At 37.6% G+C, this 72,089-nt stretch overlaps 2 protein-coding genes and 1 long non-coding RNA gene across 3 annotated transcripts; 2 read left to right on the forward strand and 1 right to left on the reverse strand.

The window, feature by feature from the left end:
• Positions 1-1,163: 1,163 nt before the first annotated feature.
• On the forward strand, positions 1,164-6,128 carry LOC138311780 (uncharacterized). Its single transcript, XR_011206740.1, has 4 exons — positions 1,164-1,293; positions 2,156-2,282; positions 2,714-2,858; positions 5,987-6,128. It is a non-coding gene; the product is annotated as an uncharacterized lncRNA (long non-coding RNA).
• Positions 6,129-7,735: 1,607 nt separating this feature from the next.
• LOC138311779 (uncharacterized) lies at positions 7,736-16,888 on the reverse strand (the record flags this gene model as incomplete). Its single annotated transcript, XM_069252982.1, is given in 4 exon segments — positions 7,736-7,794; positions 8,642-8,800; positions 15,753-15,920; positions 16,731-16,888. Coding segments are annotated over 3 exon segments (327 nt in total), but the record flags the coding sequence as incomplete, so codon positions are not given.
• A 1,204-nt stretch (positions 16,889-18,092) lies between these two features.
• LOC138311781 (uncharacterized) lies at positions 18,093-20,334 on the forward strand. Its single transcript, XM_069252983.1, has 3 exons — positions 18,093-18,152; positions 18,520-18,605; positions 19,370-20,334. Exons 1-3 carry the CDS (start codon positions 18,101-18,103, stop codon positions 20,144-20,146), a joined length of 915 nt encoding a protein of 304 aa, XP_069109084.1. The 5' UTR covers positions 18,093-18,100; the 3' UTR covers positions 20,147-20,334.
• Positions 20,335-72,089: the final 51,755 nt, after the last annotated feature.

Consider the following 72,089-nt stretch of genomic DNA (forward strand, 5'->3'; position numbering starts at 1 on the left):
ATCAGATAGCCTATGCAGATGTCGACATATATTTGGACTTATCTTAATAGTATCAACAGTATGAAATAAATCAAGATATATAGGAAATATGGTCTGACACTATTATTTCGTTCTAATGTCCATTCCAAGTGTAACTTTTCAGGTCGGGTTGCGTATTTCAGCAATCGCCAAGTAAAAGTAATATATAAGGGATTCGGTTCCAGCCTAGCACTACTCCATAAAAGAACAAAGTCAGGAATAAAAATCAACTCATGATTTATTATAATCACAAATCATCAAAGTACATATACTGGATACATCGAGATTTACCAAGGCTATACAAATATTCTACACTAAACACTGATCTATATCCTTGAATACATTATTGGAATATGGAACATTTCCATAGATGGAGGTGCTTCCATCTATACTGGTATAAATGCTCCGAATATGGAGAGAAATAAATACCTACTATATAAAAAAGCTATTATAATAAACATTAATTATTAGCTTAAGAATATGTAATGAATCTATAAACAGAGGTGCTTCCGTCTACAAATAGTTGTTTCCCGAATACGGAGACGTTTCCTCCGTTTTAACCAACGGACAACACCCATATTCTTAGAGCTTTGTAACTTTTAACTTGCTGCTTGTATCCCGTCATTCCGTCTTCCGAAGGTAGCTTTACAGGTGGTACACTGGTATACTGTTTTACGACTTCTTTCCAAAATCCATATTGCAGAGAAAGTGCAATTATATTGTTCAGACATCGTCTGAGACATAACAATAATTGGAATAGTAAGACAATAGTCTAAATTTATTTAAAGGACTATTCTCCTTATTCTTGAGCTATCTTGGTTTTTCATCACCCTCATATAATTTCAAGTAATTGTGATGAACTACCTTAGGTCTTGACTTTGGAGATTTTTGGATTTTATACACCACATCATTTATTTTCTCAATAACGACATATGGACCTTCCCATGAGAACCGTAATTTGGAGCCAATACTACATTTTTTTTAGGATTGTAACGCCAAATTAGATCACCTCTTTTGAATTGATTGAGTTGAGTGTTTCGGTCATGTTCATGTTTTCATTTTGTTTGTTGAGAGTGTAATTTTATCTCTAGCGAACTCATGAATTTTTATCCATTTGCTTCCTTAGTGTTGTTGTGTAATTAGTACACGTGTTCATTTCAGGTACAACCCGTCCCAGAACAAGATCAACAGGAAGATTTATGTTACGACCAAATACCATCTCACAAGGCGAGACCCCGGTGCTTTCATGAGAAGATGACCTGTAAGCCATCATGAGTAAGTTAATGTGCTCATCCCAGTCCCTAAATTTCTCTGCCACAAATGAGGAGAGCATATTTCCAATTGTTCTGTTGGCTCGTTCAACCATTCCATCAGATTGTGGTCTATATGGTGTGGTTCGAGTCTTTTCAATTCCCAAAATTATACACATTTCTTGGAATACCTTTGATTCAAAGTTTGTCCCTTGATCAGAGTGAAGTTGCATAGGCACACCAAAAATGGTGACAATTCTATCTATGAATTTTTGTGCAACTGTTGTAGCTTTCTGATTACGCATGGGTATTGCCTCAACCCATTTAGTAAAGTGATCTGCTACTACTAGGAGATAGGAGTTCCCCTTATTGCTTAAAGGCAAAGGTCCCAATACATCAATGGCCTATCTCTCCATAGGGAGACCCACATTGTATGTATGAAATGGACCCTTCGGCCATTTTGGTCGTGTTTTCCTAGCTGCACATTTGTCACAGCTTTTAATCCACTGTTTGATATCTCTCGACATTCTGTCCCAGAAATATCGTTCTCTCACTTTGAGAGTGTTTTCTTACTCCCTAAGTGACCTCCAGTCACACTATTGTGTAACTGCTTCATTACATAGTCTATTAGGGATTTGGTTATAACCATTTGATACAAGGGTTGTCCCCCTTGGATAGTTTCCCATTTGTGACATAATATGTCATCTCTTATAGTGAGGAAATCAAATCGCATCCAATAAAACTTGGTGCTCTCATCTAAATGAGATATATCAGGCCATTTAGGTCTTTCCCCACGTTTAACCCAGTTCCATACAATTTTAAGGACTGGATCATTTTTCCTACTATCTTTAATTTGTAGGAGATTAATAGTCTTTCTCCTGTTTCAGATACATCCGGATGTCCCGGTGTGGAACCCTTAGCTGCTGCTTTGGGTATATCAGACATATCTTGGTTTGGATCAGAACCCTTGGATCTTGACATTGGAGAGTTGTCTCCCCTAGAGTCATTGGCATGGTTTGTTTTATGAGATCTTGTTGTAACTCTACAAATAGTATCTGTAGCCTCATCAGAACAGGTTTTATTATCATACCTTTGTTCTGCTTTATCACAATGGCTACAATTTCTCTCTAAACAAGGTCTCCTAGATAAGGCATCAGCATTGCCATGAGCTTTACCTGCTCTATATTCAATTTTAAATTGATAAGCAGATAATAATTCAAACCATCTAGCCATTTGTCCTTCAGGGTTTTTAAAATTGATCAAGACCAATTAAGGGCGCCATGATCACTTCTGACCAAGAAATATTGCCCATAAAGATAGTGGTGAAATTGTTTAATAGAGTTTACTATTGCCAGTAATTCTCTACGTGTCACACAATATTTTCTCTCAGATCTGCTGAACATTTTACTATAGTAACATATGACCTTCTCTTTCCCATCTTGTAGCTGAGAGAGGACTGCACCTAAACCTGAGTCAGAAGCATCTGTATCCAGTATGAATTCACCTTCAGACCTTGGATATGCCAGTATCGGCGAGCTTGTCAATGCCCGTTTCAATGTGTCAAAGGCACTTTGACAATCCAAGGACCAGGTAAACCTTTGGTACTGCTCCGTCAACTTATGTAGTGGTTTAGCTATGGTAGCAAATCCTTGGACAAACTTCCTATAGTAGGAGCATAGTCCTAAGAATTGTCTCACCTCTTTAACAGAATTAGGAATAGGCCAATTTTTGACTGACTCTATCTTTTCTGGATCGGTAGAGATACCCTCTTCACTAACAATGTGGCCCAAAAATGAAACCTGTTTCTTACATAGGAAACATTTCTTGGCATGCATCTTAAGATTAGCTTCCTGAAGCCTCCCAAACACTTTATCAAGGTTATTGATGTGTTCATCAAATGTCTTGGCTAGTACTATTATATCATCCAAATACACCATGCAAATATCATGGGAAAGGTGAATAAGTACTTTTTCAATTAACCTTTCAAAGGTAGCCGGGGCATTACAAAGACCAAATGGCATTGATACAAATTGCCAAAGTCCTCCCCCTGGTATGGAAAATGCTGTTTTGGGTCTATCTTCAGTTGCTACCTTAACTTGCCAGTAGCCACTTTTGAGGTCAATGGTTGAAAACCAGTTGTGACCTGATAGTGAGTCAAGAGTACTGTCAATCCTAGGAATTGGATGACTATCTTTGATAGTTTGCGTCATTCAATTTCCTATAGTCTAGGCAAAATCTTAGACTAGAATCCTTTTTCCGTATTAAGACCACTGGAGTTCTCCATGGACTATCGGAAGGTTCGATTACCCCTTTTTGTGCCATTTCTTCTATCTCTTTCTCAACCTCCTTAACCAATGATAGAGGAACCCGCCTAGGCGGTTGTCGGATAGATGGAGTTGAGCCAGTATTTATTTTGTGTTCAGCAAGATCTGTCATACCCAAATCATGGGATGATTTTGAGAAACTATCTTTGTACTTTATAAGTAATTCTTTTAATTGACCACTTTGATTCTCATTCAGATATTCACAAGATTGCTCATAGAGGGACTTCAAATGTTCCGGAATAACATGAGTTTGTGGTTTTTCCACATTGACTTCATTAATTTGCACATTCTCGTGCTTTTGATCCACAATTTCATCAATAGTATCTATAGTCGCCACCACAGAATTCTTATACACTTTGCGTTCATTATCGCTAAAGTTCAGAATTCTCAAAGGGACATAACCCATACTAGGGTTTACAACAGCTTTGGCCACTAACACCTCATGTTTTGACATGAATCCTGGTGAAGGCTCTATAACAGCTGTATTTTGTCTACAAATTGGATCATTAAATTTTCCAGTAACAATCATCTCACAATTTGGAGGTATTATAATATCCTCTGATAATGAGACTCTACAACAAGCTGGCTTTGCTGCTTCAGCTTGATATCGGAAACATTGAATTTCGTCTCCTTCTATTTTCAAGCAATTCTTGTTTAATAAGATATCAATAGAATGCGTGGTCAGAAAATCTAAACCTATGATCCCCTGTTGTTTAATGTCTGCTATCAAGACTTCTTGTAACAACTTCTGTTTCCCTAAGCCAATAACAAGCTTACATTTTCCAATAAATGGTGTTTTATCTCCAGTAGCGGTTATCAAATTTAATTTGACCGGTTCTACATTGGAGTTCTTTATACCCAATTTTTGGAAGCAGTTATTGCTTAGAATGGTTACAGTTGCACCTGTATCCACTAGTAGCGGAAGTGCAAAGTCTTTGATTTGTGCACAAACAAACAAACCGGTGTGATCATCATTATTTATGCTGCTCACAACAATATCTGTGGGTCTCTCCACCTCTTCTACTGAATTCCGACCCTCGAAGTCAGTATCTAGTAGTTTTCCCTGAATCGGAGGTGACTGAAAGTTACCACCATTTGACTGGGAAGTGTGGCAGGGGTTGTGAAAGTTGGACCTTTGTGTGACATTTGACCTTGACCTCTGTGTTTGGTTCCAATTTGAACCAGTACTTGTGCCATAGTCATGTGTGTCAAATCTGGAACTTTTCCTATTTTGGGAATCAAATCTTTGGTTACCAACATTTGGAACTCTATTTTGATTTGTGTTTTGGGTAAATTGACCATTTTGTGTTTGTTTTCCATAATATGGATTAAACACTTGGTTGTTACCATTTCCATTCCCATTCCACCTATTCCTAGGTTTAGGATTTTGTCCATTTGAAGTGAAACCTGAGTTTCTTTGATCTACCAAATTTTTGATCTTTTTGTGTAGGGCTTGTATGGACTTATTTAATGTCGCAATATCAATGCCCTCTTGATCTGCCATTTTAGCAGGATATAGCATTTGGGTGTGGCACACAGTGCGATCTTCCTCAGAGATCATGTGTATTGCCTTACTCCTTTGCTTATCAGCTAACCTATGAGCCTCGAGCCTGATGGCATGCGTTTCGGCTTCATTAAGGATCTTTGGTCTCAGTTCCCTGATCCGTAACCGGGTATCAGAGTCTGGTATAGCATCGATAAAGTAATCCAATGCTAGGATATTTATCATTGATGCATCAGCCATAGGGTATGCTTGGCGAGTCATTTTTCGGATAGACTGAGCCATCTCAGAGAGTGTCTCATCTTTTCCTTTAACTCTTGTTTGGAGTCTAGCTCTGTAGATTTCAGAGCGTTCCAATGACCCAAACCTTACATTAAGTAACCTAACTAGTGTATCAAAATCTCGGGTCTCCTTAGCATTGAGCTCTGTGAGGATGGCTCTCGCACTTCCACTTAGGCTCCCAGCTAGATAGAGAGATTTTGTGTTGTAGTTCCACCCATTTATTTGTGCTACTATTTCAAATTGGGACAGGTATTCTTCTAGATTTTCTCCACCAGAATATTGTTGAGGTTTTAAACTCTGTCTTGTATTTTGTGCAGTGTTTCTTGTGTTCAAATGAGGTGATCCATGACTATTGTCATTTATGTCAGCCACTGGTGAACTACAAACATTAGCACTCTGGTGTTCATGAGAAGGATTTCTTTCCCTATGACTATGATTAATTCTATACTCTAAAGATTCTACATGTTCATGTATACTATTAATTTCTTGTCTAAGCTCTCTATTGAGTTCCCATAAATTCCTTCTATTGTCTTCTCTAAAACTATCAAACTGTTTGTTTATATTCTCCATCAGAATACTAGCTAAATCTTTGCTATTTTGTGCATTTTCAGAACTTTGAACCATTTCTGGAGAAGCTCTATTATCAACCTCTTCATTCTCGGTATCCAGACGATCATTCCTAATCCGGAATGTTACTTCAGAATCTGAATCGGACATCTCTACAGATTTTTATGATTTCAGTAAAGATTAACTCAATATCTCAGATTCAAATTTTGTGATTTTTTTTATATACCAATTTTAATGTTCTTTTTATGGATTCACTAGACACTGGAACTCAGTTTATCCCACTTCTGACACCAATGTAACTTTTCGGGTTGCGTATTTCAGCAATCGCCAAGTAAAAGTAATACATAAGGGATTCGGTTCCAGCCTAGCATTATTCCATAAAAGAACAAAGTCAGGAATAAAAATCAACTCATGATTTATTATAATCACAAATCATCAAACTACATGTACTGGATACATCGAGATTTACAAAGGCTATACAAATATTCTACACTAAACACTGATCTATATCCTTGAATACATTATTGGAATATGGAACATTTCCATAGATGGAGGTGCTTCCATCTATACTGGTATAATGCTCCGAATATGGAGAAATAAATACCTACTATATAAAAGCTATTATAATAAACATTAATTATTAGCTTAAAAATATATAATGAATCTATAAACAGAGGTGCTTCCGTCTACAAATAGTGTTTCCGAATACGGAGACGTTTCCTCCGTTTTAACCAACGGACAACACCCATATTCTTAGAGCTTTGTAACTTAACTCTATAAAAGTTATTCCCCTTGGAACGTTAAGTTCCCTCCACGGGGAAGATCTCAAACATCTTGAACCACTATTAGGTCATTGGTTTGAGGATACTCAAGGCTTTCCAAAGTTTAGGGCCAGAAGAGGCGACCACTCGTTTGGGAGCTCAAATGAGTTCTGACGTTCGTCCGATTTCACCCCCTTTTATAGCCTGCGCTGGTGATCATCCGACGAGTCCGAGCCAATCAAAGCGCTTGTTACATAGCGCGTGTGGAATCCGCGAAATCCAACCATAACAAATGGCAACATACACGGAAAGCAGGCTGTCGTTTACAGAGACGTGATTTGGCTAGAATACGACGTTTTTATGACATACCAATCTCGCAGCATGGTTCAGGTGACTTCCATGAACATAATAGAACATATTTATAAATGTTTCCTGATAAAAATATATGTACTTTGTGTCATTTCCGTTATCTGTCGAATCTCAATACCTGACTAACGTTAACACGCTAGATTCAAATCGCCAGTTAGTTCGACAGTTATTCATCACACAAGTAATTATAGTAATACAATATACATTCTATTAATTATGTCAATATCAATAATGAATATAATTATGATTCTCTGTCTTTTAATCACGTATATCACATTGAGTGTAGCTGTGTTTATAACAATTCTCAGATCGGGCTAGGCCTCCATTGTTCTGATAGGAAATATGACGATGTCATGAATTTACATTCCTGGGTATAATATTCGCCGTTACGGATCGTAACACAAGCTACCGCCCAGTCAACCTTGCACTATGTAATTCGCTATTATGATTTCCCTACTTCAAGATATAGTTGAAGTCGTTTTCAATACTCTAGTGTAAATCAAGTTACATAGAGAAATATACTATTTATATGGAGCTTGTTAACGTATCATAGACTATGTACATCGTATGTATAGCATGACCCTGTCTTTTAATATGACGTTAATTTAATCAAATAAACGAATAAACAAACGGGTTGTTGCTCCAAAACTTCAAAATACTTACTTCTTTGTCAAAGCGGGGCTCGAATCGCCACTGTTTATCCAGCAATTCCGGTATTGCAACTAAAGAAAAACGGAAAATATTTCATGGTCTTATTACATTCATAACAATAGTTGATAAACTCACACAAAATCTGAAAAAAACACCAAACGTGACTCTTCACTAATACTATCCATTAAGTAGCTCGGCGGATGTGTTATAGTGAATACTAAATTTGTATGGTCATATTCAATATATTGAATTTAAATAAAATTAAGATATGTTTTATGAATGTATGTTATATGTATACATGTAAATAGGCTTTCAAATAAAATGGCCCTTAATTAACAATTGTTGAGTTTAACGGGAAAAGGCACCTTCATACTCAATGCTTAATTTACTCATAAGTGGTATTTGAAAGATGATGATAATGATGATGATGATGAAGTAATTGAGTGTAATAAAGTATTTTTTGATAATGCTTGATAAGAAAAATCAAGGAGTGCGAACATTGACGAAATTAACCACATGTTACGAGGTCAATGGTTTGCTTTGTTAAATTAAATCTTTTGGTTTTTGTCTTGTTGTGAAAAAATGGAAGTTTATTTATTCTGCTACAAGTATTCTATTTTCAATTAACATATATTAAAATCTACATATAAAATATGTAGGCAAACAACTTATGAAGTACTGTGAAGTTTAGGTCAGGTCTTAGGATCACGAAACAGTCTTAAGTTTTGACTTTGGCAATCACAAAACGACGTTTTGAAAACTTTACGTCGTACTTGATTGGCTAAGACTAAACTTCACTCTCAGATTGTTTCATGATACTGGAGCCAGGTGCACTGATTAATAATTAGATTATCTGAAAAAAATATATAATCTCAATGAATTACACATTTTTGTCCCATATCAAATGTACAATATTACCTTTCTTGCTGAGTAACAATTCGTTTTCTGTCCTTTTCATTTTCAGTTCCGCTTTCAAGTTCCCGACCTGAACGCTTAACTGATCTATATTTTGTTCCAATATTGACTTTTCTTGTTGTAGTCGGTCGATGAGGTGGGACTGCTTGTTGCTAGATTGATCTGTAAATGAATTGATTTCATTTCAACATTCTCCAAACTCACAATTGTTATGATACTATTTAGTATAGTAATTAAAATTAGTTTCAGAATAAATGAAACGTGAAAAAGATATATTAGAGGTAATGACGGTATCAGTTACCTTGTGTGTTATAAATGTTGGGAATGATTTTTTCTTCGAAAAGCATAATAATTAAGAATTTTGAACACAGGATCTAAAAGGGAAATATTTTCAGTCGTAAGGTCCAGGATTCGTTGATATTGGTGTTGAAACAGCCATTTTATAAATAGATGAATCAAATAATTACATTGAGGTTAACAATAATTGTTGGGGATTTCGCATTATTTGACCTAAATGCATTATTATGTAGTATACGTTGTCTTTTCAGGATGCCACTGGGACCAACATCATATTTGGCCGGTATAGAGAGGCTCCGAATTATACAGGTTTAATTTACAATAAAAATAGGAAGGAATGTGTCATATAGTTACTCCGGGATAGACGGGTATTTTGATATGGAAAGGCTGGTTATAACAGATTATGAAACTATATATTTTCCTGATAATCTGGGTCTCATTGAATTCTATTTTACATATTTAAGAAATAAAATATCTTGGTTGATAATCTACATATTTGACGTCAGAAATAATAAACAAAAACTTGCATTCGATGCGCATATAATATTGTACCAATTTCACAAAATATGATTATGTTTTCTCTTTCAAATTTTAACTTCTTAAACAGTCTATAGTAACTTTTGAGATATCGTCATTATTTTCATTCGACTTGTGTGCCTAACAAAGTTTTGTTTTCTGTCTGCACTCTCTTTGTTTCAGTCTCTGCAGCCTTAAGCTGTGCTCTTAGTTCCTGTAGACTTTGTTCCGCACATTTATATTCTTCTGTCAGCTGCTTAATTTTCAAGGTTTGCTTTTCTTTCTCCTCTCGTAGGGATATGATTACAATATCACGTGTATCTAAAAAATAATACCGATTTATTTTTTATTTTTTACAAGACGATACAGTAAATAAGTTTATTTTAACCAATATAGAATACTTTACTTGTTTTCCCCAGAGACACATAATAACAGAATTTTGAATACACACCAAAATAACACACATACGATATGCCATGACATAGATAAACAAAGAAATAAAGAAATAAATATATAAATAATTAAATGTTAATAAAGTAACAGACCTTGCTACTTGATATTTGTATATTGTGTTACTTTAAAGATTAGAAGATGTGTAGAGGATATGTCGCCCGCAGGTGTGACGTAACGTCCTAAAAAGATAAAACTCATTATGGTCTTTTATACATCGACACTATAACTTCATGTATAGATAATTGAAAATATGTTCCTTTTGCATGACATGTTACTGATTTTTTAGTTGCATGGCATACAAGTAGAAAACTGTGTTTAGTCATGATAGTTTGGGTTTTATTAGTTTCACGTCCTATTAACAGCCAAGGTGATGTAAGGGACGCGCCAGGTTTGTTGGTGGAGGAAAGTCGGAAAATGTGAAGAGAAACCACCGAACAACGATCAGTACATGGCAACTGCCCCACATGGGATTCGAACTCGCGACCCAGAGGTGGAGGGCGTGTGGTATGTCGAGACATCTTTTTTTTTTTTTTTTCAAGGATAAAAATAATTTTATTTTTCCCGTCAATAGGGCCCCGGGGGTTGGGTCCCCCGAGGTTCCTCACAAAACAAACAAATAAAAATAATCATAAAAAACATCTGCACTAATACTGTAAATACAGGCAATACATAATCATAGGACTCACAACTTCGTAAATAGTTTTAAAAAATAATTTGAATATCACAGTCGTCTAGTACGATAATATCATTTGAAGAGATGAAATACTTTATGAATAAAGCTCTTTTATGCGTACTTATGAAAATAATGAAAAATATATCGAACAAAACGTTTGAACGTGAATTTGAAAAAAAAATTAATAATATCCACATTTCCTTCATTGCACATGACAATATTCCTTCTTTTAAAAACACAAAATCGGGCAACACTTAAGGTAAAGTTAACTACATGATGATTTACATTCTTCCACTTCTCATAAAATCCAAGCAATATCAAACGATGCCAGTCTATACCATTTCTGTTTTCATCACTAGTACCAGAAAAAAACTTTTTGACAAAATCATTAAAAAACACATAAAATTCATTTAATTTGGGACAATCTAAAAACAAGTGCCATAACGTTTCCGATGCCTGTTTACAGACAGGACATACATCCGTATCCGAAATTCCACATCTAAATAATTTGTCGCGCGTGAATATAGAATTATGAGCAACCTTAAAATGCACTTCCGCTACTTCGACTGGATAATTTGGGGCATGGATTATACTAAATACGCGCTCGACCTGATCATCCGGAAACCTACTTCCCCAAAACTGTAGGGCAACAGGTGCAACGAATGTCCCACTCAACAGTACCGCATAAATATCACGTGTGGATCGTGGTGACACGCGCGTGCCGTCAGGCCTTTGTAGCGTAACAACGGGATCTACGGCACATGTTTTTTCATAACAGTAATTGAGAATACTTGTGAGGACTTTATCAGGAAAACTATGGATTACCTTTACATACTCAGTGATTATATTCTTTCTTGGGATATCTGGATTATATTCATGGACTAATTCAACAATGGATTCTATTGGAAGTAAACTTGGAAGTACCTCGTAAGTAAAATCTTTCACATAGACAAGACCCGCTTGAATAAACACACTACTGTTCAGTTCTTTTCCACAATATTGAAACAGCGGGTTAAAAAATACAGGCTGGCTATACATATAATCACTTTTCTCCTCAAATTTAAGAAAATTAAATATATCCACCCAAGCAAGCAACATTTCTTGATAAAAAATCGGTATATTATTTAACTGCGAACGCTTGAAATTGCAGTTAAAACAAGATAAACCTAATTTCATTTTCCCAACTAAAGATAGGAAATATTTTCCGGTATTTTTCCATAATATATTGTCATTGTTCAAAAATCTAAATGCAAATTTAATTCTGAAAGATTTCAAATTCAAATCAATGTCGGGAAACTGCAAACCACCTTTACCTTTCAGGCCTATGATCGTTTTATACGAAACAAAATGTTTACTGTTGTTCCAGAGAAATTTCAAGCACATTTCTTTTATCTGAACTTTATGTAATTCGGATATAGTAGCAGCAGACAATACATGCCAACATTTTGAAAGTAACAAGGAGGAAATAACTGTAGCCCGGCCCTGGATTGTTAAATATCTCTGAGACCACGACGTCAAAATCCTACGCATAGAATTAATTTTACCTTCCCAGTTCAGTGATTCACAAATTTTACAATCTGGACCCAGATATACACCCAGTATAAGTATTGTTTTATTCAGGATTTTGACTTGGAAACTCTTTGCCTCTTCTGCTGATAAAATGCCACACCCAATACACATCACCTCTGACTTTTCAATATTAACTTTGGCCCCGGAAACTTTACCATATTTTTCTAATACATCAAATACCCCATTAATAGAAGATTTATTTGATAGAGTTAACGTTGTGTCATCCGCATGCTGAAAAACCTTAGCTTCTCTGCCAGACATAGGTATTTTAATCCCTTCAATATCATCCCTTTTCAAAATCATTTGGCCTAAAGGTTCAGCTGTCAAAACGTACAGCATCGCAGAGATTGGGCATCCCTGCCTTACTGAATTCAGAATAGGGAAGTATTTAGTTAAAAAACCATTACATTTCACGCTACTGTGAATCCCATTGTAAAAAATGTTTACCCACTTGATAAAGCGCTCTCCAAATCCAAACTTTAATAAAACTTTTTCAAGATAGTAATGGCTTACCCTATCAAAAGCTTTTTCCTGATCAATTTTTAGTATATAACCCTCCAATTTATCACATTCGGCAAGATCGATCAAATCACGTATACATGAAATGTTATCAGCTCCGCCATATCCCGCCCAACAATACAACAGCTTTGGTAAGGGGAGATAATGCTTGGTAAAACACTTTTCAACCTATTCGACATAATTCGTGCTAAAATTTTGTAGTCAACATTGAGAAGACTTATAGGTCTCCAATTTTTAAGCTTATTTCGATTCCCTTTATTTTTAAAAACTAGACTAATGACACCAAGTTTCATAGTCTTCGAAAGTTCCCCGCTACGTTCAATTTCAGAAAAAATACGAAGAAAAACATCACCTAAAATATCATAAAATTTACAATAAAATTCCACCGTCAAACCATCTTGTCCCGGACTTTTATTGCTAGACATTCCTTTCAAAGCAGCTTGAACTTCCTCATCGGTTATCAAAGAATCCAAACATTTTTTATCAAAACCAGATAGTTTCTTATCTATACATTGTGAAAAATCATCTATCACGCTATCATCAACATTAACACATGAATAGAGATTTTTATAAAAATTGTAAACTTCATCCATAATTAAATCTGTGTCAGATATGATCTGTCCGTTATCTTTTTCAAGCTCTTTAATTACTTTTAAACTTTGTCTGTGTTTCTCTAGTCTCAAAAAATGTGCAGTATTACGGTCACTCTCAATCGCCCATTTAGCCTTAGAACGTAACACCGCGCCTTTACATTTTTCCTCCTCTAGGCGCTCCAATTCCATTTTCAATTCTTGATATTTCCTCATAAGGCACTTATCATTAGAACCAACAATTTTACTTGAAATATCTGCCAAACGTTTCTGAAGTCGAAAAAATTCAGCACCCTTTAATTTTTTTCTCTCCTTTCCAAATAACTGAGATGTTTTCTTGATTTTATATTTAAGGTTATCCCACCAGACAAGTGTTTCTGTCGTGTATAAATCATCACTTTTTGCTTTTAAAATAATATCTTGTATTTTAACAACATAGTCATTTTCAAATGACTATGTTGATTGTTCAAAACCCAGACACCCGGGCCTCGCTCCACACAACTTAAATCTAATTGCATATTCACAATACCGTGATCACTAAAAGAGGTATCATTATAATAAACATTACGTACATTTTCCGATAATTGTTTATCAATAAGAAAATAATCAATTCGACTTTGAGAGAAACTCTCATTCCTCATTTGCTTACGAGAAAAAACAGAACTATCACGATTTCTATTTCTCCATATATCACATAAGTTAAAATCATTCATAACACTCTTAATAAAACGCAAAAATCATCACAGTGTTTGGTTAAACCAGATCTGTCTAATCGATTTAATGTTGTATTAAAATCACCAGCCACAATAATGTTTTCATAACCTTTCTGTAACTCATTTAAAACCGCATCAAAAAATATTAATCTATCGCTGTTTTTATTTGGAGCATACACATTAAATAAATTAAAAACACGCTCATCTAGTTTCACCGTTACTCTTAGTAACCTACCATCTATAATTGAATCACTACTTACTACACAATCTTTAATTTCATTCTTAATCAATATAGCCACTCCTTGATTACATGTATCACTATTAGAATAAATAATTTTACCATTCCATTTATCTTTGATTTGATTGATATACGTATCAGACCAAAAGGTCTCCTGTAGCATAACTAAGTCTGCATCTTTTTCTTCAAACATAGAAAAAAACTTTTAATACTTTATCTATATAGAAAACTGTGTTTAGTCATGATAGTTTGGGTTTTATTAGTTTCACGTCCTATTAACAGCCAAGGTGATGTAAGGACGCGCCAGGTTTGTTGGTGGAGGAAAGTCGGAAATGTGAAGAGAAACCACCGAACAACGATCAGTACATGGCAACTGCCCCACATGGGATTCGAACTCGCGACCCAGAGGTGGAGGGCGTGTGGTATGTCGAGACATCTTAACCACTCGGCCACCGCGGCCCCTTAATCAATATAACAAAACAATTCAAAACGTTAACGTTATATATAACAAGAAACAAATATATTATATTATCTATAATATAAATATATTATATTATCTATAATATATACACATTGCAGTTACCCTGATGTGTCGCTGTTTGAACATTTCATTATCATAAATTTTATTTACCAAATATTGATAAATCTCACTTTCATGGTCGTTTTATTATTTTCAGTGATTGTTCTGTTGTTTCCATATTGTAAACAGAGTTCTTTTGTGTTGATGCAGTTTATTTGAATATGGTGTTTCTCTTGTTGCACATCTTCAGTCTGTGTTCAAATCGTATCTCGTACCTCTGACTGAATGCAGGTTATCATTACAGTAAGCTATAGAGGTAAACATTATCGAGAACACAATATTGAAGATTAACAGTATACAGTGTTCTGCAGGTTAGCACATTAGCACAAAAACATGTTTCAGTTAACTTCATTTGGACCCAATGGGAATGCCGTGGTGACTATAGCACTGACATCAAATATTGAATATAGATTATTTAGTTTAAATCGTATATCATCTCACAAGGTTCGCTTCAACTTTATCTTAAGAAGATTACAAAAATCGTAGTGGAGAACAGCATTTTCAATATGATTTGATATGATGAAAGTAACATGTAAATGAAAGAAAAACTCTTAAACATTGTCCGTAAATATAAATAAGTCTCCAGAGATCACGCAGAAATACCTTCTTCAGAGAATTGATATGGTGCCTATTTCACAGTATGATAGTGTTATATTTGTCTGTTAACTACATACTTGGCTGATCGCACTATCTTCCTTCCGTTCATCCTCAACATTAAAGTGATTACTATATCACCCACTTAATATCGACCCCTGGAATATGTCATTGCACAAGTGAAGACTGTGTGCGACAACAGATTAGAAGGTAATTTTGCCCTTTGATAATCAAAGAATATTATATGTCTGTGACATAGTGCAGATGTAGACATTCATCATTATTTTAGAATAACAAACTGACAAAGATGATTTTCATATTGAACAGGGAATACCAGGATAGAATTGTCGATATAAAAAAAGACGATCTTACCAAGTGCGGTTTTTAAACGCGCATTTGCCTTTTCCATTTCTTTAAGTGCAAGTGTTTTGTGGTCCAGCGTTTTTTGGTTGGCATCCTGTTCTTGTTGTAAAGTTGTCATTTTGGCCTTTAGTTTCTGAAGATTATCCTTCAAAGCTCTGAGTCTTTCGTCGCTTGTACCTTTAAAAAAATATTTAGACAATAATTACTCGTATTCTGTCTTTGCATATACCTGTTTACCCTTGGTGGTAGGTTTCGATTGTGACGTCATTATTGTGTAAGTGAAAATTGTGTCGGTTTCCCTAAATGATTATGTTGTCAATACCCCTAAATAAACATGACATGACGGTCAATACTTCCCCATCATGGCAATAACTCTGTAATTAGCCGTATAGAGAATAAGTGATTTTTTAATGTACTCGTCATCTAACTGGACATGTAAGCTGTTTGTACATTTCATCTTTACTCCCATTTCGGGCTAACGTGATCGTGTTTATAACACCAGGATCATACATACATAGAAAATTGTCCTACTCCGCCATTTTCAGTTTCGGATGCCCCCCCCCCACGAAACGACATTTGTATGAGCGTTAGGAGGTTTTTATATATACTTTGATATGTTACAAAAGTTCAGTAATTTTCAGATGGTTTGGATACGATTTTGGAAAAGAAAAATAATATTTTAACTTTTATGCTAACAACCAAAAAATGCACTTCGGGGTTTGAATGGTTGATTTTCGAAAAATCAGGTGCATTTGGTAATTTTCATGCTTTCGAAAATAATATATCATACATGGATCAATCGGATAATTGGTAATATCAAACCATGATATAATGTTTTAAATTTGTATTCATGCAGAAATATCATGTTAAAAGTAGTTAGCCGATGGGAAATTGCCTATAAACGGAGGTCCGCTGCCTGTCAATAACGATAAAGGAGTTTCCAATCTCTATGGACATGTATATATGTTTTTAAAACAATCAACATACTCAGATTCTTGGTCAAATTTAGGATGATTGACGACTTTTCCTTTGTTCATCTAGTTCACGTTCAATACACTGTTTGTCATGTTCGGTATGTGAGGTCAAGTTATCTTTCTCTCTTTTGATTGAACGCAGCTCATCATCACGTGAAGCTATGTGAGTAAATGCAATTTCTCAAGGAACAGCAAACTTTATATTTAAACATTACTAATTACAAAAAAACTGAAATGGTATGAAAGTGTAATTGCAGTATTAAATAGGTTTACAATAATAAGCTGTTTTCCTTTATTTTGCCGTTGCAAGAAAACTGTATTGAAGGTATGTATCGCCCAACTGGGTTAAAAGTTGTAAATGTAAATGAAGCTACAATGTAAATTCCAAGGGACGAGGGACACACTGGGGCTTATTAACGTAATAATTGTGCTTTTAATTCGCAATGCAATATCGGATGGGTTTTACAACTGTATCAAAATATTAACAACATATTAGGTTCCTGGGTGTGGAAAAACCCACAGCAGGTTACATGTGGTTTTCAATTGTCGTGTGACAACTAGAAATGACATATTTGGTTATGCGTGTCTTATATCTTAACTTCTCCTTATTTTTGTTTATCTCCGGGTGGTCAAAACGCTATAACATGAACATTGCCCTTCTAGCCCCCATGTCCTTAATAATATGACTTCATTATTCTACACACGAAATCTGACCTGAAGTAATATTTTGAGAAACCTTCCTTGTTTTCACTTTTGGTTCAGATCTATAAGATCTTTAAAGGGATTCTATTCAACGGTTTTTCACTATGTGTTACGTTTAAGCCAGTGAGTCCTTCAGACCTTATATTCTACTTTTAAATAAAAACAAATATGATTTAAAGCATTTGCTTCATTTCTCTTTTACAAATGGACCAACCGCTTTGGCCGAAAAAGCTAGATCCAGGGTTTCACACGAAGTTTATATATGTTTATCGATTTACTGTTTGGATATAAAAAAGGAAAATTTGATTAATTTGCTGGTGCTTTGAAACACGATTTGCAGAAAATTGATTTCATTTCAATAAACTTTATTGTAAAATATATCTTCTCGTGATTTCCTATAGTGGAGGAACGAGAGAAACTACAGTTAATTTGCTATATTTTCTTTTTTAAGTCTTACTTCTCTAGATTAAAGTTATAGACTGTTCTTAATGAGATGCTCATGAATATTAATGAGATATCGAAAACGAGGCTAACAGAGGCTGGAGTGAAGGTAAACAAACATGGCTACCGTGAGTACGCCTCAATACTCTACTAGCGATCTGGCGAGTATTCCCGATATATCCTTCGGTTTTGTGGAAGAGGTAATCGGCAGACGAGAGCAGCAGCTCGGGGAAGGAGCAGATGAACAAGGGCTTTAAATATTATAGTGAGCAATACATCCATTCTATCACTGGTGAGTTGTAGAAGCGAAGCGAAAGTAGCTGTCAAAGCAAAAGTGTGTCAAGTGTGTGTAGCAGGTACAAAGTTACGACATCGGGGACTAGCATATACAGACCTCAAATTTGTTAACATTGACAGAAGATATGCTATATATTAATCGTTTATTTCACTTTTTGTCTTTTTAACCGTTTCAAATTGATGAACGACAATAAACAATCAATGTCTAAATATACGTAAACAATGTAAGTTCAACGGTTTGAGGGGGCGTGGCTGTCATTTTACGATCAGTGTTACGAAAAGTTATATGCTAATTTAACCTCATGTTAGTGTGTCTGAGTGTAATAAAGAAATCTGAAATCTGAATTTGCTTCAAATTTTAGTTCACCAAAATCAGGAAAATGATGTTTCTGTGAAAGCCAAGTGTTTCCGATCACAAAAGAGGAACGAGTGTCCTCATGATTTAAAGGTAATTTTCCATATAGACTATTAACATATATTAATTACACTACGGTGATATACATCAGTATATACTATATACCTTTTCATTTGTACATTAATATTAAGTGTGTACATAAATATTGTACTCGACAGTTAAAATCATAATTATTAAGTATTTATATTCTGTTTTATGAAATTGTCTATTAGGTAAATACATGTACAGTACTATAATAGTGATATCAATAATATCAAAAGAGTCAGAGAGACGACGACCGCCTATGAATAATATACCTCAACAATAGCTATAGGTAATGTTATTGCTATGAATTTTTTAACTTATTTCCTATTTTCAAATGAATTTCATAAGATAAATATCTACCTCCATCTTTGATACTCCAGGGGTTCCGATCACTTACGATCTCTACACCCTTGGACTATCTCATAGTAAAACTGAAGGCAACAAAACAGAACAAGTATTTTAGTCATTTGATGTACATCGAAAAAGCTGTATAGATCTAACGGTACACCGCGTTTGACTGTGTGGTTTTGAAGTTGGACATCACTCATTCTGTAGTCTTCAAAGGAATTTTTTTTCTGGCCTGTGATTGGTTCAGATTTTTCCTCTCATCTGCCTTCAGTTTTACTATAAGATAGTCCAGGGGTGTAGAGATTGTAAGTGATCGGAACCCCTGGAGAATTGAGGATGATCTACCTCTTATGTAGATGATATGTACTCTGTTTACTTAATTTGTTTCATACAGCTTCAAAATATAAAAAAAACTTGATTTTCAGGTTATTTTTACTGGACATGAACCACAAATTGAAGCAAGTTGTTCCTGCACAATAGGATTGAGTGGTAAGTGTGGACACATAGCTGCTTTGTTGTACCAACTAGCCTACTTTAAACAGAGGAACTTCAAATTGATTCCTGCTGATGTAGCCAAAACCTCACTTCCACAGGCATGGCATATTCCAAGAGGAGAAAAACTTCATGGAAGCAAAGCAGATGATGTTGTTGTTTATGGCTATGATAGGGAGAACCCTCATCGTCCAACAAGAGGAATCAAATCCACCTTGTACAACCCTCTGCCATCTGATTTCCAACAGGACTGTGATGCAGTGTTGGATCATTTCACGGATATGAATATCATGTTTAATACAGTGGCAGGAAACACATCAGAAATGGTCCAGACAAAATTTGGGAGACAGCAAAAAGGATGCGTACTCAGTTACCAACAAAAGTTATCATCCGAATATCTTGTGAACTTTGTTGACGTAGCCACTTTCCCTGAACTACCGGTGAGAAATACTATGATTAACAATATTAATACTGTTTTAAATGAAAAACAAACAAAGTTGTTTGAATCCCTCAAAATGAGCCAGTCAGAATGCCAGGAGGTTGAGGAATTCACTCGCCTGCAATCTAACGACCTTAGGTGGCACAAGATTAGAAGCCAGCGAATTACAGCTTCGAATGCTGGAGAAATTGCAAAACGACGGGCAGGTAAGATATATCCTATAACATGTAATTTTGCACCAAAAATTGATATAAATAAAAAAAAACCATAACATATATAGCTTTTTTAGGTCTGTATTAATTGGAAGTCCTATTAACAGCCAGGGTCATTTAAGGACATTCCAGGTTTGTTGGTGGAGGAAAGCCGGAGTACCTGGAGAAAAACCATTGACCAGCAGTTAGTACTAGCCACTTTGCAACCATGGCCCCTGTATATTTGAAAACAATTTAATACAAAACTGAAACAGCTTGATAACTTATTAATATTTGACTATGTAAAATACAACACAATTCATGAATTCATCAATATTATTTTTTTTTATTTTTCAGATGGTTCAAAATTAGCTGAAAGATTACAGTCTACACGAAGGGTACTAACTGCTGCGATGAAGAGAGGGATAGAGTGTGAAGCCATTGCAGCTTCAGCTTACAGCAAGGTAAATGAATAATCATATCATGTGTTATTTAATACATGTAGATACCATTTTGTGAATTAAAAAATAAAATTTAAAATAACAAGTAATCACAATTTCAAGCATCTCAAAATGTCTAAATTTCAATAGCTGTTTAAAATAAAAAGTCATGCAGTGTTTAGGCCAGTAAATTAAAGTGTATTTAAGAAACTTAAGCTTACAATCAAAATGAGAATTTTTAATATTTCAGGTCATGAATGATGCTGTAAATCTTTATCCATGTGGAGTAGTGGTCAGTCCGCACTGCCATTTGGTTGGCAGCTACACCAGACAGGAAAGTATACTGTCCTGAGAGAGATTTGGAGTTTGGTCTGTTGGAAATTAAATGCCCAAATACAGACAGTTTGAGCAATGTCAAGTGCCTTCGGGAAACTGGTGGAAAATTTGAATTAAAAAAGAATGACAATTATCATTACCAAGTACAAATGCAAATGGCAGTAACTGGCTTGGAATGGTGTGATTTTTTCGTATGGTTAGAAAATGAAGTACATTTGCAAACAATTGAATTTGATCCTGAATTCTGGGCAGTGGCAAAAGACAAACTGGACTTGTTCTACTTTGAACATTATTTAAAGTGAGGCATAAGCTTTGTTTCCTTTACATAACTAGAATGAGGGAAAATGTGTATATTCAGATATTTCTATAATAGCAGTTACAGTACAACTTCTATACTTATTATTGTACAACTAAACAAAAACTGAAATGAAACATCACTAAATATATTTCATTTCCAACGTTTGATATACAAGTACATACAGTATGTACATGTAAAGTCATATATGATAAAAGGACACGGGTAAATGAATTATTGAAGATACAAATTAGAAATTCATCAATTTTTCAGCACTGAATTACTTTTAAAAAACATTCAAAGAATGTTATAATTTGATTAATGTCATCACATCTAGTAATTTTGTTGAATAATCTGAGTATTAAAAAAATATGGGAAAAAAAATCTTTTTTTCATTTTATTTTTCCATATTCATATTAGGTTTTTTCATGTAGAAATCATAATTCAAAATGATCACAATATGGGTGCAACTCTTAATTTGCATAGAATAATGTAACAAATACATAACATCAGTTTTCTTGAAGAAGACATATTTTAAACTTCAGCATGTCTAGTGTGTTTTTATCAATGGTCGTTTGAACAATGTTAGCAGCGGTTTGCAACAGTCCACATCTGATTGATAGTTCCAGCAATAGATAATGGCACAGTGGTTTGAAGCCGTCTATACTCTTTGACTCGCTTTATGTGTCGTTCAACATGAATGCGAAACGAGGCTACTCTTTGATTGTCCTCAACTTGATATGGTGAAAACTGGCCATCTGAACACAAAAAATGGGGTGTTGTTATTTTAATACCAGTGCCATGAAGCAGCTTGTTCAAAACAAACCCTTTATCTGCCATTATTTCATCACCTCTTTCTAAAAGATCTAGAAGTCCACTTTGCCTAGTTATTTCAATATCTGACATGCAACCAGAATGTAGTGGAGATATAAAAGTGACTGCTCCATGTGGGGCAATTCCAACTAAACCTTTCCAAGTATTATGACTTTTATATGACGAAAATGTTTTGGAAGCTAGTGCTATTGATGATGGTCTTTCTGTGAAAATTTCTGTACAGTCAATAACTATACGAGTATTCGGATACAAAAGTTGAAAATCTCTAGGCATGTGTTGTACAATGTTTTCTTTGCTGGGCCATATGGACAAGCTTCCAAGAAAAAAATACAAGAAATTAGCCCAAGTAATAACCTTTCTACTCACAGAGCTAGCATGAATGTTAAAACCTGACTGCAAGATCTTCAGACAAAAAACCAACATTTCAGCCGACATAAAAATAGAAAAAATTCGTCAATAGGGTCCATTGATTTTGGTCTCCCTTTACAATTTGACTCTGGCTGATATGTGTAATAAACAGATTTAATACGTGAAGCAGTTGGTTTAATAGCAGAATAAAAACCTATAAAAACATCATAAGTTGGGAAACCGGTATAAAACTCAATCATATTGTTGTCAAATGTAAACCGAGTAATTCCAAAGCGTTCTAATTCTACTCTATGTTTAAGTCTTTTTATTTCTTCTTCTTTAGCCCTCAACTCAAGCTCTTTTTCTAGTAGTCTCTCTTTCAGGTTTGCTATACATGTTCCGCTATTGGTTGATCCACACACTAAAGTCCTGAAAAAATGAAAAAAAAATATGTAACATTTGTATTAATCAAATGAAAAATGTTAAATTCCATGAAATAGCTAACAAAAATAAATTTGCAATTTATTTTTGTTTTTATTAAAGATGCTCCACCGCTGACAAATGGTATTTTTTCACTATTAAAAACAGGAGCAGACGATTTAGTATTTTTCTTCAGTTACAAAAGTTACTTACTTTACACCATTACCACCATTGAAAAGTTTGAGCTTCTAATTTTACTTCAAGTTAAAAATATGAAAAATAATTAATTGCATCCCGAAAAAAATCCGTGGCTCTATATCATATATGGAATGAACTACTGAATGCGCATGTACCAAAGGCAAAATAAATTATTTTATATTATTTTTTGTGTTAATTACACTATTATATACACGATTAAACACCACTTATTGTTCAAAGGATGAATATAATTTATGCTCTGTTGGCGGTGGAGTATCTTTAAAATAATTTTGATTTTAATTATACGATTTACTATGTTCAAACACCTTTAACAAAATTTTGGGACTAAGTGATCAATCAATCAAGAGAAAACAATTAAAACAATACAATGTACACAACTTACAATAGTAACATGTACTGTATATGTAACAGAGTGGAGGATTTTATATAAATTTAATCACTGCCTCCGCTGGGGATCGAACTCAGGACCTCTGGATTAGTATATTAACCAGGTACTAGTCAGATGCTCAACTGATCAAGTTAACGAGAAGATTTCTCTAGCTGAGAGGTATATTACAGCAAGTTGTCACCAGGCCCTGAGGGCTACATGCATAATAATGTAATTAATTAATTATTATTGCTGTTGATCTAAGATTTATATATCATTGTGATTTGTTGTTTATTTAATAATTATAATGCATCAATAGTCATCAACTGATCATTTCCAGTACGACTAGCCCACTAAAAATATAAAATAAAACATAATATTTTAAATATAGGCTAAAAAATACACTTACGGATCCTCTGGCTCTGAACATTCTGTGACAGCATCAGTTTCACTTGGCTCATCATCCATGGTATATGTAGTATTACTGTTCAATTTAGAAGAAGTACTGTGCAATTCTTGGAGAGGCCTACTCTGTCTTACTGCAGGTGGTTTTCGTGTACTTTCTGCTTGAGTCCAGTCAAACACTGATGGCACTGCTTGTGGTCTTAGACACCGTCTACTTACTGTCCATCTGAAGTCTTTCTCAGTAAAATGACGACTACACAAAACAGTCCATTTTTGAATCTGAAATGATAAATATTCTGAATAGTTCAATGTAAAAACTTATAAAAATCAATTAAAGAGTGTCGCTATTGAACACGGTCTCTGATTAATGTGATGAAATGTATTTGTAAAGTTAAGATAAATGCAATTCACTCAAGAGGAGTGGAACTGGCATGGAGGCATAGAATTCCTTTACTATTTAAGATTTTAAATTTGTGAATTGGTGGTTATTCTGTGCAGCTATAGGGTGCTGTTAAGGGTCAACATTATCGCCCAACTGTCATCTTTTAATGCTCGGGGTAAAGAATGAATAACAAATACGGGTAAATATATTCAAATGATAACTAGCATAAGCCTGTGTACATGTAAAGTACAGATTGTCAAGTAAATGACCACCTGTGTCATACTCATAGTACTGATTATATACTCATAATCAGTCAGGAGGGAGTCAAGATGAGTCATACCACAATCACTACTGTAAAAGCTATTAAAGCATGAAATGATAGTATGTGTATGAGGAACCAGCAATATCACTTTCATTTACATACATGTAGAATAGTCAATGCATGTAAGCTTACATACAATTATGTATACCAGTTTGTGCACACATGTATACATACATATCAATTCATTCGAGTTCAATATGAGCCACTGTATTTATTAAAAAGCTACTGTATCGTACATGACGTAACCCTGGTGCTATATGAACATGTAAATGTCACTAGGTAGTGTACGTAACGTTACATTTAATGCATAACATGCCTACTTTCACTTTGCATTCAATTGCTATGAAGCCCATCTGGCGGCACATGAGCCCGGTCAAATGAAATATTTATAACTAATATCATATTTAGAAGAGAAAGTTCATACATCATTTTGTCGAGATATGGCGATAACAGACAAAACCAAGTATATTGTTCACCGCTGTTCAGCGGTAAGTAGGTAAGTACGACGACCATTTCATACCTTGAAGTCCGGCCCCTCATCACGGCGAATAGCAATTATCCAGCGTTTTCCGTAAATCTTTCTTTCTTCTCCGATGGGAAACGGTGGAATGAGAGGTCTTTATGCAACTTTGCATTACCATTGCAATGTGGAACACAACAATAATCGCTTCGTCTTGGGTTCGATGTTCTCAGCCATGACAGCAGTATGCGCCGCCATATTTGTTGACATAGACAACCTCGCTTAGCCTCGTTTTCGACCTTTTGACCCCAGGGGTCAAATTTTGCATGCATAAAAACGGCACCAGTTCCACTATACAAGAAGACACAACATGAATATACCACAGTCTCCCAAAACACGCACATCACACAACATACACGCAACACACCGCATACAGGTCCTTACATGACCATAGCTGTTAATAAGACGTTAATTAATCAAACAAACAAACAGAAAATAATATCCATATTGGTCCTTTGTTTGTTTGTTTGATTAATTAACGTCCTATTAACAGCTATGGTCATGTAAGGTCATATTGTCCTGACTGTCCCCCAGGGGCCAAAAGGGGTCAAAATGAATAACATTTCAAAAATCTTCATAGATTAAAAAGTCAAATTTATAAAATCACCGACTGACTTCAAGGGCCTGATGGGCAAATATATAGTGTTTATATGCATTTTAATGCGTCTTTGTTTCATTCTGTATCTGAACTCAGGTGACCGTTAAGGTCCATGGGCCTCTTGTTAAGTTTTTTAAAAGGACACTTCTGACAAAATTTGTACAATCAGACATCAGAAGAAGGACTTTAAAGAATCGGTTAATTTTTTCCTATTTAGGCCCACCCCACAAGCCTTGAGAGATCCAGTCCTGCCATTTATAAAACCTGTGTTAAGCAGACACCTGTGGGACCAGACAAAATGTCCGTTATATGCAGGTCCGTTGAATCAAGAATGGCCAATGACCAAAGAATTCATCCGTAGCGATCAGGAAGTTGAAAGCGTAAATTCTAATGGATTTGAAAATGAAATATGTAAAATTATTTACATGTACTTGTACTTAATTGTTATTTATTAATCCATGAGGTCTATAAATAGGCGTGAAGGTCAGGATGCATCACGTACACAATGCCTTGTAAGGGTGTTACTCAAAACATCACACATCAAGAGACTTCGCTATGGGCGGTTTCAGTATGTTTTCTCGGCACACTGTCGGCTTATTCAAGGTCATACAAACAGTAAAAGTACAAATCGGGACTTCAGTGTGTGTCCGTTGTCCGGAAACGGGAGGTGCCCGTTTATTTAAGGGTGACATCAGTACCAAGTAGTGTTATGCATGATGTATCGCATCGGAACCAAGAAAAAAAGTGTCCTGTTACATGCAGGTGTCTGCTGAAATAAAGTGTCGGTTAGGAGAGGTTTTACTGTACTACATTACATCTCAAATTCAGCAAATAAAATCTTTGATAATTCTTTCCTAACAACCTATCATTTGGATGAAAAAGGAGAGGAAGGATATTTTTTGTAATTGTTTCAGGATAAATTTTTTGTAATTGTTTCATGGTCAATGGAGTAACAATTAGTGCAAAAGAAAGTCACTTTGGCATCCTCCTCCATTTTTTAAGAAAGAAGAGAAGTAATCATAATTGCAATAATTAGTTACTCTGTAAATTTAAAGTAGATTGCATGTTCTGTTCTATTTGCTAACAAAAATATTTCAAATTTGTGAAAAACAAAGATATGGAACTCCATTTTACAACAAAAAGAAATGTATATCATAGAAACTAACCTGAGATACAGTTGCAACATATTTCCTCAAAGCTGTACTCTTAAAGGCTTTTTGTTCTGTTAGATCTGTTTTACACACCATATCATTTAAAGCAGCATATCCTCTAATGTGTTCAAGGCTTCCTCGAGCTCTATTCATGGGGAAAGCAAACATGTTTACTGGTGATCGATACCTCCTTTCATTCTTTGCCTTTTCTCTGTTAGCTCTGCTAATGATTCCGTTTGCTCTTTTGTAAGAATAACAGGGACACTTCTACCCCTTTTTCCAATTATAGTCATCAATTCCAGCCTACAACATTTCAGTTTTTAAGATTATTAATTTCCATCATATACCAGTATTACGTGTAATCATATCTATTAGGAGAAAATTGTATTTCAATAATCATTTCCATATTTTCTTGTATTGCTTAAAAGAATTTAATGTTCTATTTATATATGCATTTCCCTTAGTGATTCTAATATAGAAAGGTGGGGCTTTCAGACTCACTAGTCTATAAAAGTGGTAGTTTCTGCTCCTGCTTAGCGCTCAGCATACAAGGAGTGGGACGACTGGTTCGCCCGTTATCAGTATAATGTGACCGGGTGGGGTTTGTTGCTTGTTGTCTTCGGCGGCATGCTTCAGTGATATAGCACTATAAAAAGGGCAACAGTTCCACTATACAAGAAGACACAACATGAATATACCGCAGTATCCCAAAACTCGCACCACGCACAACATACACGCAGCACACCGCATACATGGGAGGCCGTCCTTATATGACCATAGCTGTTAATAGGACGTTAATTAAACAATTTACTGTTTAAATGAGGTACATGTAACTTTACCTCGCTAGGCTGAGATAGTTTTACCACGCTCATCCTCAATACTCTAGGGGCTGCTATCACGTTATATCAAGTTAACTACATTCAATGACATGTAAAAGAATATATATTTTATGTCGTAGCTTTTTGTTTATACATTCAATGTGTTTAAAATTTAAGCGTTGATTGTCTTTTCTGGCGTTAAAGAAGTCAACATTTTTAGCTCACCTGGCTCGAAGGGCCGGTGAGCTTATGTCATGGCGCGGCGTCTGTCGTCCGTCCGTCTGTCCGTCAAACACCTTCCTTTAAATCGTTATTTTACTAGTCAGAGTTCTGCATGGAATGTAACCAAATTTGGCCACAAACATCCTTGGAGGAGGGGGAACAGAAACTTTGGTCTAAATTTTGGCTCTGACCCCGGGGGCAGGAGGGGCGGGGGGACCCACAATAGGGGAAATAGAGAAGGGTAAACTCATGGGGGAATAAATCACAACTTGTCCTAGAGTTATACATGGATTGTAACCAAATTTGGCATACACAAACTCACGGCCTTGGAGGAAGGGGAACATACGCTTGTAAAAATCTATTTTGGTCTCTGACCCCCGGGGCGCAGGAGGGGCGGTATAACTCCCAATAGGGGACCAATAGGAAATAGAGGTAAATCCTTTCGGGCCAATAGGCTACTTGTCATAGAGTTCAGGCCCGCGGTGTTCTCCCAAATAAAATTTGGCCACGAAACAGGTAGGGCAACAAACATCCTTGGGCAGAGGAAGGGGAACAAAACTTGTATAAATTTTGGCTCTGACCTCTCGGGGGCAGGAGGTGCGGGACTCAATAGGGGAAATGGAGGGTAAATCATATAACTCACAACTTGTCCTAGAGTTCTGAATGGAATGTAACCAAATTTGGCCACAAACATCCTTGGGGGAAGGGGAACAGAACTTGTATAAATTTTGGCTCTGACCCCCGGGGGCAGGAGGGGCGGGGCCCAATAGGGGATTTAAAGGTTAATATTAAAATTCCTTCAGAAAAAAAAAACGATGAACCTGTAAACATTACTTGGCATTACAAACCAGGTGAGCGATACAGGCCCTCCGGGCCTCTTGTTTAAAGTGTGACATGTATACAAACTGAGGTATATGAAAACATGTACATGTATTTACCTCTCTATGCATGCAAAATATTAACTTCTTAAAATTCAAATATTGATGTATCTGTAGTGATATTAATACTAAATATAGTATTTACATCGAAATTCCAAAACCATATCTCGATATCTCAATCCATAACTATAGGATATCTCTCTGCTATACTTTAGCGTTACAATCATTAGAATCTGAGACTAGCTCTCTTCTAGTAAAACGGGTATGTGCGGGTGTAGTGGATGCGATGAGTATAGGGTCGAGACGACACACGTTGTATATTCGTGTTGGTCTTTCTTGTATGGAACTTTGAGCCACACATTTTTTTCTATATAGCACTGAAGCATGCCATTTAAAGTAGACACAACTACAAGCGATTGTCTTACAGGAATACAAAGATGTCTAAAACAAACACTACACATACCACATTTACAAATCGTACCGTTAGCCTTATTTAAAAAAATAACTACCCTTTGCTACACAGTCATGGCACATTGCCCATGCAGTAATGATCAGATTGTGGAACTTGAATGATTCAATATCTAGACAGAAATCGAAATCAGATAGCTTATCTGAGCATACACATTATGATAATAATAAAACTACATTGAAATATATTTAAATGAAAAGTTTTATTAAGAGATGTGATTGTTCATGGAAGTCACAGCGTAACAGCTTTGAACCTATATCCTTCTTCAGACGTACAGAGATAATGCATAGTGTAATTCCTTTGTTGTTTAGGAGCGAGCCTTAAGAGATGTTTTAGTACCTAAGGTAAAATACACCCTCCAATTAATGGTGGAGGATTTAATATTTCACATACTAGGTCCACATCATCCCCACAAGACACTTCACCAATAGTCCTTACAAATCCCTAACATACATATGTCAGACCGACGATAATAAAAATGAAATCGACACTCCATGAACTAACAAGTAATAAACAGCAAGAAAAATCTATCTTATTGTTTGTAAGCATTAAAAAACGTCCACTTATTTTTACAACAGCTTGAGTAGCTTCATGTAAGACGGCCTTCGCCATGTACCATATGTATGTGGTGTGCATTGCGTGTATGTTTGTAGCGAGGTGCCAAATTTTGGGATAACAGTCCGTAATATTCATTTTGGTGTCATCTCTGTTATAAGTGAAAGTGTTGCCCGTATATTATAGTGTCTATACTCACTGCTACCATGCCGCCGATGACAACCAAGCAACACAACCCTCCAACCGTCACAGAATACTAGACGGTAAACATTGTAACGAAATTGGCCACCAAAGTCCATATAGCTGTAAATAGATTTGTTAAGTTTAAACATAACCAAACAAAGAACAAACAAAACTCAAATCCAAAATAGTGTGTAACATACTGGATTTAACCTTTCCTTCCTGTCTTTACATATTGATACAATTCAGTAATCTGGTCTGCAAAAATACAACAAGGGACGGCCCGTGTCCCATATAAAGTCTTAACGAGGTCATCTGACTCCATGTCACCAAAAACACCAAATTCACAACGTATAAAGTAATAGCGAATAGACGAATAATAAAAACAATACAAGGAACTCCTTAGTTGGACTTAGAATATTAGTTTCTTAAATAGGTAGATGTCATTTGTGTTGAACAAACGTTGGTATGCCGCCCTTACAATTGCATATAATGTTTGTAACCCCAATACTATAGATAAATATAAGGAGGAGTTACAGATTTTAAAGCCAAGACTCTCAAGCAATGCTCGCCATTCTTGGACCTCGCACCGGTACTATCCCCCATGGGTTCTTAGCTCGTTCCTTTATAAAATAGTGATGAATGTTCCTCGAACTAACAGTTCCCCCTTCTGAATCAATTAAATCCCCTCGGTAGACCAATTTTCATTGAGATCGTAGACCAGAAACCTTAAAACCAGAAAGTAGGGCCCAGCCGGCCATCTTGGATAACCACAAAAGCTTAACGAACACGATATGCATGTTGTTATCGGAGCAGCAATTCTAACAACCCCTATTAGACCCATTTTTCATTGAGATCGGGAGACGCGTAAACACAGAAAAACAGGATTGTGCGCCAGACTAAGAAGATATACAAGACAATTAGCCCCTTTTGGGCGACCCCACCGGCCTCAGCACCTAGGGGTCGTGACGCAGGCTCATTTACTAGAACAAAAAAAACATATGATTGCCCTTGTATCCCTTAGAGCAAGTAGTCCACATGGTTAGGGAGATACACGCAAATATGGATGAAATCCAAGCCCAATGATGAAGAGGAGTAGTGAAGGTGACTTTCTAAAGCTAAAATTCAATGAAAATTTGCCGCTATCGGGGCCGCAGCCCCCCTCTTGATCCTAGTGGCGATCGGTAGACTCAAGCTCATTTATATAAAATTATGATTTGTGCCTTCCCCAATGATGTTTCAAACACCAAATATAGGATGAAATCCATCCAAGGATGAAGGAGGAGTAGGATTTTAAAAGCTAAAATTAAGAAAATTTGTCCTTTTGGGGGCACCCGCCCCTCTGTACCCTATGGGCGGACCAAGCTCATTCTTCATATATCAATATGATTGTCCTTCCTAATGGAAGTTTTCACACCAAGTATGGATGAAATCAATCCAAGGATGAAGGAGGAGGAGTAGGATTTTAAAGCTAAATTTAAGAAAATTTTGCCCTTTTGGGCCCCACCCCTCCAGAGCCCCTAGGGTCGGACTAAGCTCATTAAATATAAAATTATGATTGTTCCGTCCCTAATGATGTTTCACACCAAATAATGGATGAAATCCAATCCAAGGATGAGGAGGAGTAGGATTTTAAAGCTAAAATTCAAGAAAATTTGCCCTTTTGAGGGCCCCCACATCTCAGACACCTAGGGGTCGCACCAGGCTCATTTATATAAATATATGATAGTCCGTCCCCAATGATGTTTCACAACCAAAATATGGATGAAATCCATCCCAAGGATGAAGGAGGAGTAGGATTTTAAAGTTTAAATTCAGAAGATTTGCCCTTTGGGGGGCCCCGCCACTTCTAAGCCCCTAGGGGTACGGACCAGGCTCATTTATATAAAATATGATTGTCCTCATGTCCGTCCCCAATGATGTTTTCACACCAAAATATGGATGAAATCCCATTCAAGGATGAAGGAGGAGTAGGATTGTAAAGCTCAAAAGTTGCGAGAAAATTTGCCCGTTTTGGGGGCCCCACCCCTCAGCCACTACTAGGAGTCGGACCAGGCTCATTTATATAAAATATGATTTGTGTTTCCCTACAATGAAGTTTCACACCAAATATGGATGAAATCCATCCAAGGATGAAGGATGGAGTAGGATCTTAAAAGCTTAAATTAAGAAAAATTTGTCCTTTTGGGGGGGCCCCCACCATCTCAGAGCCCCTAGGGGGTCGAACCAAGCTCATTTATAAAAAAATATGATTGTCCTTCCCAATGACTGTTTTACACCAAATATAGATGAAATCAACCCAAGGATGAAGGAGGAGTAAGATCTTAAAGCTAAAAATTAAGAAAATTTGTCCCCTTTTGGGGCCCCCACCCCTAAAGCCCCTAGGGGTCGGGATCATGCTCATTTATATAAAATATGAATTGTCCGTCTCCTAGTGTGATGTTTCTCACACCAAATATGGATGAAATCCATCCAAGGATGAAGGAGGAGTAGGATTTTAAAGCTAAATTCAGAAAATTTGGCCCTTTGGGGGCCACCGCCCCTCAGCCCCTAGGGGTCGGACCAGGCTCAAATTTATATAAAATATGATTGTCCGTCCCCAATGATGTTTCACACCAAATATGGATGAAATCCATCAAAGGATGAAGGAGCGGCGGGGGGGGTGAAGTAGGATTTTAAAGCTAAAATTCAGAGATTTGCCTTTTGGGGGCCCCACCATCTCAGACCCTAGGGGTCGGACCAGGTTACCCTCACTTTATATAAAATATGAGTGGTCCTGTCCCCACATGATGTTTCAGCTACACGACAAATATGGATGAAATCCATCCAAGGATGAAGGAGGAGTAGTCTATTGTAAAGCTTAAATTAAGAAAAATTTGCCCTTTTGGGGCCCACCCCTCAGCCCCCTAGGGGTCGGACCAGGCTCATTTATATAAACTATGAATGTCCTCCCCCAAGATGTTTCAAACAAAATATTGGAAATGAAATCCAACCCAAGTGATGTAAGGAGGAGTATGTGCTTTAAAGTATAAATACGTCATTGACGGCCGAGCGACGCACGGCTGACCGGCCGCACGACAAACACGATGACAATAGGACATCGCTGACCTACATATCAGCTGACACAAAAAACAAGCATATCCAGTTGCAGAGCAACAAATATAATCAAAAAATTACCAACCAGTTATAAAACTAAAAAAGCCGCATAAATTAACATTTTAACTGCATATACATATCCCGTTATATAAACATAGAATTATAAAGGCCGATCTATTATAGTTCACCGACCACACAATTACTTTTATACGATATACATCATTTATACTAAATAGACATTTGTCATATAACAACCGTAAGACACAGCTTAGTCGTATGTTTACAGGACAAGATGAATAAGTACTATCACAAATAAGATACATAAGTTGTTATCTCTGAATATTAGAATGATAATAACATACTCGTAGAAATAGGAGTATGGCGCTGTTCAACTTATTCACATTACATTATTGCTTGTTCAATATTACTAGATAGTGCGCTGTGAACAAATCACAAGCATTCAGCTAATGATTCACAGAATTATTTCGAATGACATAAATACAACTACAATAATAAAAATCTTCACATTTTTCGGATTCGAACTCGCATCGTACACAGCTAGTTTCAACACATCGTCTTCCACTCTATCGACCTACGCTATCGAATACGTTATCCTTATAGTTTACAAAATTAAATATAATGATAGGTCATTTACAATATCTTGCTACATGTCTAATAAATATGATTAAACAAAGTGTACGCTACTATAGTAGGTATTTAAATGTTCGAATCGATCGTTGTTTCACATATAAATGAGTCTGATAATTACATACATGTTTTGTTTGTTTGTTTTAGATTTAATTAACGTCCCTATTAAACAGCTATAGTAAGTACTGCGGACAGGATCACTTCACCCAAATGTATGTTGGTGTGTGACGCTGTATTTGTATTGCTGCGAAGGTGCGTGTTTCGGGGAGGACTGGCGGTAATATTCACATCGTTGTGGCATCTTGTATATGTGGCAACTTGTTGCCCTTATTGTGTGGCTGTACTTTATCAATGAAGCTTGCCGCCCGTCCGAAGACACTCAAGCAACACACCCCACACCCGGTTTCCAATCTAGTCTGACACCGCGAACTCAGAACACAGTCTCGCGCTCCGCTCTCCTGACTAAGCCTTAGCTCGCCTGTAAGCAGGAGTGCTCGAAACGTACCCACTGCGTGATTGACTTAGTTCTGGTGATCGGGCCAGCGGAACGAAAAACTCCTGAGATTAATTAACATGCGTGTAAGAAAAATCAGTAAGGCTAAACTATTATAAAATATTCAAATATTGGTTTTGATCATAATGTCACATTCGACTATCATCGCACCTTGCCTACCTTGTTACAATATCTCCCTGCTCTAAGAGTTGGTGGTCTCAGCGCAAATTTCATATTCAACAATAGTCGCTACGAAAAAATTGGTTTTAAATTACGTGGTAGAGTATTATGGTTGACCAATATTCCTCAATGTAATCAACAAGAGTAATTACCAGGTAAGTAAGCTTTTGTTTGTTTCGTTTGATTTATTTAACGTTCCTTATTAACTGCTATGTCATGTCATAGAGGACGGGTCCGCTTCCCGCATGTATGCGGTGATGTAGCGGTGTATGTTGACGCGAGGTGCGTGTTTTCGGGAGACCTTTTATGCGGTATATTCCGTTGTTGTGTCTGCTCTTGTATAGTGGAACTGTTGCCCTTTTTTATTTACCCGTTCTATATCACTGATGCATGCCGCCTCGAAGACACCAAGCACCACACCGCTCACGGTCCCATTATACTGACAACGGGCGAACCAGTCGTCCCACTCCCTTTTTTGCTGAGCGCTAAGCAGGAGCAGAAACTACTCACCTTTTTACTGAGACATTTGGCGTATATAGTGTGTGGACTCGGCAGGGGACCTAGAGCCTTCCTCACAGGGGCGAACGCTCAACTCAGAAAATCCAAAAGTGAGGCGGGTTGAGAGATTCAACCCTGGTCACATTTTTTATTACTGACAACGGATGCGAGGAAACGCTCATTTCGCGCGCCATGTTCCCTGTGGATGTTAGTAGCTCGCGTAATCGGAGCAGGCAGAAGAGAACTACTCTCTTTTAGTGACTTTAGGTGTGTCTCGGCCAGAGGGACCAGAAACCCAGGAGCCTTCCTCACAGGGCGAACGCCTCACTTAAGTAAGCCTACGGAACATATATTTGAACAAAGAACAGTTTTTCTCATCTTGGTAACAACTCTAGCGCATGCTAAATAGAAATTGTGGATCTGAGCTCTTTATAACTAACTGTTTTGACTGTAACACTGCTAAAACTACAGAAATATTATATCACTTATACTGCTGAAAAATCGCTCTAATCTCTCGCTGTAGTGTTCGTCCTAACGAATTACTGATGGATGTTGTGGGCCTAACATCGCAACAGCCTGACTAAAATCTTGGAAATTAGGAGGTGAGCCAGGCCTTACAATAGCCGACATCTCGTCATTCCCGACCGTTGCAGGCTTCAATGCTGTCATAGGGATACCCTCCGTCTGAGTCTCTGACCAGTATCTCTCGTGACGACACTTCTCGGGTGTTTGTCGTTTTGCAAGGCAGGTTGCCTGAGCACTGCTTTAATAACGTTTCGTCATTACTGTCATACTATGTTCATTGCTCACTGGACTCCCCTTCCCTGCTTTGTCACATCTTTGAGAGGGGGTTCTTCTATTTACAGCACCCCAGTCATCCGAGTCATCATGGTCAGTTTCACTTGTGTCTGACCTTATTTCTTTATGTTGTGTGCATTGGCTATTTGCATTCAAGTCTTTCCAAATACTTAGTGGAATGTGTTGACTACATTCTAAAGACTGAAATAGTATTGCCGCCACTGTATGGAATGCGTGTGAGAGCCGGGTCATTTGTAAATGTTCATGGATGGCAAGAGGAAACAACAAGGGCCTACAGATTTACAGAAAGAGAAATGAAGTAAAAAAATCTGAAGGAATTAATAAAGGGTCTCTAGAGAGCAAACAAAACAGAAAACATTCCATAATATCAATATCGAAGGCAAGCACCAGTAATCATGGGATGTAGTTTCAAATTTTGATGACATGTAAATATGAAGAAGACAAATGCATCACATAAGATTAAAAAGTTCTGATACAGAATGAAACAAAGACACAAAAACACTATATAATGGCCCATCAGGCCCTTTGAAACCATCAGTGGATTTTAATATCTGACTTTTCAATCTTATGAAGCGGTATCTGGGTTCCATCACATCTGTGAATTCAGAAGATTTGATTTTTCTCTTATTTTTAGTCCATTGACCCCGCCCATCTCCCCATGGAGTTGTCCATGACCAATATTGATATTGAAAGCTAAAAATGCTATCACAGGGTAATAATTCTTAACCAAGTTTGACCTAATGAAAAATTAAGCAAATAATGCTCATAAAGGTGTATTTTTCCAATATCAATTAAAATAGATTTGACCCCTAATCATGGGAAAGTCCGAGATGCAGGGCCGATGAAATTCACAATTTTTGTAAAGGGCCTTAAAAAGACCTTCGAATCTATGAAGAGTATTTGGTTCCATCAAATTTGTAAATTCAGAAGGAGACTTTTTTAAAAACAATTTAGCCATTTCTTGGACCCCACCCTCTGGCCCCTGGGGGTCGGCCAGACCACATATGTATATGATATGAATGTTAAAATATTAACTCAGGGCTAATAATACTAACAAAGTTTGACTCATTCCTATTACAAGGATGAAGGAGGAGTCAAAGATGGATTTTTAAAGCTAAAATTATGAAAATTTGAACCCCCCTTTTGGGGCAGGAAGGAGACCCTCAGTCCCCAAGGGGTAAAGGACCAGGCTCATTTATATAAAATATGATTTTGTCCTTCCCCAACGATGTTTCACACCAAATATGGATGAAATCCAGTTCAAGGATGAAGGAGGAGTTAGTATTTTAAAGCTTTAAATAAAGAAAATTTGCTCTTTTGGAGCCCCACCCCTATGCCCCTAGGGGTTCGGACCAGGCTCAATTTTATAAAATATTGATTGTCCATCCCCCCAACGGATGTTTATACAGCACCAAATATAGATGAAATCCATTCAAGGATGAAGAGGACTCAGTAGGATTTTAAAGCTAAAATTAAGAAAATTTGCCCTTTTTTGGGCCCCATCCCTCAGCCCCTAGGGGTCGGACCAGGCATCATTTATATAAAATATGAATGTCCTTGCCCCAATGATGTTTCACACCAAATATGGATGAAAATCCATCTTAAGGATGAAAGAGGAGTAGGATTTTAAAAGCTTAAATTAAGAAAAATTTGCCCTTTTGGGTGCCCCACCCCTCAGCCCCTAGGGGTCCGGACAAGGCTCATTTGTATAAAATTATGATTGTCCAATCCCCAATGATGTTTTCACGCCAAATATGGATTGAAATCCATCCAAGGATGAAGGAGGATTAGGATTTTAAAGCTAAAATTTAAAAAATTGCCCTTTTGGGGCCCCACCCCCTCAGCCCCGTAGGGGTTCGGACCAGCATATTATATAAAATAAGATTGTCCTTCCCCAATGATGATTCTCAAACAAAATATGGATGTAATCCGCTTTAGGGTTTTAGAAGGAGAGTAGGCTTTTGTATAATATTAGTAACTAACGGCAAGATTTTCCGCACGTCCGGACGGCGCACGGCGGACGGCGGTCGGCGCACGGCGAACGACGGACGGACGAAACTCGATGACAACTGTGGTCACTGACCTTCGTCATGATACAAAAACCTAAAATGTATATTAGGTATAAAATAACAGGAGAGCATATCGATTGTATTTGTACAAAAACTGCGGCCTGCTACTCCAGAGATACATGTTTAGTGTAAGAAAGAAAATGATACCTAATACACAGAAGACATTACCGCTACTATCCGCTCTCTTGTATATACTTTTGGCCGACGCATGCGGTTAGATAAGAGTAAAGCGTCGCTTTTGACAGGTTTTCTTTCAAATAGTAGGTATCTTTCTTTTAAAATCATGAAAGGAAAATGATCTTACGAATTTTGTTACTTTTTTACCGGTAAGAAGGCGCCTGTATTTTAGTACAAATGTACCATCTTTGAAAATTACATTTTAATCTCATTGGTGAAATTTGAGGAGTTTAAAATGCAAAACGTTTGCGGACGGTGCACAGCATAGGAGGGCGATGATCATATGAACTCAAGTGCTGTCAATACGATCACTCGCTATGAATTCCTATCTATTTGTCATAAATATCAGTATATTGTAGATTTGTTTTTCCTTTGTTTATTTCTTTATTTGATTGATCAACGTTCTATTAACAGCTAGGTCATGTAACGCCATGTAAGGAAGCCCTATGTATGCGGTGTGTTGCGTGTATGAAGTGCGAGCGTGTTTTTGGAGACTGAGTATTTTCGTGTATAGTGGAACTCTTGCCCTTTTTAAAGTGCTATATCACTAAAGCATGCCAAAATCGTGTGAGTAAATTATTTCCACAATTTATACTAATACTATTGTACCCCGCTATTTCCTACAACCATATTGGTTATCTTGAAAAATACCTGAAAATTGATATTTTTTTTGTCTAAGCTAATATTTCTTCTATTAGGCTATATAACTTTGACATTGTAACTGTATAAACAACGTATTATATCTTACATTCCCGTTACGTATTGTGTCCATCTTGAATAATACCTGAGATTAGTTTATTCGTCAATGCTCGCCCTTGTGAGGAAGGCGTGATGTTCTGTCCCCTGGTCGAGACACATCATATTCAATAAAGGTGGAAGTTTCTGCTCTTGCTCAGCGCACAGCATAAGTGATATAGCACTATAAAAAGTCCAATGGTTCCCCTATACAAGAAGCACAACACGAATACACCGCAGTCTCCCAAAACACGCACCACACACTTCATACACACAACATACCATATGCATGGGAGGCCGTCCTTCCATGACCCTAGCTGTTAATAGGACGTTAATCTAATCAAGCAATATAAAAAACAATGTCTCCCGACCTGAATACACACCTTATAGTTGTTACTACTTGCACGTCAAGTTTCATGCTTTTATAATAAAGGCCATGATATCGTCAATGTTGCTGCTCTGCAATTTGTAATTATATGGAAGATGTCATCATTCGTGGACGAGGATCTTAAACTGTCGTCGGATAAATGTTTTCTGTTGATGAAGAATGTCACGTTCGTAGGGCACAAACTATCGGTGACTTAGGAGAAGGTTAAGATAGCGATACTGATAATAATACGATACGTAATAAGAAAGTTAAGGGCAACGAACTTAAAATGCATAAGCCTAACACGAACACCTGCAGTCAATGCCACCATTTGACCTGCCACCGCTGGATGCCGTTGGCATATAACACATAGTTCACATATAACTGTATCTATAAAGAATACGAACGGGCTCATTAAAATGCGTTGTGTTCGAAGATCAAAGGTGCGGTTGTAAAATCCGCCCATGCTCCGATGTTTTTTAAAATTTTGCAGTGTCAAAGGTCTTTGAGGTGAATTTTATATATTTTTTATTTTTTAAAAAAGGCATAAAGGGTCTAAAATGATGTTTTATTTTCTAATAATACTTTTGGTATGTGTCAAGGGGACCCCTCGTGTCCACCTTTTGAACATGTTTTTTTCTTAGTTTTGTTTAAATAAAACATTCTTCATTCGTTAAAAAAATCTAAAATTTTGGCAGAACAACTAGATATGCTCTTGAGTGAAAAAAACAACAAAAAATAGTTTCTTTTTTAATATGAGAAATTATATAATTCAAGACATATTTTCGTCAGCAACACAAACTCAAAAAGATAGACCTTAAGATTATCCATCTCTCTTATGCAGATAAATATTATTTCAAATTGAATTAAAAATGATACTGTTACTATTTCATTTAGCATACCCCATAACCGATATGTACCAATTTCCACTTATATTTAAAAACAATTCAACCAATCAAAGGCTCCCATTTTGTTTCCCTGGCAACCAATCTTTTTGAAAGTGATACCCTGTTATTCAGCATACTTCATAACCCCATATACCAATTTTCACTTAAATCTGATAAAATCTCAATTTCAACCAATCAGAGGCATCTATTTTGTTTTCACGGCAACCAACCTGTTTGAAAGTGATACCATATTATTCAGCATACCTCAAAACCTCTATATACCAATTGTTAATTACTTCATATATATTTCTGTTTTAATAATGCATACATGTCGTATACTACTAAACAACAAGTATTGTCCAAATGATCGGTGTGTTGTTTATACTCTGTTGGCGGTGGAATTTCTTGATGCTTCGTTCTATACTTGTACTCTGGTAAAACGTGAACCCGATTAACGTGAAAGCTACATTACGATGATTTGTAAGGTCACACACGGATGGTTTTCAGAACGCTTCATGTACGACTATCTGATTGGTCTATTTTTCAGACTATGTAAAATTACTCGATCGATATCAAGCATGTACAAATATAGGTTAGAGCAAACGACTTATTTCACAAAATTCTGAAAGTTGATTCTGCTATCAGACTCGAAAGGAAAGTCCGGAAAACAGACTTGTTTGCATCAGTAGACCATTCTTTAACTGTGTTAAGATCGGACATTGTTCGTGTAAGTTCCGATGCTCTTTATTACTTGACTAACTGAATAGCTGATATACAATAGAATTTGGTGAAATATAAACTATGAATTAATTTGCAGATATCGCATCAGATTGTTTTTTATTCCTTCTCTTACAATTCTCAAACATGTACATGTTGCTGATGTGCTTCTGCTATACAGCTTATGCGATAATAACAACTTCATCGTTCAAACGTGTACACTATGTGCCCAACTCCGACTATGAAGGCCATGTGTTGGTTGTGGAGAAAAACGTGTATAACCGGATCGAGTGTTCATCTAAATGTCAGACGGACTGTCTGTCATATTCCTTCAACAAGGAAACAAAAGAGTGTAAGACCTATACCAAAACTCTGTGTGATGGCAACATTGTGAACCTGTCCCCAGTCATACAGGTGTATACAATGAAGAATGACGACTCCGTTTGTAGAAGTAGTAAGTACATCTATCGGTTACCCGAACTTTGTTTCATTCTACAGTTCACGTTTATACCTAACATTTTGGTCATTTGAGACCAAGTCTCAAGTCACCTATTCTAATCGTCTTTTGTCCGTATCCGTCGTACGTGCGTCGTTCGTTTGCTTAAGTTTACTATATATACGTCTTGTCAATGTGTCATTATCATCTAACACCTGTCGTCAGATTCGTCCATCTAACATTCATCTGACACACAATTTCATCCAATATTCCCTTGCCAGCATTCTACTTAAAAACCTAGATATCTAGTTACCAAACTTAAACCGGGGAAAACCCTTGCGTTTTACCTCATCTTATAAATCCTAATAAATTCAAATTAAATTGAAGTTAACCCTGGTCCATGTACTGATAGCACAAAATGCATGTGTGGTTCCTGTGAATCAACTGTTACTTGGGACCACCGAGCAATTGTCTGCGACTCTTGTGACCAATGGTTCCACATAAACTGCTAAAACATCCACTCTGAATCATGAAAATCTTAACGATAGTATGGTGAGCTGGTATTGTTTACAATGTAATAAACCAAACTTTACTTTGCCTTACACAGAATCAGCACCTCAAAAAGGTTTGAAGATCTCCAGTCCGTCGCTTATGAAAATATAGATCCTCCTATACCTATCCATTCCTCAATACCAAACAGAAAGAGGAAAACATCGAAACCACAAACCCCTCTTAGAATTCTGAATATAAACTTCCAATCAAATAAAAACAAAAAACAAGAGGCCCATGGGCCTTAACGGTCACCTGAGTTAGAATATATAATGAAACAAATTAAAGACATATAAACACTATATGCTCCTTGAAGTTGGTCAGTGATTTATAAATTTGACTTTTTAGACTATGAAGAGTATTTGCTTCCATCAAACCTGTGAACTTAGAAGTATTTTTTGAAATTTTAATCATTTTGACCCTGTTTGGTCCTGCCCCTCTGGTCCCCCAGGGGGTCATCGAGGACGAATATGAATGTTAAAATGCTATATCTTAGGCTAATAATTCTAATCAAGTTTGACTAATTTCCTATGAAAATTAAGCAAATAATGTTCACAAATATGTTTTTCCTATATAAACTAAAGTAAACTTGACCCCTCCCTAGGGGGTAACGTGAGACCCCAAGGTCATATAATTCACATTTTTATAAAACACCTTAAGACCTTTCCATCTGTAATTATTTGATTCTACTATTTCCAGAATTTTAGAAGATTTTTGAAGTTTTAGCCTATTTGACCCTTTTTTAGCCCCGCCCCTCTGCCCTCAGGGGGTCGGCCAGGACCAATGTGGATATGATATTAAAATGCTATCTCAGGCTAATTATTCTTACCAAGTTTGACTCATTTCCTATGAAAATTGAGCAAAAAATGCTCATTAATGTGTTTTTCCTATATAAACTGTAGTAAACTTGACCCCCTCCCCAAGGGGAAACGTGAGACCCCAGGGTCATATAATTCACAATTTTTGTTAAGGACCTTAAGACCTTTCTATTTATGAAAAGTATTTGATTCTACCATTTCCAGAATTTCAGAAGAAGATATTTGAAGTTTTAGCCTATTTAAGCATATTTGACCCCTTTTGACCCCGCCCCTAAGGCCCCTGGGGGTCAGTCATAGAAAATTTGTTAATAGGAATAAATGGCCATCTCATACTGATAATTCTGACAACATTTGACTCATTTCCTATTACAAATGACCAAATAATGCTCAAAAATGTGTTTTCCCAATATAAACTATAGTAAACTTAACCTCCTCCCCAGGGGGAAACTAGAGACCCCAGGGTCATATTATTCACAATTTTTGTAAAGGATCTTAAGACCTTTTATATATGAAGAGTATTTGATTCTACCACATCTGTGAGTAGAGAAGAAGATGTTTGAAATTTTACTCAATTTTACACCTTTTGGCCCCTCCCACAGCCCCCTGGGGGGTGGGGACCATATAATTCACAATTTTGATTGGCATTATGCCTTAGAAGGTTTGTGCAAAATTTCATTTAAATTTTTTCAGCAGTTTTGGAGAAGAAGTCGAAAATGTAAATTGTTTACGGACCTAAAAACCTTTTTGACAATATATTAGAAAGTACAAAGCTAGATATTATCATTGGCATGGAAACATGGTTGTAACTAAACATTGAAGATTCTTAATATTTTCCACCTGAATTTAATGTATTCAGAAATGATAGAGAACACTCTGACAGAGGTGGTGTTCTTATTGCAATAAATAAAGACTATCTAAGTACAGGGGTTGAAGTTCTTGAACCAGATCAAAAGTGTGAACTGGTATGGGCTAAAATAGAAATGGCTGGTAAAAAATCATTATACATCTGCTCATACTACAATCCAAAAACATCTAACGAAATGGGTGCTCAAGACTTTGAAAAATCGATTCGGCGCGCATCACAAATTAAGAATGCATCACTCATTATTGGTGGGGACTTTAATCTTCCTAGGATAGACTGGAGAACCAACAAAACCTAACCAAATACAACCCGTCAGACCATTCATTCCAAATTTCATGATATCCAATATGATACAGGTCTCACTTAATTAGTCAAAACCCCACCCGCCAATACAACATATTAGATCTCTTAATTACAAATTTTCCAAACCATGTCCAACACACAGAAATTATTCCATGACTTTCAGACCACAGTATTGTATTTGCTGAGTACCTTTGCTAAGTGTGACCATATACGCAGTGATCTAAAACAGATGTATGAAAACATCAACGGGGATAAAAACATCACAACTGAACAAATTTGGCAAATTTTTAAGGCAGTCTGATTGAAATACAGATCCTTCCGTTCAATAGAGGATCTGAGAAAATCCGATTAAGGGTCATGTTCGGATGACCTTTATACCACGTGTAATTCAGATCATACGCATTTTCTGCACGTTGCTCTGTCAATTGACAAAGCCATTTAGCCCCTGCATACAAATACGATAAGCTTTATTGTGCTCTTTGGGCGATATGACTACGTACACGGAAATAATTCTGACATATTTTCAAACTATTTCGTCCCCTGAAATTCACAGTCAAAATTTTGCCAGCAGCAATTTGATTGGCCGTTTACAAAGGTCATCTGGACATGACCCCTAATGGGATTTTCTCAGATCCTCTTATCTAACGTAGTGATAATAAGGATCTGTATTTTAATCAGATTGATTTTTAAGGGTACTATTCACGAAAGATTACTGCCGTAGAACCCTATCTGTGAAGTTTGGTTGTTTGTTAGATTATGTTAGCGTCCTATTAACAACTAGAAACATGTATGGATGACCTCCTATGTATGCGGCGTTTGTTTGGGAGACTGTGGTATATTCGTGTTATGTCTTCATGTATAGTGGAATTCTGTCCTTTTTATATTGTTGTATCACTGAAGCATGCTGTCGAAGACACCAAGCAACGCATGTGATCTGAAGTACAGGTGGTATAAAGGTTATCTTAACATGTTCCCTTATGGGATGTTGTCAGATCATCTTTTGAACGGAGTGGTTATAAGGATCTGTATTTTAATCAGATTTGATTTTGTTACGTATCCGTGTGTTATAATCAATTATAAAACATCACACTTAATGTGGCTGTCCTTTTGCTTTCACTACAAAAAGCTGTTTAGTGTCTTATCATTTGGTCTGGGATGCTAGACTTTACTGTGCGGACTTTATATATAATATTATTATTATCTCATCAATATTTCCCTTATAGATCTCTCAAGTTGCAGTGCGTTGCGCCCTGGCAGTCCTTCTGGTGTTTACACGGTGACCTTGTCCCCTTGCCGGTGTGACGATGTGTACTGTGACATGGACACAGCCGGGGGACTATGGACTGTAAGTATTACAATTCTTTAATCCGTTCATAAAAATACCGCTGACTTCAACAGAGGAAATTAGCATTAAAGAAATGTGTAGCGTTTCTCCAAATAGGCAAATAGAGATAGATAGCACAAGGCTAACATGAGACGATGTCATATATATAAGTCCAGGACGGAAGGTGACTACAGCAGGGGGGGGGGGACTAGAAAACTCACATAAACATCTATAGATTAATCAGAATAAATCTATTTGGAACACACACACTGTAACGTAGGACATGCGGGCGAGTTAAATTGATGGAATTGAAAACAAAAACTTTGATAAATTAAATAGCAAAAACAGTTACTAAATACTATGTATAGATACAGATTCACACTAACACATCACTAACTATGAAAGTTCAATACATAGTTCACAGTCGCTGTAAAGGTAACGGATATTAACGGTACAAGGACTTCATACGAATTCAAACATTACAAGCACCTCCGACACATATCACTCCACCGTCATTAACATCTTCCTGTGGCACCTTGACCGCCCCCACCTGTTTATACCATCAAACTCTTGACCTAAGTTTCCAATTAGTGCTGTTGTCAAAACCGTGGTTGCGGTGTCCTGTTGGTACGCACAAGGACGCACTCCGTCATGAGGAGCTTTAAAACACAACAAAAATATGTGACATTGTTTTATCTTAACGTCCTAATAACAGCCAGGGTCATGTAAGGACGGCCTCCCATGTATGCAGTGTGTTGCGTGTATGTTGTGCTGGTTGCATGTTTTGGGAGACTGCGGTATATTCATGTTGTGTCTTCTTGTATAGTGGATTTGTTTGTTTGTTTGTTTGTTTGATTAATTAACGTCCTATTAACAGCTATGGTCATGTAAGGACGGCCTCCCATGTATGCGGTGTGTTGCGTGTATGTTGTGCTGGTTGCATGTTTTGGGAGACTGCGGTATATTCATGTAGTGTCTTCTTGTATAGTGGAACTGTTGCCCTTTTTATAGTGCATTTCTGTGTCAAGACAATGCCGCCGAAGACACCAAGCAACACATCCCACCCGGTCACATTATACTGACAACGGGCAAACCAGTCGTCCCACTCCTTGTATGCTGAGCGCTAAGCAGGAGCAGAAACTACCACTTCTATAGACTTTGGAGTGTCTCGGCCAGGGGACAGAACCCAGAGCCTTCCTCACAGGGGCGAACGCTCAACTCAAGGCCAAAAGTGAGGCGGTGCCAAGGGAGGCATTAGGAAAGATAAAGTCAGTTAGGAAGAAGAGAAAAGATAAGATCCTAAATTTAGTCGCCTTTTACGATCATGCAATAGGGGCAGCAGGTACAATTCTAACGCCCTACCTGCAGGGCGTTTGTATAGTGGAACTGTTAGCATGCGGCCGACTCCACACCAAAATGCATACTTACAACTTCGATCTAAAAAAAATTACCAATGTAATTAACCAAATTAGCCATTAAAGACTACGACCTAATACCTAAAATATATGCATAAATGTTACTAATAATTAATATGCCAAACACGTGTTGGTCCGTACTAACGCCTACTGGATTTCTTACAATAATATATAAGGCCACTATGGCCTTCCGTACATTTTAGCCCACTATTAGCAGATGGTGCGGTATTCAAATCCTTTTTTTCCGTGGTCTGTCGTCCTTCATTCTGTCCGTCCGTTAAGAATTGTTATCGCTGTTTCTCAGAACAAGAAACTATGGGCCTTAACGGTCACCTGATATTTGATAACAGTTATATAATTAGTTATGTAATTTACTAGTCAACTGATATGTTTTGTTCGTAAAATAGGAACATAGATATATAGATATATAGATAATTTCCAGTACAGGAACTATTGTTCCTCTTCACCGGACTCGAAAATGTCATGTTTTAACATATACTGTTCATTTTCCGGTTATGGTAGCCCTGTAGTTGAAAATTACGTCTTCGTTTTTCCAATTAGTATCAAGTCTATTTTGAAGCAGTTAATGTTTGGTGCTGAAATAACATCTTCTGGTAAACTGTTCCACATCTTTACTGTTCTGATGGTGAAGCTGTTACTCCGTAACAATGTTCAGGAATGCTGCGGGAATATCATTTTTGTGTTTCCTCTGCTGCTGTGCCGGGGTGCCACATCCTTCCATAGATTTAAAAATGAACTCGCCTCTTCATCGTAGATGTTATTTGTTAACTTGTAAAGTTCAATCATATCTCCTCTGATTCTTCGATATGATAGGGTTGGGAGATTTAGAATTTTCAGTCTTTCTGGATATGATAGGTTGTTCATTCCTGGAAGACTTTTAGTAGCTCTGCGCTGCACCGCTTCGAGTCTATCGATGTCCTTGATTTTGTATGGAGCCCACACCGCGCTTGCGTAGTCAAGTTGTGTCCTAACTAGACTTTTGTATAACAGCATGAATGATTTCTTGTCCATAAAATGGAAGGTTCTTCTCAAAAGACCGAATATCTGGTTCGCCTTCTTGATCTTTTCGCTTATGTGATATTCAAATGTTAGTTCTAGGTCGATTATTACTCCAATATCTTTCTCCTTATCCGTACGTGCAAGGTCGTTTCCAAGAAGTTTATATGTTGCTGGTGTTTCCACTGTACGCCTTTGTTGTTTACCTATGTGCATATGTTTGCACTTTTCAGGGTGCATTCTTAATAGCCAAGTATCACTCCAGGTTCCCATCGTAATCAGATCTTTTTGTAGAATTTCTTCGTCCTCGTTATTTTTAATTACCTTGAAAATGTTGGTGTCATCTGCAAACAGGTACATGTCCGAATTAACTGTTTCAGGGAAATCATTCACGAAAATCACAAACAGTAGAGGGCCAAGAACTGAAACCTTGTGGAATTCCTGACGATACGTTTGTCCATTCAGAGTTTATATTATTTATTGAGACGTGCTGTATTCTTCCTTCTAAAAAATTTGTAATCCATTTTATTACTTGGTTGGAGAATTTTTAGGCTGGTAGCTTGTTGGCTAAGCGCCTGTGTGGGCACTGTGTCAAAAGCCTTCTGGTAATCCATGTACACACAGTCAACGCTGAATCCTTGATCTATAGCCTCAGTCCATTTATCCAAGACTTCCAAAAGGTGGACCTTCTCGATATGAAGCCGTATTGTCGCGGTGAAAATAGATTATTTGATCGCATGTATTCATTGACGTGCTCGCGTATTATTTTTTCCATAACTTTACTGGCCCTGCAGGTAGGGCGTTAGAATTGTACCTGCTGCCCCTATTGCATGATCGTAAAAGGCGACTAAATTTAGGATCTTATCTTTTCTCTTCTTCCTAACTGACTTTATCTTTCCTAATGCCTCCCTTGGCACCGCCTCACTTTTGGCCTTGAGTTGAGCGTTCGCCCCTGTGAGGAAGGCTCTGGGTTCTGTCCCCTGGCCGAGACACACCAAAGTCTATAAAAATGGTAGTTTCTGCTCCTGCTTAGCGTTCAGCATACAGGGAGTGGGACGACTGGTTCGCCCGTTGTCAGTATAATGTGACCGGGTGGGGGGTATGTTGCTTGGTGTCTTCGGCGGCATGCTTCAGTGATATAGCACTATAAAAAAGGGCAACAGTTCCACTATACAAGAAGACGCAACATGAACATACCGCAGTCTCCCAGTACACTCACCTCGCACAACATACACGCAACACACCGCATACATGGGAGGCCGTCCTTACATGACAATAGCTGTTGATAGGACGTTAATAAATCAAACGAACAAACGAACCATAACTTTACACACGACTGATGTTAGGCTAACAGGACGATAGTTCCCCGCTGCACTTTTATCTCCCTTTTTGTAGATAGCACACACTCGGGCCTGTTTCCACTGGTCAGGAATAGTTTCGTTTTTAAGAGTTTGGTTAAAAATTATTTCGAGTGGTGTTGCGATAGCACTCGCTGTTCTCTTCAAGAATTCTGGGTGCATGTTATCAAGTCCCGGCGATTTGTTTGGTTTTAGTTTGTTTAAAACTTTAATTATATGCTCGCTTGTTATTTTTTAACATACATCTTATTGGTCTACATACAAATTTTCATTATGCTTGGTGCATATTCACTCACATAACTTTGTTCACAAGGTTCAATAAATATTATTGCAAAGGGCAGTAACTCCGTTAACAAGTTAGAGTCGAATCAAGCTTATTTTCAAACTTGTTCAAGATATTTCCAATTTTAGTCTACATAAAAAGTTTCATTCAGCTCGATTCATATTTACTCATTATTATATTCACAAGATTCAATAATTATAATTGCAAAGGTTATAATCTAATCAGGTCAATTCTAGAACAACGTTTGATGAAGCGCAGTGCATATTTATTTAAGTTATCATGTTCGCTAGGTACAACGGTTATAATTATTGCAATGGGCAATAACCCCGTAAATAATCATGGAATCAAGCTGATTTTCTGGTCCGAGATCTTTCTAATGTTAGTTTATATACAAAATTTCATTACGCTTGATTTATATTTACTCAAGTTAACGTGTTCACAAGGTTTGATAATTATTAGTGCAAAGGACAATAACTCCGTAAATTACAATTGAATCGCACTGATTTTTGAACTCGTCTTATTTTGTTCCAGTGTTCTCAAAGTTTCATTAAGCTCGGTTTTAAGGTCACCTGAGACGAAGTCTCAAGTGACCCTATTCTAATCGCCTTTTGTCCGTCGTCGTGCGTCGTGCGTGTGTCGTATGTCCGTAAACAATTTACATTTCCGACTTCTTCTCCAAAACTACTGAAGCAATTTCAATGAAATTTTGCACAAACCTTCTAAGGCATAAGGCTAATCAAAATTGTGAATTATATGGTCCCCACCCCCCAGGGGGCTGTGGGAGGGGCCAAAAGGGTTAAAATTGAGTAAAATTTCAAAAAATCTTCTTCTCTACTCACAGATGTGGTAGAATCAAATACTCTTCATAGATAGAAAGGTATTAAGGTCCTTTACAAAAATTGTGAATTATATGACCCTGGGGTCTCACGTTTCCCCCTGGGGAGGGGGTCAAGTTTACTATAGTTTATATAATTATGAGCATGTTTTGCTCAATTTTCATTGGAAACGAGTCAAACTTGGTTAGAATTATTAGCCTTAGATAGCATTTTATTATCACATCCACATTGGTCCTTGCCGACCCCCTGGGGGCAGAGGGGCGGGGCCAAAAAAGGTCAAATAGGCTAAAACTTCAAAAATATTCTTTTAAAATTCTGGAAATGGTATAAATCAAATACACTTTTATAGATGAGAAGGTCTTAAAGTTTGTGTATAAAAATTGTAAATTATATGACCCTGGGGTCTCCTGTTTCCCCTTGGGGAGGGGGTCAAGTTTACTACAGTTTATATAGGAAAAACACATTAATGAGCATTTTTTGCTCAATTTTCATAGGAAATGAGTCAAACTTGGTTAGAATAATTAGCCTGAGATAGCATTTTAATATCATATCCACATTGGTCCTGGCCGACCCCCTGGGGGCAGAGGGGCGGGGCTAAAAAAGGGTCAAATAGGCTAAAACTTCAAAACACTTCTAAAATTCTGGATATAGTAGAATCAAATAATTATAAATGGAAAGGTCTTAAGGTGTTTTATAAAAATTGTGAATTATGACCTTTGGGTCTCACGTTACCCCCTGGGGAGGGGTCAAGTTTACTTTAGTTTATATAGGAAAAACATATTTGTGAACACTATTTGCCCAATTTCCGTAGGAAATTAGTCAAACTTGATTATTATTAGCCATTTTAACATCCATATCCGTCCTCGATGACCCCCTGGGGGACCAAAGGGGCAGGACCAAACAGGGTCAAAATGATTAAAATTTCAAAAAAATACCTCACAATAATAAGTTCACAGGTTTGATGGAAGCAAATACTCTTCATAGTCTAAAAAGTCAAATTTCTAAATCACTGACCAACTTCAAGGCCCAGCATATAGTGTTTATATGTCTTTAATTTGTTTCATTATTTGTTTCATTATATATTCTATCTCAGGTGACCGTTAAGGCCCATGGGCCTCTTGTTATTTACTAAAATGCTACTGATGCCAATAACTATCGTCCTATTTCATTGACGAGTTGTATTTGTAAAACTCTAGAATGTATGATAAATACTAGATTAGTTTGGTTCCTGGAATCAAACAATATTTTAAGTCCTTTGCAAAGCGGCTTTAGAAACCGCAGGGGAACGGTAGACCACTTAGTTAGACTAGAAACATTTATACGAGAAGCATTTGCCAAGAAAGAACATCTTGTGGCCGTATTCTTTGACCTTGAAAAAGCATACGACACAACTTGGCAATATGGAATCATGAACGATCTTCATGATATCGGTATACGTGGTAATTTGCCAAAGTTTATTTCAAATTTTATATCTAACAGGCATTTCAAAGTTCGAACGGGTTCAACTTACTCAGAAACACAATAACAGGAGATGGGTGTCTCTCAGGGTGGTATCCTGTCTGTCACACTTTTTGGCTTAAAAATTAACAGCATAACCAAATGTCTTGGTCAATCTACAGAAGGGTCTCTATTTGTGGATGATTTCTTGATCTGTTACAGATAAAAAAACATGCACACTATAGAACGACAACTACAACAATGTTTAGGCAAATTACAAAATTGGGCTGACGAAAATGGCTTTAGATTTTCAAGATCAAAAACTGTCTGCATGAATTTTTCTGTCAAAAACGAAAACCACACAACGATCCACACCTCACACTCAATGGAATTAAAATTCCAGTAGTTGAACAAACTAAATTTATAGGATTAATATTTGATTCGAAACTGTCCTTTGTTCCTCACATAAAACACCTGAAGGATAAGTGCTCGAAGGCGCTGAACATCCTACGTGTTCTGTCCCATTCTGATTGGGGTGCAGACCGTGAAATGCTTCTGCGTATCTACCGGGCGCTTATTAGATCAAAACTTGACTACGGCTCGATTGTCTATGGATCGGCTCGCAGCTCCTATCTACAGATGCTTCACCCTATCCAGAATCAGGGACTGCATCTGGCACTTGGAGCTTTTCGAACAACACCTGTGAAGAGTCTCCATGTGGAAGCTAATGAGCCATCTCTAGACGATCGACGAAAGAAATTATCCTTACAGTATGCTGCCCAACTGAAATCCAATCCCAACAAGAGGCCCATGGGCCTTAACTGACTATAAGTACAATACAACATAGTCCTTTAAAGATTTTAGCCTATTTTACCTCTGTGACCTTGTGACCTTTTAAACAAACTTGGAAGCCCTTCATCCCAGCATGCTTCATGCTCAATATCAGTACCCTGGGCCTTCTGGTTCTTGAGAAGAAGTCATTTAGAGATTTTAGTCTATTTGCCGCCCGTGACCTTAAATGAAGATCAAGGTCATTCATTTGGATGAACTTAATAGCCCTTCATCCAAGCATGCTACATGCCCAAAATCAGTACCCTTGGTCTTCTGGTTCTTGAGAAGAAGTCATTTAAATATTTTAGCCTTTTTGACCCCTGTGACCTTGAATGAAGGTCAAGGCCATTCATTTGAACAAACTTGGTAGCCCTTCATCCCAGCATGCTACAGGTCAAATATCAGTACCATGTGCCTTCTGGGTCTTGAAAAGAAGTTGTTTAAAGATTTTAGCCTTTTTGACCCCCATGACCTTGAATGAAGATCAAGGTCATTTATATGAACAAACTTGGTAGCCCTTCATCCCAGCATGCTACCTGCCCAATATCAGTACACTGGGCCTTCTGGTTCTTGAGAAGAAGTCATTTAAAGATTTTAGCCTACTTGACCCCCGTGACCTTGAATGAAGATCAAGGTCATTCATTGGCACAAACTTGGTAGCCCTTTATCCAAGCATGCTACATCCCTATTATCAGTACCCTGGGCCTTCTGGTTCTTGAGAAGAAGTCATTTAAAGATTTTAGCCTATTTGACCCCCGTGACCTTGAATGAAGATCAAGGTCATTCATTGGAACAAACTTGGTAGCCCTTCATCCTAGCATGCAATAGGCCTAATATCAGGTCTCTAAGCATCTTAGTTATTCACAAGAAGTTGTTTAAAGGATTTTAGCCTATTTGACACCTGTGACCTTGAATGAAGGTCAAGGTCATTTATTTGAACAAACTTGGTAGCCCTTCATCCCAGCATGCTACCTGCCCAATATCAGTACCCTGGGCCTTCTGGTTCTTGAGAAGAAGTCATTTAAAGATTTTAGCCTATTTGACCCCTGTGACCTTGAATGAAGGTCAAGATCATTCACTTGAACAAACTTGGTAGCCCTTCATCCCAGCATGTCACAGGCCAAATATGAGTGCCCTGGGCCTTCTGGTTATTGAGAAGAAGTCGTTTTGAATGAAAAGTTTATGCACGGCGCACGGCGCACGACGACGGACGGTGCATGATGACAATAGGTCATCCTGACCCTTCGGGTCAGATGACCTAAAAAACCCCGCATTCGATCTTGTATTTAATCCACAACACCAGGACATATTCAGACAAAATCTTTTCACTTCTTCCTAACCGACTTTACCTTTCCTAATGCCTCCCTTGGCAGCGCCTCACATTTGGCCTAGAGTTGAGCGTTCACCCCTGTGAGGAAGGCTCTGGGTTCTGTCCCCTGGCTGAGACACACCAAAGTCTATAAAAGTGGTAGTTTCTGCTCCCGCTTAGCGTTCAGCATACAGGGAGTGGGACGACTGGTTCGCCCGTTGTCAGTATAATGTGACCGGGTGGGGTGTGACCATAGCTGTTAATAGGACGTTAATTAATCAAACAAACAAACAAAAGACAAAATCAAAAGCTCATACCAGCATTTGGCATCAGAATTTCAAAGTTTTTGCAGGATTGAAAAGGCAATCATCTGTTCAGACTCTCTTTCGGTTCTTCAGGCTTTGAAATCAAGATGTCATAGAAATACTCTAATCCAAAATCTTTTAATTCGAACATTTCGATTATCTTCTAAAACTCAAATTACTTATCTCTGGATTCCCAGTCATGTGGGTATAAAGGGGAATGAACAGGCTGATAAAGCAGCTAAGACTGCTCTTCGCCTAGCACAAACAGATTTGAAACTACCATACACCGACATCAAACCTTCAATTCAGTCATCCATCAAACACCATTGGCAACAAAGGTGGTCTACCAAAACAAACAATAAACTGTTTAAAATTCAACCTACACTTAATCCTAAACTGTCCAGTCGGAGAGACCGCAGAGAGGAAGTTGTTCTCTCTCGGCTCCGAACTGGACACATATATTTTACACATTCCTATCTATTGTTTTTTGTTTGATTAATTGACGTCCTATTAACAGCTATGCATGTGATTCTCCTCTCACAGTGGAGCATATTTTAGTGCACTGTATTGATTTTAAGCACATACGATATAAGCACTACGATGTCTCCGACATGTACACTTTGTTTCATGCCGTGAGACATAATCGTATTTTTAATTATCTCAAAGAAATCGGTATTTTAGATAAAATATGAACGTTTTTCTCATCATATCATCGTATCAACTCAACATTTCATCGTTTCATCAACATTTTGCATGAGTTTTCTCGTGTGTTTTAGCCAAAACTATTTTATCCCATGCTAAGCTTTTTTATCAAATAAACGTTTACAATCTGTGTTTTATTCCTTACTTGCCTTTTCTTACCCTGATCTTTTATCCTGATATTAATGCCTGACTTGTAGTTTGGCCCTAAATGACCTTAGTTGTCGATGGGCCGTAAAACTCAAACAAACAAACAAAAAACTAAAATTATCATCGTGTTCACAAGGTCAAATAATAATTATAAGTGCAAAGGGCAATAACTTTTGTTATATACAGTAGAATCAAACAATTGTCGAACTCGTCCGAGATCCTTATATTTACTGAAGTCATCGCGTTTACCAGGAAATGTTGATGGACGTCGCATGACGCACGACGACGGACAAAAGACTATCGCAACATGTCACCATGATCTATGGTCAGGTGACCTAAAAAGCTGCAGGGATCGTTCTCAAATTTCATATATAGATTTCCCTAAGACTCTAGTTCCTTTACTCACGACATACTGATGTAAATCCACTACAGATAACTCACGGCCTTTACTCACGACATACTGATGTAAATCCACTACAGATAACTCACGGCCTTTACTCACGACATACAGATGTAAATCCACTACAGATAACTCACGGCCTTTACTCACGACATACTGATGTAAATCCACTACAGATAACTCACGGCCTTTACTCACGACATACTGATGTAAATCCACTACAGATAACTCACGGCCTTTACTCACGACATACTGATGTAAATCCACTACAGATAACTCACGGCCTTTTCACGACATACGATGACATACAGATAACTCACGGCCTTTACTCACGACATACTGAATCCACTACAGATAACTCACGGCCTTTACTCACGACATACTGATGTAAATCCACTACAGATAACTCACGGCCTTTACTCACGACATACAGATGTAAATCCACTACAGATAACTCACGGCCTTTACTCACGACATACTGATGTAAATCCACTACAGATAACTCACGGCCTTTACTCACGACATACTGATGTAAATCCACTACAGATAACTCACGGCCTTTACTCACGACATACTGATGTAAATCCACTACAGATAACTCACGGCCTTTACTCACGACATACTGATGTAAATCCACTACAGATAACTCACGGCCTTTACTCACGACATACAGATGTAAATCCACTACAGATAACTCACGGCCTTTACTCACGACATACTGATGTAAATCCACTACAGATAACTCACGGCCTTTACTCACGACATACTGATGTAAATCCACTACAGATAACTCACGGCCTTTACTCACGACATACGATGATGTACAATCCACTACTCAGACGATGTAACTCACGGCCTTTACTCACGACATACACTGATGTAAATCCACTACAGATAACTCACGGCCTTTACTCACGACATACTGATGTAAATCCACTACAGATAACTCACGGCCTTTACTCACGACATACTGATGTAAATCCACTACAGATAACTCACGGCCTTTACTCACGACATACTGATGTAAATCCACTACAGATAACTCACGGCCTTTACTCACGACATACTGATGTAAATCCACTACAGATAACTCACGGCCTTTACTCACGACATACTGATGTAAATCCACTACAGATAACTCACGGCCTTTACTCACGACATACTGATGTAAATCCACTACAGATAACTCACGGCCTTTACTCACGACATACTGATGTAAATCCACTACAGATAACTCATAATAAATCAAACAAACAAATGTAAATCCACTACAGATAACTCACGGCCTTTACTCACGACATACTGATGTAAATCCACTACAGATAACTCACGGCCTTTACTCACGACATACTGATGTAAATCCACTACAGATAACTCACGGCCTTTACTCACGACATACTGATGTAAATCCACTACAGATAACTCACGGCCTTTACTCACGACATACTGATGTAAATCCACTACAGATAACTCACGGCCTTTACTCACGACATACTGATGTAAATCCACTACAGATAACTCACGGCCTTTACTCACGACATACTGATGTAAATCCACTACAGATAACTCACGGCCTTTACTCACGACATACTGATGTAAATCCACTACAGATAACTCACGGCCTTTACTCACGACATACTGATGTAAATCCACTACAGACTAACTCACGGCCTTTACTCACGACATACAGATGTAAATCCACTACAGATAACTCACGGCCTTTACTCACGACATACTGATGTAAATCCACTACAGATAACTCACGGCCTTTACTCACGACATACTGATGTAAATCCACTACAGATAACTCACGGCCTTTACTCACTCATGACAATATGTAAATCCACTACAGATAACTCACGGCCTTTACTCACGACATACTGATGTAAATCCACTACAGATAACTCACGGCCTTTACTCACGACATACTGATGTAAATCCACTACAGATAACTCACGGCCTTTACTCACGACATACTGATGTAAATCCACTACAGATAACTCACGGCCTTTACTCACGACATACTGATGTAAATCCACTACAGATAACTCACGGCCTTTACTCACGACATACTGATGTAAATCCACTACAGATAACTCACGGCCTTTACTCACGACATACTGATGTAAATCCACTACAGATAACTCACGGCCTTTACTCACGACATACTGATGTAAATCCACTACAGATAACTCACGGCCTTTACTCACGACATACTGATGTAAATCCACTACAGATAACTCACGGCCTTTACTCACGACATACTGATGTAAATCCACTACAGATAACTCACGGCCTTTACTCACGACATACTGATGTAAATCCACTACAGATAACTCACGGCCTTTACTCACGACATACTGATGTAAATCCACTACAGATAACTCACGGCCTTTACTCACGACATACTGATGTAAATCCACTACAGATAACTCACGGCCTTTACTCACGACATACTGATGTAAATCCACTACAGATAACTCACGGCCTTTACTCACGACATACTGATGTAAATCCACTACAGATAACTCACGGCCTTTACTCACGACATACTGATGTAAATCCACTACAGATAACTCACGGCCTTTACTCACGACATACTGATGTAAATCCACTACAGATAACTCACGGCCTTTACTCACGACATACTGATGTAAATCCACTACAGATAACTCACGGCCTTTACTCACGACATACTGATGTAAATCCACTACAGATAACTCACGGCCTTTACTCACGACATACTGATGTAAATCCACTACAGATAACTCACGGCCTTTACTCACGACATACTGATGTAAATCCACTACAGATAACTCACGGCCTTTACTCACGACATACTGATGTAAATCCACTACAGATAACTCACGGCCTTTACTCACGACATACTGATGTAAATCCACTACAGATAACTCACGGCCTTTACTCACGACATACTGATGTAAATCCACTACAGATAACTCACGGCCTTTACTCACGACATACTGATGTAAATCCACTACAGATAACTCACGGCCTTTACTCACGACATACTGATGTAAATCCACTACAGATAACTCACGGCCTTTACTCACGACATACTGATGTAAATCCACTACAGATAACTCACGGCCTTTACTCACGACATACTGATGTAAATCCACTACAGATAACTCACGGCCTTTACTCACGACATACTGATGTAAATCCACTACAGATAACTCACGGCCTTTACTCACGACATACTGATGTAAATCCACTACAGATAACTCACGGCCTTTACTCACGACATACTGATGTAAATCCACTACAGATAACTCACGGCCTTTACTCACGACATACTGATGTAAATAACCACTACAGTAATCACTAACTCACGGCCTTTACTCACGACATACTGATGTAAATCCACTACAGATAACTCACGGCCTTTACTCACGACATACAGATGTAAATCCACTACAGATAACTCACGACATACTGATGTAAATCCACTACAGATAACTCACGGCCTTTACTCACGACATACTGATGTAAATCCACTACAGATAACTCACGGCCTTTACTCACGACAAACAAACATGTATGTAAATCCACTACAGATAACTCACGGCCTTTACTCACGACATACTGATGTAAATCCACTACAGATAACTCACGGCCTTTACTCACGACATACAGATGTAAATCCACTACAGATAACTCACGGCCTTTACTCACGACATACTGATGTAAATCCACTACAGATAACTCACGGCCTTTACTCACGACATACTGATGTAAATCCACTACAGATAACTCACGGCCTTTACTCACGACATACTGATGTAAATCCACTACAGATAACTCACGGCCTTTACTCACGACATACTGATGTAAATCCACTACAGATAACTCACGGCCTTTACTCACGACATACAGATGTAAATCCACTACAGATAACTCACGACATACTGATGTAAATCCACTACAGATAACTCACGGCCTTTACTCACGACATACTGATGTAAATCCACTACAGATAACTCAAGGCCTTTACTCACGGCCTTTACTCACGACATACTGATGTAAATCCACTACAGATAACTCACGGCCTTTACTCACGACATACTGATGTAAATCCACTACAGATAACTCACGGCCTTTACTCACGACACGACATACTGATGTAAATCCACTACAGATAACTCACGGCCTTTACTCACGACATACTGATGTAAATCCACTACAGATAACTCACGGCCTTTACTCACGACATACTGATGTAAATCCACTACAGATAACTCACGGCCTTTACTCACGACATACTGATGTAAATCCACTACAGATAACTCACGGCCTTTACTCACGACATACTGATGTAAATCCACTACAGATAACTCACGGCCTTTACTCACGACATACTGATGTAAATCCACTACAGATAACTCACGGCCTTTACTCACGACATACTGATGTAAATCCACTACAGATAACTCACGGCCTTTACTCACGACATACTGATGTAAATCCACTACAGATAACTCACGGCCTTTACTCACGACATACTGATGTAAATCCACTACAGATAACTCACGGCCTTTACTCACGACATACTGATGTAAATCCACTACAGATAACTCACGGCCTTTACTCACGACATACATGATGTAAATCCACTACAGATAACTCACGGCCTTTACTCACGACATACTGATGTAAATCCACTACAGATAACTCACGGCCTTTACTCACGACATACTGATGTAAATCCACTACAGATAACTCACGGCCTTTACTATAGAGTTACGGCCTTTACTCACGACATACAGATGTAAATCCACTACAGATAACTCACGGCCTTTACTCACGACATACTGATGTAAATCCACTACAGATAACTCACGGCCTTTACTCACGACATAACATACAGATAATGTAAATCCATTACAGATAACTCACGGCCTTTACTCACGACATACTGATGTAAATCCACTACAGATAACTCACGGCCTTTACTCACGACATACTGATGTAAATCCACTACAGATAACTCACGGCCTTTACTCACGACATACTGATGTAAATCCACTACAGATAACTCACGGCCTTTACTCACGACATACTGATGTAAATCCACTACAGATAACTCACGGCCTTTACTCACGACATACTGATGTAAATCCACTACAGATAACTCACGGCCTTTACTCACGACATACTGATGTAAATCCACTACAGATAACTCACGGCCTTTACTCACGACATACTGATGTAAATCCACTACAAAATCCACTACAGATAACTCACGGCCTTTACTCACGACATACTGATGTAAATCCACTACAGATAACTCACGGCCTTTACTCACGACATACTGATGTAAATCCACTACAGATAACTCACGGCCTTTACTCACGACATACTGATGTAAATCCACTACAGATAACTCACGGCCTTTACTCACGACATACTGATGTAAATCCACTACAGATAACTCACGGCCTTTACTCACGACATACTGATGTAAATCCACTACAAAATCCACTACAGATAACTCACGTTAATAAATCAAACATACAGATGTAAATCCACTACAGATAACTCACGGCCTTTACTCACGACATACTGATGTAAATCCACTACAGATAACTCACGGCCTTTACTCACGACATACTGATGTAAATCCACTACAGATAACTCACGGCCTTTACTCACGACATACTGATGTAAATCCACTACAGATAACTCACGGCCTTTACTCACGACATACTGATGTAAATCCACTACAGATAACTCACGGCCTTTACTCACGACATACAGATGTAAATCCACTACAGATAACTCACGGCCTTTACTCACGACATACTGATGTAAATCCACTACAGATAACTCACGGCCTTTACTCACGACATACTGATGTAAATCCACTACAGATAACTCACGGCCTTTACTCACGACATACTGATGTAAATCCACTACAGATAACTCACGGCCTTTACTCACGACATACTGATGTAAATCCACTACAGATAACTCACGGCCTTTACTCACGACATACTGATGTAAATCCACTACAGATAACTCACGGCCTTTACTCACGACATACAGATGATGTAAATCCACTACAGATAACTCACGGCCTTTACTCACGACATACTGATGTAAATCCACTACAGATAACTCACGGCCTTTACTCACGACATACTGATGTAAATCCACTACAGATAACTCACGGCCTTTACTCACGACATACAGATGTAAATCCACTACAGATAACTCACGGCCTTTACTCACGACATACTGATGTAAATCCACTACAGATAACTCACGGCCTTTACTCACGACATACTGATGTAAATCCACTACAGATAACTCACGGCCTTTACTCACGACATACTGATGTAAATCCACTACAGATAACTCACGGCCTTTACTCACGACATACTGATGTAAATCCACTACAGATAACTCACGGCCTTTACTCACGACATACTGATGTAAATCCACTACAGATAACTCACGGCCTTTACTCACGACATACTGATGTAAATCCACTACAGATAACTCACGGCCTTTACTCACGACATACTGATGTAAATCCACTACAGATAAAAACTCACGGCCTTTACTCACGACATACTGATGTAAATCCACTACAGATAACTCACGGCCTTTACTCACGACATACTGATGTAAATCCACTACAGATAACTCACGGCCTTTACTCACGACATACTGATGTAAATCCACTACAGATAACTCACGGCCTTTACTCACGACATACTGATGTAAATCCACTACAGATAACTCACGGCCTTTACTCACGACATACTGATGTAAATCCACTACAGATAAACTCACGGCCTTTACTCACGACATACTGATGTAAATCCACTACAGATAACTCACGGCCTTTACTCACGACATACTGATGTAAATCCACTACAGATAACTCACGGCCTTTACTCACGACATACTGATGTAAATCCACTACAGATAACTCACGGCCTTTACTCACGACATACTGATGTAAATCCACTACAGATAACTCACGGCCTTTACTCACGACATACTGATGTAAATCCACTACAGATAACTCACGGCCTTTACTCACGACATACTGATGTAAATCCACTACAGATAACTCACATGCCTTTACTCACGACATACTGATGTAAATCCACTACAGATAACTCACGGCCTTTACTCACGACATACTGATGTAAATCCACTACAGATAACTCACGGCCTTTACTCACGACATACTGATGTAAATCCACTACAGATAACTCACGGCCTTTACTCACGACATACTGATGTAAATCCACTACAGATAACTCACGGCCTTTACTCACGACATACTGATGTAAATCCACACTACAGATAACTCACGGCCTTTTACTTACAACATACAGATATAAAATCCACTACAGATAACTCACGGCCTTTACTCACGACATACTGATGTAAATCCACTACAGATATAACTCACGGCCTTTACTCACGACATACAGATGTAAATCCACTACAGATAACTCACGGCCTTTACTCACGACATACTGATGTAAATCCACTACATATAACTCACGGCCTTTACTCACGACATACAGATGTAAATCCACTACAGATAACTCACGGCCTTTACTCACGACATACTGATGTAAATCCACTACAGATAACTCACGGCCTTTACTCACGACATACTGATGTAAATCCACTACAGATAACTCACGGCCTTTACTCACGACATACTGATGTAAATCCACTACAGATAACTCACGGCCTTTACTCACGACATACTGATGTAAATCCACTACAGATAACTCACGGCCTTTACTCACGACATACTGATGTAAATCCACTACAGATAACTCACGGCCTTTACTCACGACATACTGATGTAAATCCACTACAGATAACTCACGGCCTTTACTCACGACATACTGATGTAAATCCACTACAGATAACTCACGGCCTTTACTCACGACATACTGATGTAAATCCACTACAGATAACTCACGGCCTTTACTCACGACATACTGATGTAAATCCACTACAGATAACTCACGGCCTTTACTCACGACATACTGATGTAAATCCACTACAGATAACTCACGGCCTTTACTTACAACATACAGATATAAAATCCTCCACTACAGATAACTCACGGCCTTTACTCACGACATACTGATGTAAATCCACTACAGATAACTCACGGCCTTTACTCACGACATACTGATGTAAATCCACTACAGATAACTCACGGCCTTTACTCACGACATACTGATGTAAATCCACTACAGATAACTCACGGCCTTTACTCACGACATACTGATGTAAATCCACTACAGATAACTCACGGCCTTTACTCACGACATACTGATGTAAATCCACTACAGATAACTCACGGCCTTTACTCACGACATACAGATGTAAATCAACTACAGATAACTCACGGCCTTTACTCACGACATACGATGTAAATCCACTACAGATAACTCACGGCCTTTACTCACGACATACAGATGTAAATCCACTACAGATAACTCACGGCCTTTACTCACGACATACTGATGTAAATCCACTACAGATAACTCACGGCCTTTACTCACGACATACTGATGTAAATCCACTACAGATAACTCACGGCCTTTACTCACGACATACTGATGTAAATCCACTACAGATAACTCACGGCCTTTACTCACGACATACTGATGTAAATCCACTACAGATAACTCACGGCCTTTACTCACGACATACTGATGTAAATCCACTACAGATAACTCACGGCCTTTACTCACGACATACTGATGTAAATCCACTACAGATAACTCACGGCCTTTACTCACGACATACAGATGTAAATCCACTACAGATAACTCACGGCCTTTACTCACGACATACTGATGTAAATCCACTACAGATAACTCACGGCCTTTACTCACGACATACTGATGTAAATCCACTACAGATAACAGATATATCATACTCACGGCCTTTACTCACGACATACTGATGTAAATCCACTACAGATAACTCACGGCCTTTACTCACGACATACTGATGTAAATCCACTACAGATAACTCACGGCCTTTACTCACGACATACTGATGTAAATCCACTACAGATAACTCACGGCCTTTACTCACGACATACTGATGTAAATCCACTACAGATAACTCACGGCCTTTACTCACGACATACTGATGTAAATCCACTACAGATAACTCACGGCCTTTACTCACGACATACTGATGTAAATCCACTACAGATAACTCACGGCCTTTACTCACGACATACTGATGTAAATCCACTACAGATAACTCACGGCCTTTACTCACGACATACTGATGTAAATCCACTACAGATAACTCACGGCCTTTACTCACGACATACAGATGTAAATCCACTACAGATAACTCACGGCCTTTACTCACGACATACTGATGTAAATCATGTCAAATCCACATACAGTAATCACTACAGATAACTCACGGCCTTTACTCACGACATACTGATGTAAATCCACTACAGATAACTCACGGCCTTTACTCACGACATACTGATGTAAATCCACTACAGATAACTCACGGCCTTTACTCACGACATACGATGTAAATCACTACAGATAACTCACGGCCTTTACTCACGACATACTGATGTAAATCCACTACAGATAACTCACGGCCTTTACTCACGACATACTGATGTAAATCCACTACAGATAACTCACGGCCTTTACTCACGACATACTGATGTAAATCCACTACAGATAACTCACGGCCTTTACTCACGACATACAGATGTAAATCCACTACAGATAACTCACGGCCTTTACTCACGACATACTGATGTAAATCCACTACAGATAACTCACGGCCTTTACTCACGACATACTGATGTAAATCCACTACAGATAACTCACGGCCTTTACTCACGACATACTGATGTAAATCCACTACAGATAACTCACGGCCTTTACTCACGACATACTGATGTAAATCCACTACAGATAACTCACGGCCTTTACTCACGACATACTGATGTAAATCCACTACAGATAACTCACGGCCTTTACTCACGACATACAGATGTAAATCCACTACAGATAACTCACGGCCTTTACTCACGACATACTGATGTAAATCCACTACAGATAACTCACGGCCTTTACTCACGACATACAGATGTAAATCCACTACAGATAACTCACGGCCTTTACTCACGACATACTGATGTAAATCCACTACAGATAACTCACGGCCTTTACTCACGACATACAGATGTAAATCCACTACAGATAACTCACGGCCTTTACTCACGACATACTGATGTAAATCCACTACAGATAACTCACGGCCTTTACTCACGACATACTGATGTAAATCCACTACAGATAACTCACGGCCTTTACTCACGACATACTGATGTAAATCCACTACAGATAACTCACGGCCTTTACTCACGACATACTGATGTAAATCCACTACAGATAACTCACGGCCTTTACTCACGACATACAGATGTAAATCCACTACAGATAACTCACGGCCTTTACTCACGACATACTGATGTAAATCCACTACATACAGATAACTCACGGCCTTTTACTCACGACATACTGATGTAAATAATAAAAACTAAGCATGAAATATATATATTTCACGCTACAAATAATAAAGGTTGCGAATATGAAACCAGGAACATACAACTAATGTTATCTGTTTGGCCTAATGTAAATTATGATTTTACCAATAGAGATATAGGGAGTCTGACGTGTGATCCGGATAACTTGCTACATTGACATGTAGCATCTATGATTTGAACTTTCAGGTGATACAGAACAGACAGAACGGTACAGTAGATTTCTACCGGAACTGGACGGAATATCAGACAGGATTTGGTGACTTATACGGAAACTTCTGGGCCGGTAAGTATTATAAGACATGACTCAGTGATTATAATTACGAATAAATTGTACACGTTTTGACTGTTTGTACAAAACCATGATATAAAAATGTTTGAATACTCTGATATTCAAACAAAATAAATTTGAAGTTGACGATGCATTTGTATTGGTTTATCCATTGTAACTATGGACGAGCTTTGAAATGCAGATATGGTAAGGAATGACATCAAGAATGTTATACAATATATACAATATATATTTGCAAAATATACATGAAACGTTTTTGGGTAGACCTAGCTACATTATATAAAATTACATATGAAGCTTTCAAATTTAATTAATAAACCTGAAAGTATCTACGTAATCTACCAAAGTCAGAGCAATCGAGTTGTCGTCGTGGTCTGTAGTCCACGGTCTGGCTACCGGATACTACGTATACTTTCTGGTAATCCCGTTGGTGCTACTTGAATGCAGCGATACGATTACATACGAAGGTAGAATCCATGAGTCGTCGCAAATGAAAACCTCCATGCAAAACCACTCATGAACCCTTAACGCTATATGATCATTCATGAACACTTAAAGCTATATGATATTTGCCGAAATGGTAGTATAGCTCCACTATTTTGTCTGGGGTGTAAGCTAAAATATACCTTTATCAGGTTTACTATTTATTTTATTAATCTATAATTATTTAATACTACCGAGTAATGAATATTGTATACTTACACCTAGATACAAAATGACGGTGCATTTCGGTTTACTAAACCGTGATGCCTGTACGTGATATGTCTAACGTAGCATTGTAAAAACATCTTAAAAACTTAGTAAATAACAGACCTAAACTTTACCTGATACACAAACGTCCATAAAACCATGTTTTGCAACATAATATCAATTAAATTACATGTTGCAAACAAAAAAAAAAAAAATATTTTGACGATCTGTAGTTGTATGTTTTGTTTAAAATGTTCTACAACAAGGGGTATCGCATGTATCGTTTACTTTGATGCTATCAACACTCTCGCCTTGCAATAATCTCTCCAAATGTAATACTGTCGTGAATGCTTACAAAAGAAAACATTTTGAAGCTCACCTGAGACGAGGTCTCAAGTGACCTATTCTAATCGTAATCGTCTTTCGTTCGTCCAGTTGACGTCCTGTCCGTAAATGTTCCGTTAACAATTTACAATTTCCGACTAGCGACTTCTTTTTCAAAACTCTCTTGAAGATTCAATATTCAATGAAATTTTGCACAAACCTTCCCTAAGGCAAAAGGGCCAATCAAAATCTGTGAACCATTTGGGTCCCCCACCGCCCCAGTGGGGCTATGAGAGGTGGCCAAAAGGGGTTAAAAATTGACTGAAATTTTCCCAAATAAATTCCAAGACTGTTCTTCTCCCACATCACAGATGGTGTGTGGAAATCAAAGTAGGATGACAAAAATTGTGAATTCTATATGACCCCTGGGAGTATCTCGTTTGTTTGGTTGAGATTTTACGGCCCAGCGACAACTAAAGAAGTCATTTAGGCCTAAACTAGCAAGGCTAATGCACTAGAATTAGTAATAATAAAACATAGGACTGTATACTAAAAGATCAAGATACGGACAAAGGCAAGCTAAAATAAAAACAATACTAAAGTGTTTACATCATAGGTAAAAACACATTTTTGATGCATGTAATTCGGTCATAATTGTAATAGGAAAAGAAGTAGAAATAGGAGGTCATAATTTAAAAGTATGAACTTGTCGATGAAAAAACAAAGATTTTGCCAATGGACTTACCCCAGGGTTTTTAGCGAACTAGTGTCAAATATGCCAAAACTTATCAAAATCATTCTTGAAAATAACATGGAAAAGTGTTATAAATCATTGACACTTCATAAATAAAAAGGTCCATAAGATCCTTTTACAAAAATTGGTGAATTTTAAGACCCTTTGCGGGTCTCTACGTTTTCCCCTGTGGAGGAGTTCAAGTTTAACTAGAGTATTATATAAAGAAAAGAAACCATTTTATTTTAGCATTTCTTTTTGCTCAAATATTTCATAGGAACTGAGAGTCAAAACCTGATGATAATTGTTTAACCACGAATTGTGTATTTAATATCAAGAATCCCTAATTAGGTCCTAGCCAGACCCCATGGACCCAGAGGCGTGCGTATGTTTGAGAGTGGGTCAAATAGGCTTTCTAGGAACTACTAAAAACCTTTTTCTAAAATTCTGGATGAATTGTCGGAATTCCAATACTTTTCACCAAGGATGGAAAGGTCTACAGGTGATTTATTTTGAGAGTTCCTATGGGCAGAAGGGTTCCATGTGTACTTAGTGTATGTATGAGACAATACACTATATTAAACATTATTTGCCCTATTATCATAATGAAAAACGACATTAAAACTTTAATGAGAAATTAATTAGGCCACTAAATCGATATGCCAAAAAGATTTGCAGCGAGGATAAAACGCTCATAGCAATATGCATGTGAGACAATGAGCGAGCACTGAAATATTCCAAGTGACTGCTCGATTAAGGAACACATCTGCTCGTAGTTTTTTGAGCTAGTCGAATCATGATTCGTATCCGTCGTCATCTGCCATGGTGAACTTGTTTTTCCATTTTCAACATTTCATCCACTGCTTATACCAGTGCGCAATTAAGCTTAAACTTTTCTTGAAGAGATCCTGACATGTCAGGCCGGCAAACAATTGTTTGACAAATTTTTCTGCTCTAATCAGAAAATCCAATATGGCCTCCACAATCATATATCTTGAGAAAATACATGTTTGATCTTTTTCTCAAGTTCCTACCAATGTAATTTGAGCTTAAGCAAACCTTGCCTGAAATTATTCTGGCATAGTCCCGCAGCAAAGGGTTGTCTTCCAATATGTTTGATTGATTCTCGAAAATCCATGATGCCAAGATTAGCTGTCATGGACACAATATTAATTAAATTACTAGACGATAGCATATTAATCGGTTCAGGCCCTTGGCCCGCTTAATTTAAGACGTTTATTCCGAGTTTTGGATCAAAAATCGGAACATAATCCGTATTTTACTTAGTACACGATCAAGCGCGTATCTTCTCCGAGACAAAAACGTCTACACCCTATCCTAATTTGGTCGTCTAAAAACATCAACAATGCCAAGAGCCTCAACGGTCATCTGGCATTCCTTGGCAATAGATCATAGTAACAATAAATTATGATTTATGGTATACATGGTAGCAAACTTCGATTTGGGATCATGCAGATATGTTAACAAACCTTTGTCAAGATCATTTTCAGTTTCATTTCTGCACACAAATCGCACTAAGTATATACTGAAATTTCAAAAATGAGTGTTATTTCAAGATGAATGGCTGTGGCGGTCATTCTTTGGATTACACAAGATTGACTCATAGAAATAACACAACACTTTGGAGTCCGGGACCAATAGCCAGGATCATTTTCAATGTAAGTTTCAGCTAAATCGCACTGGATATACATCTTTAAATAGTTGCAAAATGTGTTTTTCAAAGATGATGGCGGGCCTGTGGCGGCCATCCTAGGATATTTTCGTGAATCGACCCTGAAAATAACAACACTAGGTCGGGACCATGTCAGGAAACATATTTTATGAATGTGTTGAGCCTAAATCGCACTGGTAGAAGCTTGAGAAGAAGTTCAAACATGAGTTGAAAAAGTTAACGCACGGCGTGGATCGGCGGACGACCACGTAACCGAAACAGGAAGACCTATAGGTTCATCATTCAATATGGTAATCCCGTTAGCTCGTATTTAGCAGGGGTCCTCGGTTTAGAGGAAAATGACCTATAAAGGTGGAAAACGCTGAATAGTTGGTAATCTTAAACATAATCAATTATATTTTTAAAGAAAACATCAGTTGGCAATTAGGTTTTGAATGTATCTGAATGTTTCTATTTTCCCGTCTTTGTAATAATATTTAAGCTGTACATTTTAAAGAAGTTTTGTTCATTAACTCAACATGTTTGTGAAATCCTAAACCCTTGTGCATTGTTAAATCTATTCAGTTCCAAGAAAGCAGGATTTCCAGGGGCTCAATATAAAAGGTCTTAATAATTGGATGGATTTTAAATTTGTCAGAAAACTGAAAGACTGTGATAATTACATGAAATGTATTAAAGTTCTGTTAATCAACGGAAATTTTTGGGATTAAATTTCTCTTTATAAAACTTAGAGCAGAAGAAACATACGATTTGTGAAAATGTTGGAGGTTTCCACCGACCCTCCAATGATCGTAGGTTTTTGACATACCTCATATAATCGAATTACTATAGCATCAAATGTCGTATCAATAAAAATAAATCAAGTTTCGATTATTAGAAGTGTATTTGCATTGGACAGGTAATAGATTCTAAGCTTACATGTATGTCACCCGCACACAACTATAACTATAATATGTGAACACATTAATCGGTACATAATTGCGTTGATGAGATGCCTAATTCGTGCGATGAGTGATTGTTCAAGTCAGCAATTTTTCCCGAGGGATTTGAGACCTAATTTAGCGTCTCATCAAAATAAATGTTAAATATCTATATTATATTATATTACTGACAAATTGTCCTAATATCATACTTATAACAAGCAATTATGTTTGAGTTTTTTCCTAAAACGATACATCGATAGGTCCCCTCGCAGAAAGAGTCATTCTAAACTGAAGCGTTGTAAAACTAAGTCCAATATGAACACCAATGTCAAAAGTCTGATCACGTCCGGTCCAAGGTCAGCGAGCGTGGAACCAAGCATCTTCATTTGGAAATGAATTGTGATTGGAAAATAACGTGTGATTCATTAAAGAACGTAGGTAAGTGAAAATGTTAATAAAATTTTATCGTTAAAAACATTCTTGATTTTGTTTGAAGGAGACCTGAATCAGTTTTTTTAGTGACTTTTTGTTACATTTTTCCTTCGTTTTACTTTACGTATTTTATTTGTAAACCACAAGTATATGAGCATCCAAGTATATCAAAATGGTGAATAATCTATCAAATGAACCTACATGATTAGTAGTCCTTTCTGAATTTTAGTCCAAATATTGTTTTTTGCAATTTGCCCCTAATGTTCCAATTATATAAACGGAGGGAACCACGGGAAGAAATGCCATACTAATCTCGCACTTAGCCGGTTCTTTTTAATAAACACATTCATATTTACATCTATTGAAATTCTCCCACTGTAAATTTTGAAGCTTTGAATATATATATTTGAGCATCTAATCTCCCCAGGACTGGATGTTATTGATCACCCTCCAAACACAGACTGAACGTCCCATCCAACCTCCTGTATATGAATTGATTTCCTGGTACGAAGGACACTGCAAACGAGCCCAATACGTTCGAACGCATCCGCGTGGGAAACGGAGTCGATAAAGGTACCGTGACTGATACTGTATCGGTGATTCCTCCGGAAATGTTCATCATTAAGTTTGGATCACCAATAACATACCAGACCAACACATTAATTTGTTACGATATCTCAGTTTAAAAGTAAAATTCTAGCTCAGAAAAGCGTTAAAAACTTCTTTGAAGAATTTAGATAAGAAGGTTGATATATAGAAGCAAATAATCATTCAATCTGTGTAAAAGACGATATCCTTCTTATCACTACTGTCCTATTGTACGGAAGTGATTAATACGCATCAGTACTTGTAAATCAGGTATACTATAAACCCTAGTTTTAGTTTGATAACACTTACCAGAATGTTATGGGGAGGTTGATATATTTAAACCTACCCATAATAGAATCGTTAAGGAAAAGTTTGTTGGGAGAGATAGAATATAAAGCCTATTATTTTATAAAAACCATAACCGAATGTTCTTAATTCAGTCGCTTCAAAGTTTGTTCATTGTTGATTCGAAATTAAACGACTTCAATTGCTAAAAGTTCCAAAGAATTACCTACCACATTATTAGCTCACCTGCCAAAGGGCCGGTGAGCTTATGTCATGGCGCGCGCCGTCCGTCGTCCGTCCGTCCGTCCTCAACATTTCCGTTAAATCGCTACTATCATAAGAGATCTGCAAGGATTGTAACCAAATTTGGCCACACAACCCCTTAGGGAAGGGGAACAGAACTTGTATAAATTTTGGCTTGACCCCCCGTGGCAAGGCCCAATAGAGATATAAGAAAAATCCTATAAATCGCTACTAGACCTAGAGTTCATGCATGGATATGTAACTCAAATTTGGCCACTAAACATCCATGGGAAGTAACAGAAACTTTGTATAAAGTTTGCTACGACGCCCCCCGGGGCGGCAGAGGGTGGGGCCCTAGAGGAAATAGAGGTAAATCCTATAAAAATGAATCCCTAATTGATCTACATGGATAAACCTCTCTTCCACAAACGTCC

The sequence above is a fragment of the Argopecten irradians genome, unplaced genomic scaffold, assembly GCF_041381155.1.
Source record: "Argopecten irradians isolate NY unplaced genomic scaffold, Ai_NY scaffold_0109, whole genome shotgun sequence".
Lineage (NCBI taxonomy): Eukaryota > Metazoa > Mollusca > Bivalvia > Pectinida > Pectinidae > Argopecten > Argopecten irradians.

Excerpts from the sequence above, each read along its gene's own strand:
- LOC138311781 (XM_069252983.1), top strand. The coding sequence starts at position 18,101 with ATGAACAAGGGCTTTAAATATTATAGTGAGCAATACATCCATTCTATC. Across the intron at positions 18,153-18,519 it reads ATACATCCATTCTATCACTG|TTCACCAAAATCAGGAAAAT; the intron begins GTGAGTTGTAGA and ends TTCAAATTTTAG. Across the intron at positions 18,606-19,369 it reads AGTGTCCTCATGATTTAAAG|GTTATTTTTACTGGACATGA; the intron begins GTAATTTTCCAT and ends CTTGATTTTCAG.